This window comes from Colias eurytheme, chromosome 1 (assembly GCF_061535395.1).
Source record: "Colias eurytheme isolate Ceu_HAF_F1 chromosome 1, ilColEury1 Martin Lab GWU primary, whole genome shotgun sequence".
Classification (NCBI taxonomy): domain Eukaryota; kingdom Metazoa; phylum Arthropoda; class Insecta; order Lepidoptera; family Pieridae; genus Colias; species Colias eurytheme.
The window spans coordinates 18,220-90,308 of record NC_142980.1 but is presented as its reverse complement, the minus strand read 5'-3'; the positions used below and the strand labels follow the sequence as shown (position 1 = coordinate 90,308).

General features: G+C 37.9%; 3 protein-coding genes and 1 pseudogene across 4 annotated transcripts; 1 reads left to right on the top strand and 3 right to left on the bottom strand.

Annotated features, from left to right (window-relative positions):
- Positions 1 to 13,165: 13,165 nt before the first annotated feature.
- Positions 13,166 to 13,756, bottom strand: LOC149910814 (uncharacterized). Its single transcript, XM_090106721.1, has one exon. The coding sequence runs from the start codon at positions 13,754 to 13,756 to the stop codon at positions 13,166 to 13,168; it is 591 nt and encodes a 196-aa protein (XP_089962847.1).
- A 16,726-nt stretch (positions 13,757 to 30,482) lies between these two features.
- LOC149910813 (uncharacterized) lies at positions 30,483 to 32,870 on the top strand. Of its 2 annotated transcripts, XM_090101589.1 has the most exons (6): positions 30,483 to 31,043; positions 31,134 to 31,330; positions 31,425 to 31,610; positions 31,694 to 31,771; positions 31,994 to 32,174; positions 32,550 to 32,870. In XM_090101589.1, the coding sequence occupies exons 3-6, from the start codon at positions 31,554 to 31,556 to the stop codon at positions 32,798 to 32,800; spliced, it is 567 nt and encodes a 188-aa protein (XP_089957715.1). In that variant the 5' UTR covers positions 30,483 to 31,043; positions 31,134 to 31,330; positions 31,425 to 31,553; the 3' UTR covers positions 32,801 to 32,870. The 2 variants fall into 2 exon arrangements, with proteins under 2 accessions (XP_089957715.1, XP_089957783.1); XM_090101657.1 differs by lacking the exon at positions 31,425 to 31,610.
- Positions 32,871 to 40,309: 7,439 nt separating this feature from the next.
- Positions 40,310 to 42,338, bottom strand: LOC149910812 (uncharacterized; annotated as a pseudogene).
- Positions 42,339 to 56,708: 14,370 nt separating this feature from the next.
- LOC149910811 (uncharacterized) lies at positions 56,709 to 57,299 on the bottom strand. The gene has a single exon (XM_090106682.1). It carries the CDS (start codon positions 57,297 to 57,299, stop codon positions 56,709 to 56,711), a length of 591 nt encoding a protein of 196 aa, XP_089962808.1.
- Positions 57,300 to 72,089: the final 14,790 nt, after the last annotated feature.

Genomic DNA, 72,089 nt, shown 5'->3' with positions numbered 1-72,089 from the left:
ATATTTTTTTTTGTTTCATCACTTAAAAATAAAGTTGATTCATAAATAAGTACTTCGTTTACTTTTTTAACTACGATTTTTATGAAAAAAAACGTGCGTCGTATTGGGTGACATATGTGACCCACGCGTGCACTCAAGGAAAATTTTAGGCGCGAGCGCTCTAGTGTTAAGACTAACCATGATAAAAAAAATCCTATACAGCTGTCCCTTGTGAAGTTACAAGTGAAAATGTATCAAGATAATTAGTTTTCCCTGCAGAAAATTAAAGAGTTTAAACAGTTAAGCAAGTAATTTATTAGAATTTCAGTACGTTCATTTGTTTTCAAATTTTTAACTCGAATTAATGAATTAAGTACAAATATAGATTAATTAGCTCAAATAACAATAAAATTGCGCTTCAAATGTCAGTAATAGGTGCCAAAAAAAGTATGTAAATAAAGGAAAAACTGACTTATATTGAGTGACCAATGACCAACCAACCGACAGACTGACATACCAAAAGACGTCTAAAATCTTACATATTACATAAATGTACCTTTGATAATCCTGCTTGGAAAAAAGAAATCACGAAATTCCCATGGGAAAATGATTTTTGGGAAAAAATAAAATATGCAAAGTCGCATTCACCTTCAAATTCGAAATAAAATATTTTATTACTTCAATGTTTATAGTTACATTAAGCACTTTCATATTCTGGGTAGCGAGAATAGGTAAGTAATTGAAATAATAATCATAATCAAATTAGAAAATCAAACAAGGGTTTTTTTACTTTGATAAGCTTAAATTCTAAACACAATTATGTCATTTGTTTATGACTAAGCATTTTCATCTTCTAATTAGGTAAAACCTGTATGTCATTACAATTATAATCAAAATTAAATTAAGATAATTAAGACAGTAAAAATAAAATATAATTTGGAAAATCCAAAAGTGCACGCCTCATAATTTTTTTTTAATAATTACTTATTAATTATTATTTTTGTTTATTTAATAACAATTAAACCACATCGAATCAGACCCTGAAAAATGAAAGGGTTCTATTCCTGAGCATACTCAAGCGTAAGAGAAAAAAAAAGACTCGATTAGTAAAGTATTTCGGTCGCTATCGTGTTAACAAGAAAAAGGATCCGCACATACAGACACACGGACGTCCAAGACAGAACTTTTTTAAACTGTTTTTTAACTAGTTTAAATAACAAAAATGACATCAAAAATATCATGAACGTTAAAAATAGTGTTTTTTCTTAATATGTGTGTGTATGTATTATCTTACAAGTGCAATGTATGATACATAAAGACATTTTAAGTTTGAAAAATCAGATGTTTTGCGCGAAGTGACAGTAGTACCCACCTCAACGCTTCGCTTATGAGGCGTGCAATACCTTAGGATAGGAACAAAAATAAACTATTTTGAATTGGGTTGTTGTTAGTCATCATCTGAAGATATAGGTTCGTCATCAGAGACTGTGCAATCAGGTACCCTGTCTTTACAAACAACATCGCTATTCAAATTGTTGAACCAGGGATGGTACTCCTCTGGTATGACACCTTTGCTGCATAATTGCAGCAAATCTTTTTTTTGCAACACTTATAGATAAAGGTTTCTTGTAGAGTTGCAATAGTTTATCAGGAAAATATTGCACTTCACTGATTTCCAATCTTTCAGATATCACGGACACTGCCGCCTCTTCCACAGTCCTTTTCTTTTTATTTCTTGTTCCGTAATTGTGTCCTCTTTGTTGTTCAGAGTCGAAGTTTTCACTGGCTTTACTTCCTTTTCTTTCAATATTTTTGGTAACATCAATTGTAGAAAAATTCTCTGACATATCGTAATTATAGAATATTTTGTTTTCTCCTTTAATATATTTCAGTCGCTTAATCTTTAACCACTTAACTTGCTTTCCATCTGTGTCTTTTTTTGTATTCAAACAAATTTTATCAGACATATCTTTTAAATCTTTAAACTCATCATATTTAAATTCTTTCAAAACGTATGGGTTCTTATCAACTTTCTTATTGTCTTTCTTAAATACTTTTTTTGATCTTGCTTTCTTAAATACATTTATCCAAACTGGCATAGAATAGATATCTGTATATTTTTGTTCCGTCTCGATGGCGCTATGCATAGAGTCTGCCTCCATGTGTGAATGTCCACTTTCAAGGAATTTTTGTTCAATGATTTGCAAGTTTTCTATTTTTTGAACTGCCCAGAGTAGAATTGCCGCTACGTTCTTATTCCGATTCTGCCCGCCACAGGTATCAGAAAATAGGCTTACTTCAGTCACAGAATTTGGAATGCAATTCGACAAGTAGTGGTATAAAATAGTACCTATTTCCGCGCTACCTTTTTTTCCATTTACTTCTGACCAAGTGAAACAATATGCATTGTTTGGAAGAGCACTCTCGCATACTGTCAAATTATATACAGTTAATTTACGCATGTAATATAGAAGACCGATGTCTCCACTAGGTATCTGAAGTATGGCTTGTAAATCAAAAGAAGCAGATAAAAAATCCTTATTATCACCGGCTCTTATCTTATCATTTTCCTTTTCTTTATTACATGCCTCTTTCCTGGCATTGTGCTCTGCATATTCTTTTTCGAGTTCCCGTTTATCTTTAGAATCGCTTCGTGCATATTTAGTGCAAATCACACATTGATCCTTTTTCGGCTTAAAGAATCCCAAATTGAAATCTTTGCAAAAAATTCTTCGATATGTTATCTCAGATACGGGTCTACTGTTTTTCTTTTTACATTCGTCAACATAAAGACTGTACATCTTGGCAATAGACAGTTTCCTATCCAAATATTGACGTTTAGATTCCTTTCTTACATAATGACTCTCCATGGTTGGAAGCGATCGAATGTGGTTATGAACCTCTTGAACTTTTTCAGGTGGTGTCTTATTATGTGCCCCGAACATTCCACGAGGGTCTTTATCTTTACTGTATTGTCCAACAATATCTTTATTTTTTACAGCATTTTGTATTATAGGCATAATATACACAGGGTACTGTAAAAAAACTTTTGGCAAACATTGAGCCTTTCATTTTCTATTTCAAAAGAACATTGCGTAGAATATGCCCTTGCAGTTTTTCTTTTTCTTTCAAGCGACAACGTTTTCGTTTTTTTCACTGCAACATTAGCTAATATGAAATTTTTTTGGGCAATGAAATCTAAGTTCCAATATTTTCTACAAATCTGATGTCTAATATCTTCGTTGATCTTTTTTGAACATTGATGAGAGCATTTCGAGCAATCCATTTTTTTAGGTACCTTTGCAGGTCAAATTTTATTTTTGATAGCATAAACGGATCCTTCAGCGCGTCTTTTTTTTGCAACATTAACTTTCCATGAAGCAGGATTAGGAATTCTCCAACGTTTTAATTGCTTAGCTCTTTTACACGCTTTATCAAAAATGTCTATTAAAATTATCGTTGCAATTGCAGAAGATTCAGGGAACTCTTCGTTATCTGCTGTGTTCAAATTTTCTTTATTTATAGCCTCCAAAGATAGATCTCTCAAAGTCTTCACTACAATAAAACTTTGCTGTACATCATTGTTGGAAGGTACAAGTAAATCTTGTGTCATGTCAAAGTCCTCCATGTTCTCCTTGCATATTGATTCCTCATTGTTAGTTTGAACTGTGTAAAAAACAAACAAAAGTAAGTATTGTAAGCTAAACAAATAAGTAGTAATACAGTATACAATTAGTATTAGTATTGTAATTTTCTTTATAAAAGTAATAATATTTACCTAATGTTTTATTTTTAGTAGGCAAGATCTCTTTACAAGTCTTAAAGGAAGGTCCAAATAAGTCTTCTAGTGTTATTAAATCAAAGTTGTTCATCTTCTCTTTGAATATTGAGTCCGCATCATTAGTTTGATCTGTGAAAAAGTAATACTTAGTGTCTTAATTCTTTTAGCTTAATCTCAGAGCTTAATTTACTACTAATATTATAAAGAGGAAAGATTTCTATGTTTAGATGCTTATAACAAACAAACCCAAAAACTACCAGAAAGATTAAACAAATCTTTTACCATTAGAAAGGTTTAAGTTCAACGTTCAGAGGCGTCGTAGAAGTTGACTAATGGCTTATCCGAGAGGTGGGCAGCAGCGCCTCCCGTGAAGACACAAATATAAATACTGCGGTCACCAACCCGCCTGCCCAGCGTGGTGACTATGGGCAAAACCCCCCCTCCCATTCTGGGGGAGGCCTATGTTCAGCAGTGGACTTCCTACAGCTGTTATGATGAAGTTCAACGTTCAGAGTATAATGCACCCTACCACTACCCTACCCCTACCCCTACCCTATCCCTACCCCTACCCTATCCCTACCCCTACCCTATCCCTACCCCTACCCGTCCTATTTTCCCTTGAGAATGTTTTCTAGAGTATGCCCGGGAAGAGAAGCAGCTGGAACAGTCTACGTACCTTGTTTTTCTATCGCTCCCAGTCCAGCATGGAAGTAACAAATAATAATATACTTACTTTCACATTTATAAGTAGGGACCTATGTAAATAAAGTAAGTAACCTATAAACTATGGATAGATACGAACCTCCAGATGCAGTTTCATTGCTGCCGTCTTTTAATAAAAAGTCTTCATATGCTTGAGACAAAAGATCGTCCTCATCGCTGTCAGCGAAACATTCTGAAAAATAGATAGACAAGTAGGTACCTATTTAAACGGGTTAAAAATCGGTAACTAAAGTAAAAATTATCAGACATACTGCCTCTTGCAAGAAACGTTTTCATCTTTTACTAGCGGTCCGCCCCGGCTTCGCCCATGGTACATATTTCGCGATAAAAGGTAGCCTATATTGTTCTTTCTCAGGGTCTAAAGATTATCTGTGCCAAATTTCATCAAAATCGGTCCAGTAGTTTATGCGTGAAAACCATACGTACATACATACATACAAACCTTTCCTCTTTATAATATTAGTATAGAAAAACACCATTAACGTTAATGTGACAGATAGTCCATACGTCTTATGTCACTTTAGCCTCCAAAGATAGATCTCTCAAAGTCTTCACTACAATAAAACTTTGCTTTGTCCAGTAGTTTATGCGTGAAAACCATACGTACATACATACATACAAACCTTTCCTCTTTATAATATTAGTATAGAAAAACACCATTAACGTTAATGTGACAGATAGTCCATACGTCTTATGTCACTTTAGCCACCTAAAGGAACTTTAAAGATAAAGACGTTTCTTGCAAGTGGCTGATAGGTACATAACCAGAGGCGGCTCGCCCTAAGGAGCGCTGGTGCAGTGAACTCCCATAAATAATTATAATAAAATCATACCCCTTAATTTAATTATTAACATTAATTATTACTATTTAAAATCAATCGTAATCTTTAAAACTACTGTTAATACCCATGAATATATCCATCGTTCCATCATCCCATACACCTGTATAATACCTACTGTATTATGTAACGCGCGAAGCGGAGCGCTCACGATTGCGCTCCAATGAAAAAAGATTTAGTACATTTCCTAATACGAAATCCAATAGGAGTGAAAGAGAGGGTTTTGCCAGAGCCCTGCGCGTGAAACAGAAGATTTTCTATGGAAAAGTAGCAAAATTCGGAGCGCCGCACCCGCAAACGTTGCCGGTTCTTTTTTACCGCCCGGCAGGACAGCGATTGCGACGTTGCAAGTTGCCACTTCTATAATATAAACAAACACTCGAGTCAACTTCAATGCACGCGCGCGATTCATGCAATTTTCTAATTAAAATTATAAAATACGTGTTGAAATAGCCTGTAGTTATCAGTATTACTTGTGAGTGTTAAAACGAACAATAATTATAATGTGGCGTTCATTAAAAAGTGTGATAAAACGTTACAAATTCGGCTTGAATGTAAAGCTAAGGGACCGCCACGGCCTGAACTTGATCACGCAAAAATGTACGACAAAAACGAAAACATATACGCGTGTGTTTTGAATCTGAACAATATGTGAAAACACCGTGGTTGTGTGGTTGTGATGAAAGCAACAACATACATTTACGAATGTCTTGTCGCTTTAAGTTATGGATATTTTTGCACACCAAAAAGAAAGACGTATGTATTTCCTTTAAAAGTAATTTTTTTTTGATAAATGTACTGCTTTACACCATGTATTTTCAGTGTTTTATTTTAAGTGAACACCCATAAAATTTTGTCACGAGCCGCCTCTGTACATAACCTGACTTTTTTCATTCATTCAAATCACTATAATAAATTACTCACCTATTTCTTGTTTTTCTTTTCCACGATCAAAGTCCAGTTCCTTGATACAATTTGAGCTCATTTTAATGAATCAAACTTCAAATACAATTAAAAACTTGAAAATTAAATTAATTACTTGTTGCAAATGAAAATGGCCGAAAGTTCTACACTAGCGCCAGTGACACGGAACTAAACTGATTTAATCGTTTTTCGCTGTAGTGATTAGGTTGCATCCGAGAATAAATATCGTTAGAGATAAACAAATTATCTGGATATACATTATTTTCTTAGCCGATTAGTTTGTATTGTTTATTGTGGAATTCGTCAGGTAAAACAAATTAATCAGGTTTAATCGTTTTTCGCTTTAGAGATTAGGTTACATCCGTGAATAAGTACCATCAGAGAAAAACCGTTATTTGGATATACATTATTTTCTTAGACGATTAGATTGTATTGTTAAAATGGAATTCGTCAGGTATAATCAATTAAACTGTTTTAATAGCTTTTATTTGACCATTTTAATCTAGTATGGAGATTTAAATCTTAGTAAATGGTTGTTACTGAGTGAAAAATAGAGTATTTCATAAGATCTCCCTGAAGAAAAACAACTTTATCAGATTAACTGATGATCATTGGAGACAAATATGTCGGCAGTCAAGTTACATCTGCTTAATGTTTTGTATTTGAAAACAATCGTTTGAAATGCTTCAAATAATTGGTTTTCTTATTAGCTAGCAGCGAAACTATAAGACTTAGCGATTATGGCGGCGTTATAAAGACTTGTCCACTCTTTTTATTACAATTTAAAATTTGGATTTTATTTTGTTTGATGGCATTTTCCATGCCGATCCTTAATTATTTCAAAGGCTGCTACAGGGCATTTTACCTCGACGATAGTGTTTCTGCCAACGATACCATCTGGCGTAGCACCGATGACAGGAAATTTATAGTCCACAAAGAGACCACAATCAATTTTTGCTTGGATGCTCAGTTGTTGAAGCTCAAATTTTTCATTTTTGGTCCCATGAGCAACAGATGCAATTGATGAAATATTTGCTTTATACAGAATATTATTGACAAGAGCAGATTTTTTTTGTCTCTTTATTATTCCTCTAAAGTTGGAGGCAGTTATCATTAATAATTGCCACCTAATTTGTAGCCATTCAGAGCTTTCACGTTGCTGTGTGGTACGTTTCTGTATACCGTCACGGTCATTTAAAAGTATCTCCAAGTTTTTATCATATCTGCGGGCCTCGCCTCACCCATTGGATATCTTCAAAGCTCACATCTAATAGTTTACCTACTTTATTTACGACTTACTTCACGTTCTCACCTGGCACCTGCTCAATACCTACAATCTCTATATTGTGTGTACGCGTATTTTGTTCAAATTAGTGAACTTTTTGCTCTAAGGCAATGTTACACTTTTCTAAATATTATACACATTTATTGGAAATTGAAGGTTTTCTCAAGTTTAGTAATTTTTTCATTTGACATTTCCTGCTCCGCTAATAAGGTATTCTAGATATTTTAAATTCAACCAAGAAAGGTTCATTTCTTACAAAATGATTTTGTATGTCAACCTTCATAATAAAATAATAATCGACTCAAAATAATAATTAACACAACTAAACGCAACCAATAACGACCGTTACGTCCGAGAGCCCAACGCAAAGTGTGTCAAATCCGCTGTTCAGCTCATTTTTATAACCACCCACTCGGTTCGGGTTGCCAGTTGGGAATTAATTATAACAGTATCATATTTCTCCGACAGCACACTCATGCTTTGTTTTATATCAACTAATGCTTCTTCAATCCAGGTATAAGACTAATTTTATCTGGATGTCCTTTAGAATTTGCTGAAAACCCTGGTTTACATCTTCTCTCTCATCATCTTCGGACTCATCTTCTTTGGAATTATTGCAAAAAATGCCGTTTTTGCCGGCTTTTAGATCGGCTGCTACACCCTTTACGCATCCTTTGTGAAGAGTACCTTGACATAGTCCTTGGCACACGAAAAGAGCTCCTCTTTTTGATATAGTTTTCTTACACTTTTGAAATTCCATAGTTAACAATTTTAAACACGTAAACACTCGAGACGATCTGTAATCCCACAACACAATACCACCGGTCACTGTTACACTTAAACAACAAAAAGTATTTTATAGTTTTTTTACGAAAGTTATCATGCGAACGCGGGGACACGCGACACAACCTCTCTCTACGGCTGGTAAGGTTGTATTCATCAGGTGACATATCCGGCGCAGCTGCTTGTGTACCGTACCATACTCATTCTGTTTTACAAATTGTTTAGATTTTAACATTATTTATACGTTTATTTATTATATTTTTTTACGTTTAACTGCATTGGCATTCCTTCTTTTTTGCTCTCTTCTGTCTTCTGTTTTTCTTATACTACCTCGGGGACTCTTTCCCAATATTTTTTTATGCAGTGTGTAGAGAGGTCGTTACGTGTTGAACGCGACAACTGCAGCTGAGCATCTAGCTTGATACGATCGACGAGACGAAAAATTAATTCGTTCGTCGCCCGCAAATTTCGCAACTATGCTGCTTTTAACAGAATTAGTGTCGACATTTTCAAATAAACTTCGTGACTTTGCAGCCACCGAATTTAAAATTACTTTTATCCTAAACCAAAACGTTGACTGTTCAAGTTCTACCACAGTTGAAGCCAAAATAACCTTCTCATTGTTACAAAAATAATTTTTGCAACATCTATGATCCCCGTAAGTATGATTCAAAGAATTTGTAATGTCTTCATCGATTTGCCTTAAGGCAATATCTTTGTCAATATTGTTATTATGTTTGATTGAACTCGTGATGACTTTCCTTATAGTCATGACGTTTTTATCTGTAACTAGCGGTCCGCCCCGGCTTCGCCCGTGGTACATAATATTTACGTTTTCTCTACATAAGAACCATCCTCGTACTTCAAGGAATATAATAAAAAAAGAATTATCGAAATCGGTTCAGCCGTTCTCGAGTTATGCGCTTACCAACACATTTTGCGATTCATTTTTAGGTATATTACTAGCGGTCCGCCCCGGCTTCGCCCGTGGTACATGTTTACGTTTTCTCTACATAAGAACCATCCTCGTACTTCAAAGAATATAATAAAAAAAGAATTATCGAAATCGGTTCAGCCATTCTCGAGTTATGCGCTTACCAACACATTTTGCGATTCATTTTTATATATAAGATAAGTTTACGCAGAACTTTTGGATACTTAGTATATTTACCCAGAACACGCAGTTTACTTTGGGGGAGGCCTATGTCCTGCAGTGGACGTCTTAAAAGGCTGGAACGGGGACGGACGCAGTTCACTACACATATTTCCCAAGATGTGTTTGCGGCATTTTATTTTGGTAACGACGTAGCCAGAGTACGGATTTGATGCATATATGTTACCGAATTACCATCTGCTACAATATTGCCATATATCAGTCCATACACATGGATTCCTTGAAACCCTCACATATGATTGTGGCTTCCATTCCGCTAGGGCCATCTAGTTCGTAGTTTTTGTAACAAACGTGTTCTTTCGGGGTTTCCTTTCGTTTTTCTGCTATTGCACATATTAAGCAATATTTATTTTTGACACCTATGTAACGTACCTGCTTCCTCGGATTTTCTACCCACTATTGCAGCTAAACCTGAGAGTGCCTTATAATTGCTTCCATAGGAACGTTTGCACTACGCACCGTCTACAAAAACATCAACAACTGGAATCGCTGCTTTGCTTTCAATAGTTGCAGCTCGTTCCATCGTCTCCACTGTTGTAACTTCCCGTTCACTAAAAACTTTGTCTTGAATTTTGGCCTAGAATTTTCCAGAAAAAATAGGAATCCTCAGCCTCACCTCAGCCATTGTTTCCTCGAATTGCGAGTACCCATTCCCAGATGTCACTATTCCTGAGACTGCCGCATTGTTGATATCTAAGCGACTATCGTTACTCCTGTCGTTGGTTGACACTTTGAATGCTGTCATGCAAATCTTACATTTGAATTGGAATTGCGATGTCAGACCGGTACGCTCTTCTGTTTCTAAATTCAAACAACTCCCCCGTTGCTCCCCGTTCCCCGACGAGTAAAATATGGGGGTCTTCAAGCGTAGAGTGAACAGGTACCTTCTAGGGAAGCGCGTTCCATCTTAGACCACATCTCAGCTTAACATCAGGCGAGATTGTGGTCAAGCGCTTCCCTATTACCAATAAAAAAAAAACTGAAATCACACTTGAAAAGAGAATTATTGTTTTTGTTCTTGTAATTGTTTAACAAAAAAAGCAATGTCAACAATTGTGTGACCGGTAATATTTTTCGGTGAATTTGTCTCACGCTCGTATTGATATGGTTGATCATCGGAGACGCTGAAAGAAAAATATTGCAAGAATATTGTTTACGTATATTATATTTTGAATATTATGTTACCAAAATTACGTATGAAATACAAATATAATTTTTTTTTTATTTTTATTTTATTTATTTATTTATCAATAACAAATACATTTTACATAATTGAACATGCCAAAAACCACAAAGATTTGTCCGGCATGCAAAGCAATCTATCCACGACAAATGCACAGCGCGCTCGTGTGCACGCGACAAGTTACAGACAATTATTATACGACATTATACAATATACAGGTTGTTTACAAAATGCAGTTTTAATTTAGATTTAATATTATTATTATTTATGCTTTTTTTTAGGTTCAAATCAAGATTATTTAGTAATTGAGGAACTAAATAACGAGTTGTTCTTTTACCATAAATGTTAATTACTTTTGGAATGATTAAGCGTTGGTTAGTTTGTTGACGGGTAATGATTACGTTATCAAGTTTTTTCTGCAGGTCAAAGTTAAAGAATTGTTCTTTTAATATTGTGTAATGGAACAAAGATTCTACCGGCAAAACTTTACAATGGTGAAAGAGATTTTCATTACTATTTTTACATAATTTTTTTATCTTAGGAGATACTATTTGTTTTAATATTCTTAGTTGTAGTGATTCAATGTTCTTCAAATAGCTTTTAAAGGTTCGTGCGTAGCTACTTATACCGTAGCTTATAACATTATTAACTAGGGCGTTATATAGCATTAGCAAAATTTTAAAAGGCATTTTATTTTTAATAATTTTTATATTAGCTAGAATAGCTCGGAGTCGATCACAAACAGAGTTGATATGTGGCTGCCAGTTAAACTTTCTGTCAATTATAAGTCCCAGATATGTATGACTACTTACAGTTTCGATTTTTGGACAGTTACAATTGCGCACATTATGTTGATGCAAACAATAATGATTATGAGCTATTATCACATTGTTCGCATCGAACAATGTTTTATTATACGGAGAGTGAATATGTACTAGTTTGGTTTTATCTGCATTAAGAACAAGTCCATTATCGTGGCACCATTTATTTATACGGTCAAAATCCTGTTGTAGATTAACAAGAGCATTTTCAACATTATGATTTGCAACTAGCAAACAAGTATCATCCGCATATTGGTAGGAAGTACAGTGTTTAAGAACGTTATTCATGTCATTTACGTAAGTGATAAAGTGGAGGGGACCAATCACCGACCCTTGGGCTGTTCCTTCAGTAACAGGTAGCACACGACTCACAGAATCGTCGATTTTTACGTAGAAAGATCGATCATTGACGTAATTTTCGCACCATTTTAACATTGGACCCCTGATCCCAGAGGACTCTAACTTTGCTATAAGACACTTATGATTTAAGGTGTCAAAAGCCCTAGAAAAGTCTATGAAAAGAGCTAAAACATGTTTTTTGTTATCCAGGTGTATGTTCACGGTGTCCGAAAAATCTGATAGCAGAGAAGTGGTGCTTTTACGTGGTTGAAAACCATATTGATTATTACAGATTACGTTATTTTTAGAATAGAACAGATGTATTTGATCACTTATAAATTTCTCAATAATTTTATCTATAGACGACAAAAGGGATATTGGTCGATAGTTGGTTACGTCGGCTTGTTTTCCTTTTTTGTATATAGGACGAACGCAGCTTTGCTTCAACTCATTAGGATATATTCCTGACAGAAAACTAGTGTTGATAAGATGTGAAATGGCAGCTGCTATTTTACTAGAGATACTTTTGACGTCTATTACTCTAATGCCATCGCTACCAGGCGCCTTTCGGCTATTAAGATTCAAAATAATCTTTTTTATAGTTTTAGGGTTGGCTTTTTTAAAGTAGAAGCTAACGTTGGTTGGTCTGATGTAATTTTTATCATTTAGAAGATTATTCGGACAGGAGGGTAAGATTTTTTTAACTGCGTTTCTGAATTCATTCGCAAATTTATTGGCGATGATAGCGCACGTCTCTTTTTCTGTATCAAAAGCATTAGTAATAAATTCATCAATTGACAAAGCAGCCCTACCACATATTGAGTTTATGATTTGCCAGAGTTTGCGGGGATTTTTTGTATTCATTTTTATTTCATTTTCATAATATTTATTTCGATTAATTTCAAATATTTTATTAATTTTATTGCGGATTTTATTATATTTTACTCTGAGGCATTTATTTGATGAGTCTTTTTTCCATTTATTAAATAATTTATCGCGTTCATCACACATTTTTATCATATATGGTTTAATCCACGGTTGTTTAACTTTTTTGATATTAATTTGTTTTTTATATTTACTAGATTTATCATAAGCAGATTTAAAGTTGGATCGAATAAAATTGTAAATGTTTGTAGGGCAGGACATATTTTTTGTAACAGACCAATCTATGTTATTTAGTTCCTCAAATAATATTTTACTATCATAAAACATTTTATTACACATTATGGAATCACGCTGTATATGATGCGTACGAATACTTTCGCAAGCTAACAAAATAACTCGGTGATCTGCCAGAACAGTATCGACCACGGCCGTGCACGGATTCATAGTGGTTAATCGTGTAAATAAATGGTTAAATTTTGATTGGTAGCTTCTGGAATTCCTGCAATTTCAATAGTACATGCTAGCATTTTTTGATCAATTTCATTAATATGCTGTTCAGCAGCCGCAATCCGTAGTTCTAGATTTTTATTTTTGTTAATTAGGTCGGTGTTTTTGTTAAGTAATGTTTTGATGGTATTTTCCTGCCTTTTTACTAATTCTTCGAGATCGGTCATCTGTCCGTTCATATGTTCCATTGCGGTTGTTAGATCGCCGAGTTCGGCCTTGATGATTTTTTGCATTTCTCGTGTAATACTCGCCACTAGTTTTTTTTGATCGAGGGTCGAGCTGGAGCGGGCATCCTCGTCGTCTGAACTTTCGTCTGGCGTTACGAAGAAGGAAGAACGACTAGACACATTACTGAGACAGTGATCGCAGCTCCATTCCAAACCGTCAGAATTACGAAGTGCAGCCAGTTGCTTGCCGGTTAACTTTGCACAAACGGTTGACGCGTGGACTGATTTGTTACATCTACTACACTCTAGACCTGGCTGCTTTAGAGTTATATTTTTATTACAGTTTGCACATTTTTTTGTTGGCATCTTTTACACTTATTTATTATGACTTGAGTCGTAAGAACAGCAAATAAACACTTTGATTTTTACGTGCGATATTTCTTGCGTGCGCACTGTAGCGATGTCGCGGGTAGAATCGTAAATATACTTCGGTTTTATTCACATTAATGAAATAGTAGGTTTATTACTATATTAACTATTATCTCATATTATATAATATGTTAACGGAAATGTATGTAATCCGTCATTGTATAAAATTCTTAGGAAATGTATGTAATTCCTAAAATAGCACGGAAATGTATGAAATAAATTATTTTATACACATTGCCTAGGAAATCTATACATTTCCTAAATAGCAATCGGAAATGTAAAACATCTAAGATATTGGAAGGTACGCGGGACGAGGGGGGAGGGCCGAAAATTCGTAATCAGTTCGTGTTTTTTAAAACTACATAGAAATAAGAGCCCCACGAAGTGGGGCTCCGTCGGCTCGTGACCGTCTTTTTGTAGAATTTTGGAAAAAGATTAATTTCGGCAAGTTACAAAATGCCGGCCGTTTGTAATACGGCGAATTATACAATCCGACTGGGACGTGTACACGGAGACAGCGGGACGAGGGGACTGATTACTTACCAAATGAAAATTTGATTTGATTGAATATAAGTTGATTTAAGAAATGTTAATTAGTAAGATAATATGAACATATTATTATTATTTTACGGTAAGACTGTTACCTGATACAGTGTTTTATTACAGAAATCATTTACTTTATACATTTCCTAATACTATTTGGAATTATATGCAATTCCGAGGAAGAATATTTCCTAGGATATCTATGCATTAAATAGTTTATTAAACAATATTTTATACAATTCCTATATGGTATCGGAATTGTACACATATCCTAGGATTTGTATACAATTCCTTGATTTCATACATTTCCGGTAACATCAACACATCAACAAAGTCTAGGGATATTTTGTATTTTACGAATATCTAAAAATCTGTGAAGAATTGTGTTATACTGTAAATGGAAGAATTATAGATAATTTTAATGTCTTTGATACAAAATAAAAACATTTCATGATTTTTTTTAAATTTTGACTATAATTAGCAATTTTTTTTCGAAAATTTGATTATAAATAATCTGATTTTTCAGTATTTACGTTAATTTACCAGTACCCGGCAGCCCCGCTATTCCTGGCGATAGCGGCCATGGTCACGGCGGGGCAGGGGGTGCTAAGAACCTCCGGAAGAGATACGGCTATCAACGACGACGACTTGACCTGGCAACTTATAACACGTACTCTGCGGAATGACGAGAAAATATACGAACTGGAAGAAGAATTAAGCGGTTTGAAATGGGATATTATTGGATAGTCGGAGGTCCGAAGAGAGGGAGAAGATTCTTAAGATTCTTAAATCCGGAAACTTATTCTACCATCGTGAGGGTGACCAAAAGTCCCAAGTAGGGATCGGATTCCTTGTTAGTAAGTCGCTTGCAAACAATATTTCTGAGATAGGAAGCGTGTCGGCGAGGGTAGCTTATCTTACACTCAAAATGACCAAACGGTATTCCCTGAAAGTAATACAAGTATATGCACCGACGACAGCATATCCAGATGAAGAAGTAGAATCCATGTACGAAGATATCGCTAAAGCCATTAACATTACTAGAACACATTATACTGTGATCATGGGCGATTTTAATGCGAAAGTAGGCACAAAAAATGCAGGCGAGACAAGGATTGGACTTTTTGGAACGGGAGTCAGGAACCCCAGAGGACAAATGCTTTTGGATTTTATGGAGAGAGAGAGGGCCTGTACCTGATGAACTCCTTCTTTAAAAAACCGAAGCAACGAAAGTGGACCTGGATTAGTCCAGACGGATCTATTAAGAACGAAATTGATTTTATTCATTCCACGAAACGACATATATTTAACAACGTCTCAGTGATTAGTGGGCTTAAAACTGGTAGCGATCATCGTTTAGTTAGAGGAACGTTAAATATCAATGTTCGGATGGAAAGATCGCAACTGGTCAGACCCACTTTTCGTCGTTTAAATCCAAGTTTCCAAAAACAAGAAAGCTTTCAGCTCGAACTTCATAATAAATTCGCAGCGCTACAAGACCTTGATTCTGTCGACGACCTAAATGACTCCATAGTAAAAACTATATATTCAACTGGTTTGACGCATTTCAAGGCCCCCCGCAAAACTAAAAACCAAAAGATCTCGGAAGCAACTCTAAAACTCATAGAAGAACGTCGCCAAATGAGGTTACAAACGTCGACGGACAAAGAACATTACTCACAACTTAACAAGCAGATCTCCAGGTCACTGAGATATGATATTAGAAAAGCTAACACGATCCACATACAAGATACAATTGAGCGAAATAAAGGCTCCAAAGTATTTGCCAAGGATCTCATAGCCAGATGACTCAGCTGAAGACCGAAAGCAATGTTCTTGTTTCGTCCAAGTCAGAGATGTTAGGAGTAATTGAAAGGTATTACAGCAATCTATATGCTTCACAGATCCAGCCGCCAGTGAATGAAAAAGATAAAAGAGCCAAGCTTACTCGCCATCATACCGATGATATCCCAGATGTTAGCTTGTATGAAATTAGATCAGCTCTCAAACAAATGAAAAACAACAAAGCACCAGGGAAAGACGGTATTACAACTGAACTACTTAAAGCTGGTGGAAAACCAATACTACAAGTCCTACAAAGGTTATTCAATTCCGTTATCCTGAACGCTACCCCACCAGAGTCGTGGAGCAAAAGCGTAGTGGTTTTGTTTTTCAAGAAGGGTGATAAGACACTCCTAAAAAATTATAGACCTATCTCACTTTTGAGCCACATATACAAGCTTTTTTCCAGAATTTTGACAAAGAAGTAGTAGTCTCTTGACGTATCTCAAAAAAAAAAAATTTTTTTGGGAAAACCAAAACGGAGTATTGAAACTGCAAACTTTCAACTTTGAACTGATTTAATTAATTAATTTTGTATGTAAACGTATCAATTATTTGTTTTTTTTTTGTATCAAGTTTATGTTTTGTGAAACATGATCACTTAAAAAATGGTATGATTCATATCTTTAATTAAAATTAAGATTTTTTTTTAAAAAGGTTCCCAATTTCAGTCAGTATTATAGTGAAACTATTTTTTTTAAAGACCATTTTCGTCCTAAGTCTCTTTTATTCTGAAATCATTGTACAGTTTTTATCCTATTTCTGAAAAGTGCACTACAAGAATAAACTGCAAAAAATGCTATTGTGTCACATATCGAAATAAGAAATTTTATATTAAAAAAAACTGTGAATTTAAACACAATTTTCAAAAGACTTGTATTAAGTCACTTTGGCACAGAAAATCTTAAAAATAAACATAATAATCTCGTTCGTCTCGAAATCTGCAATTATAAAATTAAAAATAATAATATGAATAGAAACAAAACAACCTTACAGATTGTATTATTCATTTATAAATATCTTTTTCAAAGTACAATAATTATCACAATCATTCGTAAATCAGTCTTCAGGCAATGCTTTGCACAGCCAATGTTTATAATAATCAAGTTTAATTTTCTTTAACAAATACAAATACTTGTACTTAACAAGTTAACACGTTCGCTGCATTACGAGATCTATCAGATACCTTGCAGGACTTTTGTTTTGTGCGTTGAATATAATCGTGTTTTTTCACTCCTTGCGGGAGGATCTAACTTGTAAAGTTCTTTAAGTATGAGTAGGATAAATATACATATTTGCTTCCTACTTAAAGCTGAGTTCAATAACATTAAAAAATAAATTAGAGATGGATTAGGTCGCTAACGCACAGTACTGAAATTATATTCATTCCTTGCGTTAGGAGATATGTCGGTACTCGTGGAAACGTAGGCCTCGTAGACGCAAGAGAGGGAGGGTAGGCGGCGCGGGCGCTGCTTGATTCGGTTTAGTGTTGTCCTAGCATCGATGTGGGAGCTCGCTCGTTTTTGAAATAATACTCGCGTATCTAGGTGTTGATTATTTTTTATAAACAATGAGTTCTTTTAAAAGAAAAAAGTGTAAAAAATCTATTTATTTTGGTGAGATTTCTAACAAACTCAAACTCAAACATTTATTTATTCAATTAGACTTCTTCTACAAGCACTTTTGAAACGACATTCCATATTTTTAAAATTTACCACCGATTCGGAAAGCAGTATCTACGGAGAAGAACAAAAAATCAAAGCCTGATTATACTGCTGCATCGTCCAGTATAATAAAAATTTTGGAAAATGTTTGGAAAACGAATTGTTACCATATGCGTGCAATGCAAGCAATCAATTTGCTTACCATGTTTTAATGAAAAACACTTTGCATAATTAATAAAACTATTTCAATCGACAACTGACATTCCCATCACTACTTACTACACATATTGAACTATCTTCGGTTGCGGTACGAGATACAATCGATATCTAATTTTTTTTTGGTATTTGTAGTTTATTCAAATGTCATAACTGCGTGCGAACCTAGCAAAATATAAAACAATAGACTATCTTTCATCCACAAAAACTTCAAAGTATATGTCATTATTTTCTGGAAGATATAAATTATTTTCAAAACTGTATCTTTAGGAGACTGATTAGGTCTCAAACGCACCAAAGGGTGGGTAAGTTTCGAGATCTTTTAGGTCTCCAAAGCACCAGCGGAAAGTTCTTTGAAAATGATGGCGCAGTGAACGTGTTAACAATTACAAATCAATATTCATCGTTTAACTCAATGTTATAATAAAAAATCAAGAAACCTTCGTTATAAAAAGAGTGTGCAGTATACTGCACACTCGTAGCGTTGCCGACTGCCGTATACGGCAGTCGGCAACGCTATGCCCTATGCATAGCATTGCCGTACTGCACACTCTATAAAAAATCTGTATAGAATGTTTGCCTATGTAATTAAATTGAATCAATTATATAAAAAATCTCCTTAACATGTTAAAATTTATAATTCAATACTTTGGTAAACAACGCTATATAAAACTAATAACTGAAACGTATAGCAGAAGAGCCTGTTGTACTTATAAAAATAGTTAAATACATAATGTTATTATAAAAATCAGCATAATGATAAGGTATCAAATTATGTTCAATCAATGAACGTAAGTCAGTTTTTTTCCTCTCAGATTACACCAGTCTTTGGGAGTATGCTTTGGTCATAGCAATTTCTCTTATACCACTCATCTTCTTACTTTTGTTTCTCATGTTTACCTTGTTGAACTCATTTTGACTATAAGATGTTTTATAGTAAAACGTGAACGTATCCTCTTTAGTAAAGGAGAACGGTCACGCCCCATAGAAAAAAAACCCAGACCCGACAGAAACGAGACATATATCAGTTTTTTAGTTATTTTTTATATAACTTAATTATATAGTTTTTATATTCGAAATCAATGGCTAACACCCAAATATTGCCTTATGTTTTTGTTTAGGCTAAAAAAATACAAAATGCATATTTATCTACAAAATTCGTAAATATATGAAACTTGATGACGATGCAGTAGCTATGGGATGTATCTAGGTGACCTGGAGATGTAGCTGGATTAAATAATTTTTGAAGTTCTAGTACAACAATCAACTTGGGATTCATTAAAATTGTCATATTCGATGATTCATTGCAGATCAATAAAAGGCCGGCAAAGCACCTGTAACACTAGAGTGTTACAAGTGTTTATGGGCGGTGGTGACCACTTAACATCAGCTGGCCCATCTGCTCCTTTGCTTGCTACATAATTATATTATATCATTGAGGTTTCATGCATTTTAACAAAAAAAATTGGTTGTTTGTAAAGTAGGTTTACGATCGAGATGTTTACGTGATAACGTCTTATTGGTGGCAGCGCTCGAGATGAGACGGGAGATCGATCCGTCTCTCTCTCCTTATACCTGCGATCGCGCTCGTGAGGTTTTGGTGTGACACAAGTTTCTAAACATGTCACCCGACTAAAACGATTTTAAAAACGTTATCACGTTAAAATGAAACTAATGAGTCGTAAAAAAACTTTATTGAATTTCTATGTCCCTTAAAACATAATCCATACCCAATGCGGGGTGGTCAAAGTGATCTTGATATCTAGCCCACCCTAAATCATATATATAAAAATGAATCGCAAAATGTGTTGGTAAGCGCATAACTCGAGAACGGCTGAACCGATTTCGATAATTCTTTTTTTTTATTATATTCCTTAAAGTACGAGGATGGTTCTTATGTAGAGAAAACGTAAACATGTACCACGGGCGAAGCCGGGGCGGACCGCTAGTAATAGATAACACTAATGATGTGTGCGCAACTGCCCAATGTCCTTTTGCCATGGTAGCACGATATTCTGTTATTGCGTTTATCCCTTTTATGGTCTCATCAAACATAATATAAGTATAATACATTTTTGTCGTAACATGTCGTGACTGATCACACTGGTCACCTAGATACATCCCATAGCTACTTTATTGTCATTTAGTTACAAACATTTACGAATAATAGATATTACATATTTGCATTTTTAGTGTACCTCCTGAAAAAAAACATAAGGCAATATTTTTGTGTAAGCCATTGATTTTGAATAAAAAGAAATATAGTTTAGGTATATAATAAATAACCAAAAAACTGAGATGTCTCGTTTCTGTCGGGTCTGGGTCACAGATGACCGTTCTCGTTTAAGAATTTTACGTCATTCCAAGTCACATTGCCCTTATTTTCATTTTCACTGAAGTTGTAAGCCCATTTATCTTGAAACGTCATTAAGTCCCAGAAAAATCATACGTTAATTCTTGAACAATCAATGGTTTCCCGTTTTTTCGCGGTTTTTTTTTATTAAAGTGACGTATTGACAAGGTGCGTATATAGGTCCATCCTTTTTATTCCCTTGGATTTCCTTTTCAATGAGGCTGTGGACGTTGTTCCCTTCATTTTGGGTATGACCCTTTATAGACTGGATGTACTCAAAATGTGATACTGCGTAGGAATATAAGCAAGCTACATATTTATTTTTGATTTTTCCACAGCAATTGTCGAAATAAAACGTAACGTGGATGGCCTGACCCTGATGTTTTGCATTTAAAATCTCCAAATACTTAAGAACACACGATCCGATCTCGCTAGATCCGCGTTTCCCCTGAGTTTCGTCCCAGAAAAAGCTGTAGACATCTCTATAAGCTCCAATATCAGTTTTGTGTTCACTTTCTGTGTTTTCCTCAAGATAATTGTCTCTTTTCTTTAGTAATTCCACGATTGTGAAGTTGAGGCAATTCAGTTTTGTTTTGTAATAGAAAGAGGATGAATCACCGCTAGGACATTGCATAACTGCTTGCAGGTCGAAAACTGCACAAATTTGAGTTTCATCAATGTTCAGTCGATCATTGTGTTTCTCTTTTCGGGATAAATCTGTTTCTTTTAAATGACGATCATATTTTTCTTTTAGTTGTAGTTTTTTTCTGGAGAAGCAAGTTTATATTCAAAACATAGGTCGCATCTGTCTTTTTTGGGTTGGAAAAATCCAATATTAAACTCTTTTGTGAAAATGTCATAATATAACCAATATTCACATGTAGCTTTTCCTGCGTCGCGTTGATCTTTATCAAAATCTCTCCATAGATCCATTATGGTCTTCTCTCCACCTATATACTCGCGAGAAGTTGAAGACCTTAAATAATGCGATTCAATCCTAGGTATGCAATTAATGTGGTTCTTTACATCTTGATTGCTGGTTCTATCCTTTTTTTATTCTGGTTTTTACCTCGGTTATCTTTCTCTACGAAACCTTGCCCATCTGTCTTTTTTTTAACAGTTCTTATTTGCCTGTCACATAAACCTAACGAAAACTACCTAAGAAAGTTTTGCAAACTCTAATTTTAGTACCATTAACTGTAAAATAAAATGCATTATTAGGCGCGGGTCAAACACAAGCAGCGCGGGCGCGGGTGTGCCATAAGCGCACCTCTTCAACCTGTTTTGCACCACGTCCTTCTTCTACATTTTGTATGAAAGAACTATGGAAATAGCCAATAGCGCACCCGCAGCGCGCCGGCAGTGCGCCCGATGCGTGCCGCGCCGCTTGTGTCTGTCCCGCGCCTTAGGCTGTCTTGGTCTAGCCGCATTTGTGTATTTATATTTTGGTTTTACTTCTACCATGTAATTTCTTATAATAGATCTCTGTAATTCCAAGTTGCCTAATGCCCAATATTTTTGAAATAATAGATTTCTATCGATCTCATTTATGTTATCGAGACATTTGACTCTACATTTGCTAGTACATGGATATTTTATAGAACGAGCAGGAACAGTTTTTTTAGATTTAGTGTTAGACACATATTCTTTCCCAGTATTTCGCAAAGTTTTGGCAACAATTTGTTTCCACTTATTGGGATTTTGTAGACGTTTGCGGTATTTCTTTGGACCTTCTACAATAGAAGCATTAACATTTTCGGGATCACTGTCTGTAGTATCAGAAGACGAGGAAGTACTCGATGCGGATAATCTGACTGCACCTCCAAGAGGTAGACGAGGCCTATTTGAATACGAAGGGTCATCGTTACTCAATTCTGCATCACTTTCGTTCGAATGAATAGGTGACTCACAATATTTTTAAGTGGCTGTGTAGTGTTACGATATGCTGCAATTGTCCAGCAATTGCTTAGTGATAGAGGTTTGTCGTAAGGTGGTTTCAATTGAGGCTCAGTAAAAGAGAATGAAGAGTGGTTTGCTGTTTGCCGGGGGTTTCGTTTGCTTCTTTGAGTGTTTTTTGGATGCGGTTCGACATTAAGTTGAGAATAATCGGTATAAAAATCATATTTAAAACGTTAAATTGTTGGTTGTGAATGCAAAATGTTTACTTCCATTATTTTAGACCACGATACTTTCTGTCCTTCCTCATCTTTGACCCAGTTCCTGTTTTTAGTCAATTCTTTTATATCTATGAACTCCTTTTGCGACATTTCTTTCACACTGTACTTCTCACCATTAACTTTTGCATTCATTATAATAATTGCGTGTATCTGTTCAGGAGTGTAAACAACTTTATTTTTCAATTCGCGTTCGATACTGGAATGCATGGAGTCACCTTCACTTTGTCCTTGGCCAGTTTCAAAAAAATCTGTGAGTAATGTTCATTTTAAGTTAATAATATAAAAAGCAAATATAAATCTATTTTTATTCTGTCCTCCACATCCGTCAGAGTAAAAAGAAATATTTTTTATCCATCTTTCCGCTTCACTTTAAAGAAATTGCCATAAACAGCTTCCAATTCCTACTGCTCCTCTTTTTGCAATTGCATAGTGCCAAACATAGCAATAACCTTTAAGTCGAGTACTATCAAAGACAGTAAAATTATATATATGATATTTTCTCATAGTGAAATATTCCTACCTGCGATTCTGGAATGTTCAACACCTTTTCTAAGTCAAAGATAGCAATAGTGTGGATGTGGATCAACGGATTCTTTTTCTTCTTTTTTTATTTGACGTACTCAATCTTTCTTCCTTTGGTGTTGGTTATATTTCTCTAGCAACATTTCTTGTCGATCAGGATCGGCTTGTCGGTAAAGGTTACAAGTAGAACATTCATCTTTTTTTGGTTTGAAAAAGGATTATATAGTTACACTTACAATTTACTAATATACAAATACAGAATATAAATTAGATTAAAAAGAAAACATTCATTCGCCACCACGTGTTTACTGTTTTTGTTGATTTCACCCGTGACCTACTTAGATATTTTTCCCGAAAAACGTTATAAGAAGTTCTGAGAGTTTATTATCTTTGTGCGGGAAGGTGTATGGAGTATCAAAACACTAATTTAAGTAGGAAGCACGGTGGGGGGAAAGGGGAAAAGTATAGTTTTGGCGGAAGAAAGTTTCTATTTGTAGGTTAAAGCTTTGCCAATTTTGAGCCGATTTCCCCGGGACAAAAACCACGGGCTTTGTTTTAATATGACGCGTCTATTTACACTTATATCGTTTCACCATACACTGAGTTAAGGGGGATTGCCACCGCCCGGCTTGCCAAAAATTGTTTGTTTCTCCTGATTTATGGGTCCTAAAAATCCCAAAATTTGCACAGACACTTGTATCACCAATACACACAACACTGCAGTTCCGGTTCGCGAAGTCCCCGATATAAATCGGGACTTCCCAGCGACGCCGTACTTTATCGTCTTTTATCGTCCGTATTTGTCGTTTAAGCGCGCATCTATTGGTATATAACACTAATGTGTAAGTTGGACCGCGTTCGGGCAAATGACTGGTTAGGACTTAGGTTAGGATTTTTTTTTTTTTTTTATAAAAGCACCCGCCATCGCAGGGTGTTGTCTGCTTTTTCTCTAGAGTATAGTCTAGAGACATTTATTTTCTTTAATCAAATAAAAACACAATATTATTTATTAACAATTAGGGCCTTAATTAAAATACAGTTAAAATTACAATTACAAATTAGCAATACAAAAATAAATAAATACAAATTAACAATGTCCAATAAAAAGTTTAAATTGATTACAATATACAATAATAAAAAGTCACATTTGAAACATAAAATTCCAAATTCAATATTACATTTAAAACTTACATTAATTAAAACATTACAATAAAAATACAATTGAAACAGTACGGCACAACAATAACTTAACCCTAATATCACAGTAGCTTATCACAGTTTCTTTTATTTACCACCCTCACAATTCGTTCGCAGTATTCCAAAAATTCAGTCCTCATTTTATCCCCCAGGGTCGCAACTCGCAGGCAGATTCTCACCCGTCATCGCGATGTCCAATTTTTGCTCAGTAACATATCTATCTCTTGCAAAAATCGGACACTCGAGCAACAGGTGAGAAACCGTCTCGTCGACTCCGGGCTGACACAGGCACGATGGATTCTCCTTCAGCTTGAATCTGTTCAAGTAGAAGGCGAATCCACCGTGTCCAGTCAGTGCTTGTGTGGCGTGGTGTGTAATGTCTATTTTCCGTACTATTTTGTATGATCTTGGTGCAACGGGCGGTCACGACGATGGGATCTCCCTCGGGGGTTTTAAAAGTGGTGGTTCCCTTAATTTTGAATGCTTCCTCGTCTATAGGAACAAAACCGACGCTAGCGCTGAACGCAGCCATGTAAGGACCGGACATTTGTCCATGTATGACCTTAGACGTTGCGTTGTTATAGATGGCTGCGTCCGCCTCCTCGAGTCTGACCCTTAGCAGCGCAAGGTTGTTAAGCTGATAGGCGTGCATGATGTTTCTGCATGTTGTCAGACTGACCTCTCTGGTTGCCTCGATGATAGCACGGAATTCCAGAAAGGCGTTGATGATGTGGTCGAGGGGTTTTGCGACAGTTCTGTAATTTGGTGGATTGATTTGCCCGAAATCAGCCCGGGTTCGCTTAGTTCTATCCGTTGGCCGCTCTGTGGCCTTGTTTGGCGTTAGAAATCTCTCCACGGCTGAGGTTTGCCTTCCACTCGGGTTGCCTTCAGTTGGCCGACCCATGACTACTTTAAAGAAGTCAGAGAGGGCCTTCATTCGGCTCCGGGTTTCAGGGCACTCTTTTGCACTTTGTCTACTCTCTAATGCTGAGAGCCTTTCGGCTGCAATTTTTTGTTGTAGCCGCTCTGAGCCACTGATTGTTGGTGGATGGTTGACGCCGGTGGGTAGGTGATATGGTGCGGTCGATGCGGCGCGTGCGGGGGATTTGAGGTAGTCTAAGTTTTCCCCTCTGTCCTCATAAACTATAATCTCATGATGTTTTGAGGCAGTGACGCATCCGCAACGGTCCACAACTTCACCTTTCTCGTACCCGATGGCCATAGCGTCGACGCTGATAATGCGGGGTAGGTGTGCACCGGCTGGTTGGCAACTCTGAGCAAGACTAGTAAGTATCAAGCATGCCTGGGTGAATGGGGACTCGGCTTTCCATTCGAGGAGTACGACCGCCTTTTTCAAAAATTCAAAATTATTTATTTCTTTCCTTTACATTAGGTCTTAAACAAATTTGTGATTGGAACAAAAATTGCCTTGTTTTGCAATCGTACCACCCGGCAGGAGTGGCCCATGAATGTTGCCAGAGGAAGCGCTGTGTAGCTACTACGCTTCATCACGGCTTTGTTGGTACTTCCAAACCACAGAGCTGCGAGGCCGGGTGAGATGGTCAGCTGATTGTTTGTGATTTCCCGGCAGAAGGAAATTCCAAATGACTCATTGTCGTTGTCCATGAAGAGTGCGACGCTACGAACTCTCAGTTTTGGTACCCCTACTTTGGCGCACTCCAGTAGTTGTTCACTGGAGTTTATCGGCGCTGGGGTAATAACGTTATTTACACCTGCTGTGGTTGTGATGAGTGGCCTAGTGATTGCAGGTGTTGTAGGGGTGGGGACTTGTGATTGATGGGGCAAATCCTTGGATGCAACTGTTGAGCCGTTGTTTATTGCTGCGACTCGTGCGATTTTAGCGGCAAAGGCCAAGAATGGCTTCCTCAGACTCTCAGTCTCCATAATGGTGGGTAGAGACTCTTGGCTCAGTTGGGTCTGAGTTTGAATTTCGAGTGAGAGTCTGTCTGCACCAAATCTTGGGCACTCGAATAAAATGTGCCAGATGGTCTCGTGGCATGACGAGTCGCAGTCGCAGGATGGGCTGTCTATTAGGTTGAATCTGTGTAAATAGGCCGCGAATCCTCCATGGCCGGTTAAGACTTGGACTAAGGTTGGTGTCAATGTGGTGTCCTTCAGTACTCGTCTCGCAAAGGAGACGGTCGGCAGAAATGCCTTGGTGACCGACCCTGTGGTGGAGGATTCGTAGCGTTGTTGCCATTTTTTAATTGTTACCTCCCTGATTTTCCGCTTAATGTATGAAATGGGCACTTTGCTGTAGTCAGGGGCAGTCTTTTTGGTGAGAGCAGCCTTTTTGGCTAGTTGGTCTGCTCTCTCATTTCCGGGTGTTCCCACATGAGCCCTTAGCCAGAAGAGTCTCACCTCTCTGTCTTCTGTTCGGGTTTCCGCGATGAGTTTTTTAATCTCCAGAGCTAGTTGGTGTGTAACACAGGGGTTTTTTAAAAGTTCAAGCGAAGATCTTGAGTCGCTCATGATATTTACAGTTTTGGCTTTTGAGTTCCTTGCTATCTTGACCGCTCTATAGAGCGCGTACATCTCCGATTGGAAGACAGTGTTGTGTGACTCTAGTCGGAAGGTGGAGTACCTGGTCTCTTTACCTTTGTCCCACCATGTTAGGGCAGCACCTACCTTCCCCTCTATTTTACTGCCGTCGGTGAAGATTTGGGGACCGACTACATGATAGGTCTCCAGAGTATTAGGATCCAGATTTTCAATACGCTCGAACTCTGTTATTATCAGAGTTGAGGGATGTGGGTTGTGGAGGTATCCCACTTTTTGCTCCACCTCTCTTCCTGGCGGAATATGTTCCTCCGAGTAGCCTTTTTTATTTTGAAGAAGGCTGCCGCTTCCTGGACCCTGAGGTCGAGTGGCAGCAGCCCAGAAAGTATGAGCGCCGATGTTAGAGACACCGTGCGGTAGGCTTTACAGATCTTTATTGCAAAGCCTCTCTGCAGCGAGGACAGCTGGTCTCTGGTTGATAGTTTTTCCGCTGCAGGATACCACGCGCTTGCCGCGTATAGCACGATTGGCTCTATCACCGACACATATATGGTCCTTATTATCTCTTTGTTTAGACCCCAACTCACTTTAGCTGCACACGCTAGCTGTTTATATATGTCGGCTGCTTTCCTACAAGTGGCCGCCACGTGTGAGTTAAAGGTGAGTTTACAGTCGATAATGAGACCCAGCAGCTTTATTTCTTTTACGAGTTTTAGCTGGGTCCCTGACATATTTATTATGGGGAGGTCGAACTTTAGTTTTCGAGTTATTATCATCGCGCTGGTCTTGTGTGCGGCAAAGTTCAACTTGTTTTGTTTTCCCCATGTTTGCACAGCCTCTAAGGTGGTGTTGGCTGTGCTTTGAATTTTTTCGACTGTCGGGGCTGAGAATATTAGGACTACGTCATCTGCAAATGCTTGGCAGTAGACGCCTAGGCTAGTTAGTTTTTGGGGGAGCGTATCTAAAATTAGGTTCCAGAAAGTAGGCCCTCCTATGGAGCCCTGGATGCACCCTTTGTTGGTGCCCCTTTCGAATACTACTCTTGCATAATTTACCCTGACTGTCCTGTCACAAAGTTTTAATTGATTAATGATTGTTCTGCGTGGAATCCCATATTTTTCACTAGCTTTCCTTTGGGTCAAATCACGGTTTTCTATTGACGCTAAACATTGTCTTAAAGTCTCCTCTGTGTAATTTTTATAGTTTCGTCTGCCTGCTTTCCTTTGATAATTTCTTGGCATGATGCCTGAATATACAAAAAATCAAATTACCAATTTAAATTAAGAAAATATGTGAAGAGAATTAATAAGATAGTCGCGATTATTTGACGGGGTAACTTTGCTCCAGGAGCAAAGTCACCCCGCCATGTGGAGCATAGTAGAACCGAGCATCAAGAAGAGGTTAGGTTTTGACATTAATAAACAAAACAGTGAAATATTATCGATTATGGTTATAGGATTAGCACACGACTACATTTAACCGTTCTTACCTCGATTCCCTCGTTAAATTTTAAGATGCAGACGGCTTTTTCGAAGTATTTTTTTTTTTGCTATAAGCTACGTGATTAATCAATTACACCTGACAGTCGAAAAAAATGGCGGATTAAAAAAGTTCCTATTCAGTGTTGCCACTATAACTTTATTTTTACCGATTTCGTTCAGAAATGGACAGTTACATAGAATAAGTTTGGCACAGAAAAGAAAAAATCTTTTTCCGCAATTGGAGCATAATTACTAGGCAGGAGCAAAGTAGGACCAAGTTACGGTACTGAATATTATATTTTATTGAAATATGTCATATTATTGCCTTAAAATCCACCCAATTCGGTAAAAAAATGCGTTATAACATCCGACATTGCATACAGGGTCGTTTACACACACAGACGTATACAAACCGGCCGAGTAAAAAAAACCGGCCAAGTGCGAGTCGGACTCGCGCACCGAGGGTTCCGTACAAACCTGCAAGGTTTACAAAGTTGATTTTGTTACAGCTTAAAGGTATTATAGACCTGAGTATTTGGTATGAATTTCAATTTAATACCTCTACGCGTTTATGAGGAAATGGGTAGTAAGTTAAAAATTATTAAAAAAAAATATATTATGTGATGTAACTAAAAATTTATGGTTTTCGTAATTTTTCCTTTATCTATGCTATAAGACGTTGCTTCGTACCAAATTTCAAGATTCTGAGTTCACGGGAAGCACCCTGTAGGTTTTGATTCCCTTGCAAGTGTCGAAAATTTGCGGCATAAACGGCTGTATCTTTTGATTGCGTTGGCTTAGAAGTTTGATATTTTCACAGCTTTAAGGGACAGTAGACCTGAGTAATTGATATAAATTTCAGCTTCATACCTCCACGCGTTCCTGAGAAAAAGGGTCTTGACAGACGGACGGACGGACAACAAAGTGATCCTATAAGGGTTCCGTTTTTTTCCTTTTGAGGGACGGAACCCTAATGATAAAGATTTAACTCTAGATGGCGTGAATGTAAAACAAGTTAACCATTTTTCTGTATGGGTAGACAAAACTTCAGAACGCCACCTGCTACGGTTTATATTATGAACGATTACCAGTTTGGCTTTACCAATATGTATTTCCATATCCGGTCATATAATATTATAATCTGTGATGTTGATAGTTAAAATATTTGAATAAGTTTTACGTTATTTTGTGTGATGTGTTCCACACGTCGGTGATAATGTGCTCATATCTATGTAATGGGGTCTAATCCGAATAAAACGAAAGTCCCGAATAAAGTTGAATTATTAATTAATACTTTCTATCTTTTATTTTTATAACTACCTACCTATTATTTACTGAATTCCCGAAAAAAGCTACGAATATGAAGATATAATATTTAATCGCTATACCTACCTAGATGACTCGCGGTCGATACCAACCCGTGGTGTAAAACCATAACAAATCATGTACTAAAACCTTTCTCTTGAATAGCTATCTATTATACCTATTAAAGTAAAAATTTTTCGAATTAATAACTTAACCACAGGAAACTTAACAGTAAAATTGTGTATACCATACTTGTTTACAAGCATAATATTTTGTTCAAAGTCCATTTTACCAGATAATGAATAACATAAAGTTTAATAAAAAAATAAAAAAAACTCCAGTCATACAAATGGCGGCCATCTTGAAATTTGAAATATGTTATTTAAGTCCTTAGATCATTAAGTAATGGATGGAGTACGCTGGCAAATGTTCTAACTAAACTTTCTGCCGATTTTGGTGCGGGGAGGGTAACTCACACTTTGAAACACAATCACACATTCACAAAAATAATTTGTGTCTTTACAAACTCAAACTAATACAAAATTGGCAGACTAGCATGTTTTTGAACACATACATCGATTACACAGAAAAATCTCTGTACATATACGTAATAATACAATCGCTCTAAAGGGATGTAACCATATCGATATTACAAAAATAATAATTTTGTTGAAATTAGAAATAACATTAATATTATATTCATAAAAAATACTACACAGGTCATGTAACGTTTTCATCATTATTATATGCATACGAAAAAACAATAAAACGCCATTTTATTTGTATTTGAATATGTATTTATTCAACACATCACATATTATATTCAATAAAATAAATATCTGCTAGGCTATTCTGTAAAACACGCGCCCGAACTCGCATCTCACCTGAGTGAGTCGACTCACTTCACTTTCGAACGTTCGAGTTTTTGGTTTCGCATTCTGTAAACATCCACTCGGCAGAGGCGAAGCGAAGCGAGTCTCACTTCGAAACTCACTTGCCGAGTGAAGGGAAATTATAGATTTGAATTTATCGACATTGTTATTATCTTTAAAATGCGGCAATTTAACACATTTTGAAGACATAATAACACTTTAGTATTGTACCGTGGGTGGAATTAAACTAAAATTGCAATTTTACACTGATAAATTCTTTAAAATTAAAATAATTCTAGCGTCACTGAAAAAAAAAGGACGATTGTCTGTGGTTCGTTCGTGACGTTTGTTTATTTCTCAAGTGGTTTTTTGTACCTAATTTTAAAGTGATTCGTGTTGCATTCTTTCTAAAAGTTTTGTTGGAGTTTTAGTTAATGTTTGAGTTTGGCTTTATCAAGTTGTTGTGTAGTTGGTGTTCAACGTGTTGCATAAATTATTTAAAGGAGAAAACTGCAAAAATAACAACTATGAGGTGAGTAATGTGATTCTTGTATTTAACTAAAATATTATCATAAACAACAAGCTTATTGAAATATTTAACTTAAAATCTTAAACATTGTAGCTCCTCGGAAAGGTCGTCTCATCCCTCCAGTGCCCAAGTAGAATCTAGTCGACTATCTTAGCAAACATCCTAGCTTAGCCAAGGGTTTTTCAAAAGTCCCGAGTGCTAGAGACGAAGCTAGAAAAACATGGGAGGAGTTGACTATCAAATTAAATAGCTTGGGAGGCTGCACTAAAACATGGAAACAGTGGACAAAGGTAGGCAATAGACATATTATATAAAACTATTCATCTTATACCGTGTAGGTATCTGGCTTACCTACATATTAATAAACTTTTAATTTTGCTTTAGTATTGGTCTGACAAAAAGAGTGCCGTGAAGAAAAAAGCTGCCCTAAGATACCGGGCACCCAATAAGACTGGTGGTGGATGTGAATCGGTGGTGGAGCTTTCAGAGGTGGAGGAGAAAATACTCACATTAATGGGCGGGGAAGGTTTTGCAATTGGTGATAGGCATTTGGAAATTAATCCATTTGAAGTAAGCTATTGTTATCGATTTTGTTGATCCGATACATGTATGTATGTAAAATATAATTATTCAATGTCATGTTCTTTTTTTAGGAAATCCCCGTCCTTACTGATGCCAACGAAAGCCCCACATTGCCGACTTCATCTATGATAAATGAAACCACAACTATTGTAAGTAAATACCTAGTGTATTAATAAAATATTACTTAATATTAAACAACTTATTAGTAAATGTTTCTTATATTGTTCTATAAATACCAAGTCTTGGATGAGACTGCTATAAATACGGAAAATGTTAGAATGGCAGATACTGAGGTATATATTATTAAGATATTATGAAAATGGTACTTTTTTATTGATTCCAGTATTTGAAATACTATGTTTTTTTTTCAGAGACCTCAACTAATTCAGCAATATGTTGACTGTATCCCGAATCCCGAACCTTCCCCTGCTCATACACCACCGAGAGCGGAGGTAACGAGCCCTCTGCAAGCAGTTACCCCCTCTGGCTCAGGCAACTTTCCTGCTCGACGTCGATTGAATGTCGCGGGTCCATCACCACGTCGTACTACAAGTAATTATGAGATTTATGAATTGATTTACAATATTTATAATCCATACTAATATTATAAATGCGAAAGTAACTCTGTCTGTCTGTCTGTTACTCAATCATGCCTTAACTACTGAACCAATTTGCATGAAATTTGGTATAGAGATATTTTGATACCCTAGAAAGGACATAGGATAGGTTTTATCCCGGAAATCCTACGGGAACGGGTTTTTCTTTGAAAACGCGGGCGAAGCCGCGGGCGAAAATACATACAAATAAAACTAAATAATACTTGATAATGAATTAAGGAAATAATAATAACATCAGAAGACTTGTCAAAAATGCGTCACCGCGACCGGTGGAAATAATAATAAATTAATATTTATTTTTACGTTTCAGGGTCATCGAGTCGTCCACAACAACGGCAAAGAAGACGATCACCTCCATCACAAAGGCGGCAATCTCAATTAACAACCTTTACTGAAAGGTTTCTTAGCTTGGAAGAGCAACGGATTGAGATTGACCGTCGCTACTGTGAGTTACAGGAGGTGATGGTCAACTCACAAAGGGAGACCAACAGAATGACAGCAGAGGGCCTGATTGCCGTCGGGGAAGGTCTTAAATTATTAGCTGAAAATTTAAAAAAATAAAATACTTTTATACTTAAATACATTTATTAGTTCTTAACTTATTTTAGTAGTAAAAAATTATCTGTGGTTTTACTTAATAAATAAATAAATAAAAAATAAAAAGCCCATTTATTCTGAACTAACAACTTATACACTACATATACATATTTTCTTATACACTATACAATTATAAAATATCTCGTAGTTCAGTGTGCCGTTTGGCATAGGCCTCCTCCAACATCTTCCACTGGATTCTGTCCCTCGCTACTCTTCTCCAGTGTGGACCCGCTGTCAGTTTTAGGTCATCCTCCCATCTTGTTTGCTGACGACCTCTGCTGCGTTTGCCGTCACGGGGGCACCAGTTGGAAACAGTAGTGCTCCATTTATTTTGTATGTCTCTAATCATATGGCCGGTCCATCTCCACTTTTGTTGGTCTATACGTCTAAGTATATCAGTTACTTGGGTTTTCTTTCTGATTGTGCTACTTCTCACTTTGTCCCTTAATTTTATTCCTACCATACTCCTCTCCATGGCTCTTTGACATCGTTCTAGTTTCTCTCTGTGCAGTTTAGTAAGTGACCAAGTTTCGCATCCATATATTATAACCGGGAGAATACAAGTGTCAAATACTTTTCTTTTAATTGACATACTAAGTCCGTTAGATTTCACGATTTCTTTAAGTGACCAATATTTCTTCCAACCATTAGCTATTCTTCGATTGATTTCTTTTGAAGTTTGATCCTTGTGGCAAATTATCTGTCCTAGGTATATATATTCCTCTACATATTCGAGAGGATGGTTATCTATTTTTATAGGTGTTGGTTTGGAGTTTGTGAGCAACTTGGTTTTATCTTTATTCATTAATAGGCCGACTTTAACACTTTCTTCGTTAAGTGATTTTAACATTTCTTCGAGTTTTGTGGGATCGTCTTCAAACAGAACTATATCATCCGCGAATCTTAGATGGTTAAGTTTCGCGCCGTCAATGTTAAGGCCGAAGCTGTCCCACACACTTGCGGAACACACTCTCCAAAACAGCTGAAAATAGTTACGGTGATAGAGGGTCACCTTGTCTTACTCCCCTCTCTATCCCGAAACTCTTCCCAAGAAATTCGAGCTGTATCCTTGCTTTACTATGCGAATAAATGTTCTTAATGATATCAATATATTTTGTAGATACGCCCTGTTGTTCCAGACTCTGCCATATTGCACTGTGACTTATGCTATCAAAAGCTTTAGAATAGTCAACGAATGCCATATACAATGGTTTATTGTATTCTTTATATTTTTCCATAATTTGCTTCACTGTATGTATGTGGTCTAAAGTAGAGTATTTTTGTCTAAATCCCGCTTGCTCACGTGGTTGGTTTTCATCAAGCTTTTTGCTTATCCTACCCAGTAAAATTTTAGTGGTTTTACTTATAGTTTCTTAATTTACTAATACATTAGTTTATAAGCCCTAATTGAGTTACTAACACCTATGAATATAATTTTCCGGAATAAATAATTTGCATTGATTTTTGTTTGAATTAATTATAATTACCGCGTGTTCCTTGCCCTCCATAATTCATTTATCAATCTTTGTCTACATAGCTGACCAAGTGCAGTTTCATTGGGTACATCCTCATTTGAAGCTACACTTTGTCTGGTCCTATGAAAACCAGCCTCAACCTCTAGCTCTGAATTGAGTATGGCTGGAGCTGGCAGGCCGGCACGATTACAAATATTGTGAAGCACGCAACGTGCTATTAAAATCTTCGAAACCGTGTCGGGGTCATAATGTAGGACTCTATGTGCTAATAGGCATCTAAATCTGGCTTTAAGGACCCCAATTGTTCTTTCTACGGTGTTTCTTGCAGTAGCATGCAGCTGGTTATAGTGATGTTCTGGTGTTCCCTCGTCTGCATTTGGAACTGGCACCATTAGGTACTGACGCTGCGGATACCCAGAATCACCTGTAACAATGAATATTGTTAAAAAATAAAATGTTTTGTCATCAACAATTATATTTTTATTAATGAAACTAGGAGTTTTCAATGATTTCGCCTGCTCTCCAATTTTTATGAATTCCGTGAACTTCGGTAATAAAGCCTAAATTACTCAGAAATAAAGTAGTTTTTTTAATGATGAAAGAATTTTTGAAGGAATTAATCCAATAGTTTTTGAGTTAAATATTTACAAACAAACAAAGATTCGTCTTTATAAATTAGCTAAGAGGTAACTCACCTAACAAGTACACAGATTCGCCTGTTTGTACTAATTGTTCGAGGTGGTCCCGAATGATGCAATTATTAAAAATAAGGCTGTCGTGAGTCGCTCCGCCATATGTTGCATCTACATGTATTATGTTCAAATCTGCATCTGTGAACTGCAAAAAGAATTATTTTACAACTATTTTTATGTGGCTGTTCTAATGAATGTTATAAAAAATATAGGTACTAGCAGCGTCTTGTGATTTATACTGCTTAGTTAATGATCCTATGGAATTGGTCCAAATATTTTCATTAAATCGATTTTCTATGGTTCAAGTGTGAAAGCGTATACAGACATTATTATATCAGGCTTACCATTTGTACATTTCTTGCATGATATCCTTTGCGACAGTAGTATCGTTCTTCATGGCAAGTTGGTCTCACCATTGTCACAAAAGTCCCATCTACACATCCTATTACCCCAGGAATACTGAATTTCTCATAGAATCTGCAATAAGAAATAAAAAAAACATTACTTAAATATTTTTCATTAACATGATAGGTTTATTTAGGTAGGTACACAAACCTTGTTTTGAGTCTCAGTCTTTCTTCAGAATTTTGGGGAAATCTTATGTATTTTTTTACTATACTTGGATGGCTTAGGGCTTCTATGACCTCGTGGATACTACGAGATGCTGATGGCTGCGACACAAACGAATTTATGTGTTTTCCACATATCCTTTGATAGCTGCCAGTCGCAAAGAAAGAAAGTGCACATAACAACTGAAAAAAATGAATGAAATTTCTTGAAACTATCAAAATAAAAGGTACTTAATCTGATAAGGAAACCATCCATAATTAAAGTCGGTTAATAACTCAAAACGTTTTTAAAAAAACGTAAGGGAGAGAAACTTTGGACTTTAACATAGGGTATCTACCACTTGAAAGGGTGACATCATAAAAAATAATCGGAGATTAGATGACGTTATCGTTAGTGGTTCTATGTTCTATGCGAGGAAGTTATGTTACCTACCTACATAATGGAATGTTTTACAGAGTTATGGGAAAGTTATCCCAATATTCACACGGGATCGGGACTTCCGCAGATGAAATCACGGGACCGATGACTATTGGAACAGTAACTTTTCATGACATTATGAATACACATATAAAGCACTTAGATACGTATACCTTGACTCTAGCAGTTAATCCTCTTCGTCGACGTTGAGGTTTTTTAACTAAAACTTTAATGTCTTCCATCACTTGAGAAACTAGTTCTTCCGATAAACGGTAGCATTCAACAAAATTTTTATTTCGATTAATAATTTGCATTTCCCGAATGCTGGTACTTTGCCGGCGACTTTCTATTATATCCACAGCATTAGCTTCTCGTATTATAGCACTTAATATAAAATAACGCGCCATTTTAGTAAAAAAATATATAAAATTTGTATCAAATTTGTTCCACAACCACTAACTCACTCACGAACTCGGCACCTAATAGGCGAGTGAATTGATGACAGGTGAATTCGTATTTGTAAATACTCGAACTCGACGTTCGAGGTGTAAAATTACCTTACAGAATGCCGAATTCATACTTTATACGTCAAAATACTCACTTAGCACAGTTCGCCTCGTCGCCGCTCTCGACGATGTGGCGCCACTAGTACTGTCGAGTTTTACAGAATACGAAATCGAAAACTCACCGCGGATTCCGCGTTCGAGTTTTTATAATAACCTTACAGAATAGCACTGCTGATCGAAAAAGCGTAAGACGGATTTTTTTTAGCCCTTATATTCCATGCGTAAGACGGATACCATTCCAAAATATCAAACATGCTGAACGTTAATAATCAAGTTTTCACTTCTGCCGGCACTCCCGGAGTTCAACCCGTCTTTTTTTTGAAGTGAAAACTTCTTTAGCGGCGTTGGGTATAAAATCTTTAACTCGTGTCAGGACACGTGACCTGATCGAACAAGCGTAAGACGGATGGATATCAAACATGCTCAACGTTAATAATCAAGTTTCCACTTCTCCCGGCACTCCCGGAGTGCAAACCGTCTTTTTTTATTTCTGTACCGAGGTGTCGCTACAGATATAATAAAAATTGTAATTCGATTTTTTGTAAATCTGAAATATACGCAATATTAATACATACATATAAACAAATTACATAATAGAAAGGTTACAAGATTAACATTACAAAAAAACGGCTAAGTGCGAGTCGGACTCGCGCACGAAGGGTTCCGTACCATTAAAATTAAAAGTTCTGCCAGTTAAAAGTAACCGAGCGTAAATTTTAATAAATATAAACAAGACTTACAAAATAAACATTATACTCCTTTTTATGCAGTTGTGTAAAATTTTAATATAATAAAGATTAATTCTCATCTCATTTCAAATTATACTTAGAAAAATATTTTTATCGACGTTCAAGTTAAAAGCAGTCCGTCACTAAGAAAGTCGTAAAAATTTACGACCTTGTAAGCGACGAGTTTTTAAATTCAACTCTATCACTAAGTTCATAAAGATTAAATTTGAATTTCTCTTCAAGATAGTCTCGCTACATTTGTATTTCTTTAAAATATAGTCTCGTGGGGAATGCGGTTCAATATCGCGTTTTAAATTCAACTTTATCTCTTAGTTCATAAAGATTAAATTTGTATATTTTCTTTCCATGATAGTCTCGTGAAGCCGCATCAATGATCGAGTAAACACATGACTCGATTATTTGTCTTGATCATATCGCTAAACGATACATCGACGATTATTAGAAATTGCATTTAAATTGATATTTACGTAAAAAAAAAATAAAAAAATACTTACAAATGGAAGGTTATTCCATCTTTTTTAATATTTGATGTGTTTGACTTGTTTCTGCAAGACTTGACTGCACAAAACGGCATTTTTAGCGGAGCACTCGCAGACGCCCTTTCGATGTTTTACGAATACGCAGAGTGTTTGTAATCGATTACGCAAGTAGTTTTTATGAAAGCATAAGACTTTTCGCTTCGAATAATCTAATACCTCGGCAAAAGTGGAAGCGCCTGTGAGTGTTATCCATTACTTAATGATCTAAGTTTAAGTCTCTTTAGGTACATACTATTTTACTATGATAGGGTCATATTGAAATTATTTGATTTGGGGGAGTTGTAAAGAATATATAATCGGCAAGTCTGTGGTAATCATGGACAGAATTTGATCAAACGTAGAAGAACACTTATGACTATTTCAAAGTAAACTTTCAATATGTTTATTCGTTTGTTAGTATAACATGGCATAATAGCCACAGACACACTTACATACAAGCATACACGCCATTGTTTTTTGTATTGGGGTTTTAAAATAAAGAAAAAACCAAATATTTTACTGTGTTTTATTTTCTTAATCCTATATCTAAAATTATCGTAATTTGTACTACAAACAACGTATCAACTAAGAGGTGTTTTCTTACATAATTATTAAATGCTATCAGTACATAATATTATACAAAGAGGAAATTTGAGATTTCCATCTTTTTAAGAAGTATTTTCATTGCCAGAAAAAAAACTAAATTCATAACAATTAATTAAAAATATAAAATTAAAATAAATAATAATTAAAATTCATAATAATTCATAATCATAACAAAGAAACATAAAAAAACTAAATTCATAACAATTATACATCATAACAAAGGTAACATAATAAGAGTAATAAAGTAATACAAATGTGCCAAAATAATAATAGCAACAAGAAACCAGTTCCATTTTGAATTTCATGTAGAATTGAATGAATCAATAGTAAATCAAATTTTACATAATACAACTATATTTTATTAGTAAGAATTTTTAAACACAGTTTAGCCACAGTATTACCATATTTCCTACAGTATGGCAACGAATGTACTTGTGCAGAGAAACGGAGGGGAACTGGCGGGGGGTCGGGCGACGCGGGCCGCTTAATGCAATCTCGCTGAGTTTGCATTAACTATCGCGAAAGGACGACACAGTCGTATTTTTTGTGTAATAATTTTATTATACATAGGTACTTACATATTCTATTATGGCGCGCAAAAACTGTTCCGTTTACGGATGTAATCCATTGAAATCCCAGAAGGAAACAATATTTCAGAAAGATTGTATTAATATTGTATCTGTTGAATTAAAATCAAAGCTATGTATATGTTATCCTCATTATTTTCTAATCAGATTGTACATCCGAATGCATTACTTAGTTAAATGTTATAATATTTAATTAAGAACATCCAAAAATAGTGTCCACGTAAATATTTAGCTGTGCAATATCTGTAATTATATATTTATGAACAAATAATTACATCAGATTTAATAATCGCAATTATTTTGAATGTACATATGAATAAATGATTTCATCATAATATTAATAATCACAATTGTTTTATTTCCCATTTGTTGCAACCCTAGCGTATTTTCGTGTGGCAGCGTGAGTACCTACGCTGGCGGCGGCATCGCGCGACATCAAAGGCGATACTCCTTACTGTAGGAAATAATATTGTAATACTGTGGTTTAGCAGTATTGTATTGTATTGTAACCTTCGAATATCTTGCAAGGATACTTGTTAGGATTCAGCTTGTGCTGACACATTGGTATGTAATGAAGCGCGTTCTTGTTCCAACCTACTAGTTATAGCTTTTATAGTTTCTTTGCATTGATTCAATTCAGTGTATATTTTTTTAACTGCATCAGTTAGTTCTTCAACTTTTCTCTCTAGTTCACTTTGGCACTTCGGAACTTTTTGCACATCTGAAGGGTTATTAATGTTATCACAGCATGCACTACATTTACAATTAGTAACATGAGGTTTCAATGTGCCTTCCTCGATTAATGCCTGTTGTGCAAGACTGGGGTCTTGGGGTATCAAAGAAAACCATCTAAAGGTTCTTTAAATTATATTTGATAATTAGTATAATGAATCGTACAAAATAAAAGAAGACAATAGCACGCTTATTGGAGGCGTGTGTCACGTACGACGCTCGAGGTGGAAGAGAGCGAGGCATCGGCTCTGAGGTGGGGCGCGGGGACGGCGCTCGTTCGGGAAACCGTTTTCTTGATGCCGTCCCTGTGTCGCTGTCGCTAGGCGGATGCCTAGACATACTGGGGGCCGTTGGAGACGTCAGGCTCCAAGACCGTCTCTGCGTCATCCAGTTAAGGGAGGAACATTGTCCTCCTTCACCAACACCAGGTCGCCTTGTTGCAGGCATCTGACGGGAAGACGCCATTTCGTCTGCTGCTGCAGCTCCGCGATGTATATAGGTACTCAAGGTCTCAGTGGCGCCAGAAGTGCTGCCTGAATGCTTCGAGTCTCTGAAAACTATCTAAGCAGTTCTGGTTATGTCCGCCGCGTTCGGCGATGGCAGCGACGTCAGCGCACGGCCGATGAGGAAGTGACCTGGATTTGAAGGATGGAAATCGTCTGGAGAGGAAGATAAAGGGTCGTAAGAAAGGACATAAAGGTCGGCTGTTCAGGATGGTCTCTACTTGACTGAACGAAAAATACCAACTCCTCAAATGTCAAATGGACATTCCCTAAAATTATTTAAGATAAAGCTTTGCGCATCGTATTCCTGATTCGACAGGCCGAAAGAACGAGAAGAGAAAGCCGGTTCAAATTCAAACTCAATCCCCTCGTTTGAAGCAAATTCTGAAATTGAACTTGACTTTATAATATCGTTAAGCTATCGCTCCGACAAAATTTAGATAAAATAAATGAATTAATCAAATAAAATTTCGATATTTTACATCCCCTCCCACGCATATCAGTAATAAAGGGACCGGCTAAGCCAACGCAAACACTAATGAACGCAAAAACTAATAGCAGCTGAGGTGCAGCACGTAGCAAACGCGCGTGCTCCTGCTGAAACAACAACTTAGTTAGCCGGTGCTTGGCATGGAGAAGAATGGGGTGACACATATCAAAAGTGTCAAATAATAAATAAAAATAAAAATGATTGGGTGTCGCTAAGAATTTTCAATTCATTGGGGAAACTATCCCGCTGTGCCAGCCTACACAAATGTTAAAGGACGCGTCAAGTTCCTCAGGCTGTAGAACACTGCTAGGTTTATTATTGGTATGTGTGTGACAGTTATGAATAAATCGTAATAAATAAGCGAACGCGCGCTGTAATATCGTAAGTTTCGAATATCTGTCAAAATCAATAAAATCATTTATTCCCCAATTTAATTAATAACGGCAACATTAACCCTTAATTCTAATAATAATAATGCTAATGTTCATTGTAGATTGTAGCCAGTTGCGTCGTGGCTTTCGTAAAAAATAAACAAAACAAAAACAAAATCACAATTTATGTAATATCAATTAATAGCCTACAAGCTTCAACATCGCTCGATGCGTAATCAGCTGGGTTCATTGATTTGGGCACGTGATGCCATTCAGTAACTAAAATACTAGCAATGCGATTTGACACAAATGTTTTTAATTTACTATAACGAGATTTAAGCCAACCTGAAAAAGTTAATGAATCGGTCCAGTAAACTAATTGAGATATCTGGAAACGTAGTGTTCTGCAAACAGTTGATGTAAATCGAGAATTTAAGGGCACGTTATAGTCCCATTTAATTTTTGCAAACCATAATTTTTTATTTAATAATTTTAGTATTAAGGTTAGCAAGCACAAAATACCAAAAGGGTCAAACATTTTACAAAAGTCTTGCCTAAATTTAGTTAGCGACTCGTTTAAACTTTCAAAGGTGCACAGTGTGTTGCACTTCAAAAATGAATTAAATAAATTGTCGCTTGACCTTGAATGGGCGCTAACAGGCCCGGCAAGTAACCAACCTAACTTCGACTTACGCATAACCGGCATGTCCTGGCCTAACGTAATCTGCTCGGATCCGATTAAATTCCAAAAAATGTCAGCACCGATTAAAATATCAATTGGACCGGGCTGATTAAAATTGGGATCTGCGAGTTTGATGTTACGCGGCAAATTTAAATGAGACACGTCTATGTATTTATGCGGCAAATTACCCGAAATATTTGGCAAAACTAAACACGATATATCAAAATTGATATTATTGTCATGTATAGACCTAATTTGCAAGGCGCAACGTTCAGGAGCTTTTAAACAATGAAATATCACCTACTCCTCTCAAATTAACGAAATTGTGTTGCGGCGTTAATTGCAATCTATGTTTTAATTCTTTAGTTATTAATGACGTCATACTACCGGAGTCTAACATCGCCCGTGCGGTCACGTGGTCGTTGCTAACGGGATTGTAAACATCAATGAGTGCTGTGCATAACAACACCTGAGTTGAATGGGAGACGACCATATGATTGGACGCGACTCCGGACTCGCTCTGCGTCGGCGTAGGTGAGTCCATAGTTTGTGTATTTACAGCCTGAGTAACTTCCCTATGTGATAAAGTGTTATGGCGCTTCTTACAAGTACGACAAGAACGCAATCGGCAACGGTATGTGGTGTGACCTGCTCTGAGACAGTTGAGGCAGAGCTTCAATCGAGCAGCGCCGGCGATTCGATCCTCGACGCTCAAGGACCGGTATGACGAACAGTCGTAAATGCGATGACTGCCGTTGCAGAAGACACACGAAGCCGGAGGGAAAGAAGAAGCACCGGGAATGGCTGAAATTGTGAAGGTTTTCATGTTTACGGACTTGTCTGACTTGTTGTGAGGAACAAGGTGTTCCCGCTTACTATTGTTATTATGTATTTTTAAATTCTTCCCATTAAAGTGTCCCAGTGATCAGTGGGCTGCCCCAATGTATTTAAGGCGCGCAGATTTTTAGACACATGATCAACTAGGTAACGTAAAGATTTCGCCGACTCTCGGCCTATAGATTGTAAATTAAACAAAGAATTTAAATGGTTAAAAATTAATTGTCTTTTGTTGTTATATCTCTCGCAAAGGAGACGCCAAGCTACGATGTAATTGCAATCGGTTACCTCTAAATTGCTTATAACTTGAGCTGCTTCACCCTCTAAGTACGAGTTCAAGTAGTGAAATTTATGAATGGACTTTATGCGCTCGTTATTATGTATTAGCGATTCAAAGGTATCGCGAAACTCAAGCCATTTGTTATATGAGCCATCAAAATTTCCTATTTTTATCAAAGGTAATCTAAAATTTATTTCGTTACCTTGATGACCGCAATGAGCTTGATCTTCGGACTTTACACTTGCTAGTTCACAGTTATTCTTCCCAAGTAACCTTTGAGCACTAGCTATTAGAGAAATAAAATCTTGTTCAATTTCATCCCTTGTATCAATTTCGGCTTCCATGGAGGTTGGATTCTCAATTTCGATGCGCGTTTGCACATCGTCGAACTGGTGATGGTGGTGGTGGGTGAACAAAGCACGAAAGCGCTCCAACCTCAACGAAAGTTCATCCATTTCTTGCGAAGAAATATCATCGCTATTGAAAAGATTATTGATATAATTCTTGAATTTAGTTAAAAGTCCTTTAATGGAGGATCTAGTATTTACGTAAGAAGTCATATTTCGAACAAAAATATATTAATTATAAATCGACAAGAAATGGAAGAAGGATTAAATTTAAATTAAGAAAAAATAATAATATAAAAGAAATACGCAAATTAATCCGGCTTATAATCCCATACACTCGGCGCTGGCGCAGGGCGCGTGCGTAGTAACAGCTGGCGGCAGATAACGGGACTCGAGCTGAGTCACGCGGTCCGACACTGGCAAGCAAAGCGAAGCGTTATGTATCTAATGCAATGGAATATTTAAGCAGGGATTTATAATTTTTAGCTATAAATTGATGGGATGAGTGCAAGTTTATTCAATAATTAAATGAAATGAGTATAATTAATGCCCTTTATGAAATAAAATAATAATGAAATATAGGCAAGCAGCTTTAGCTTTTAATTTAATAGTGCAAAAAATATTGCGAATAGCTCAGTAAGCTTGTATGGCTTGAAGCTAATTAATTTAATGTAAAGAAACTCCTCCAAAAATAATAAAATAAAGAATTTATGCAGATATCTGCATAAATTCTTTATTTTGCGAGCGAGCGGATCTATCGGCAATTTAGATAATTTCGAAGGAATTAGATAAGGAAATTAGATATGGAAAGAAAAAGGAAAAAAGGAGTGGTTCACTTCCCTGCTGGACCGTGGCTGCGGCACCTGGCGGAGTCGGCGGGTCGGCGGGTCGGCGGACGCTCCTGAGTCCTGACTCTTGAGTGACGTGGCGGGCTTCACGAAGCGACTGGGACGGCACGGCTAGTAATTGCTGCCTGAAGTCTTCCGTCTTCCAAATAGGTCTTCTAAATACGTAGTAGAAGTTCGAGGGCGTGACAATCCGTGACCTTTGTCCGTCCTTCTGTGTGCCTTGCGTCAATCACGTCGGGGTCACCATGTGCAAGACTGGGGTCTTGGGGTATCAAAGAAAACCATCTAAAGGTTCTTTAAATTATATTTGATAATTAGTATAATGAATCGTACAAAATAAAAGAAGACAATAGCACGCTTATTGGAGGCGTGTGTCACGTACGACGCTCGAGGTGGAAGAGAGCGAGGCATCGGCTCTGAGGTGGGGCGCGGGGACGGCGGTCGTTCGGGAAACCGGTTTCTTGATGCCGTCCCTGTGTCGCTGTCGCTAGGCGGATGCCTAGACACCTGTAGTCTTTTTTCCCCACATCGGATGGATCTCTTCCAATGTCGACACGAGGCAAGATCACAGAACGCCTCAAATTCAATCGGCGTATACCTACCATGTGGAGCCGTGTTTAATGCACTTCCCACGTCGACCAGAAAGTTATTTATCTCTATGCAATTCTGCTGACGTTTTATTACAACTTATGGTCAATATAGGCATGTTGGCCGACTCTGTCTATGACCTTGACTCTTGCTCCTTTAGTTCTTCCATTGAAATACACAACATACATACTTATAGTTTCTTTGCATTGATTCAATTCAGTGTATATTTTTTTAACTGCATCAGTTAGTTCTTCAACTTTTCTCTCTAGTTCACTTTGGCACTTCGGAACTTTTTGCACATCTGAAGGGTTATTAAAGTTATCACAGCATGCACTACATTTACAATTAGTAACATGAGGTTTCAATGTGCCTTCCTCGATTAATGCCTGTAGTCTTTTTTCCCCACATCGGATGGATCTCTTCCAATGTCGACACGAGGCAAGACCACAGAACGCCTCAAATTCAATCGGCGTATACCTACCATGTGGAGCCGTGTTTAATGCACTTCCCACGTCGACCAGAAAGAAATTTATCTCTATGCAGTTCTGCTGACGTTTTATTACAACTTATGGTTAATATAGGCATGTTGGCCGACTCTGTCCATGACCTTGACTCTTGCTCCTTTAGTTCTTCCATTGAAATACACAACATACATATTATAGTTTCTTTGCATTGATTCAATTCAGTGTATATTTTTTTAACTGCATCAGTTAGTTCTTCAACTTTTCTCTCTAGTTCACTTTGGCACTTCGGAACTTTTTGCACATCTGAAGGGTTATTAAAGTTATCACAGCATGCACTACATTTACAATTAGTAACATGAGGTTTCAATGTGCCTTCCTCGATTAATGCCTGTAGTCTTTTTTCCCCACATCGGATGGATCTCTTCCAATGTCGACACGAGGCAAGACCACAGAACGCCTCAAATTCAATCGGCCATGTGGAGCCGTGTTTAATGCACTTCCCACGTCGACCAGAAAGAAATTTATCTCTATGCAGTTCTGCTGACGTTTTATTACAACTTATGGTTAATATAGGCATATTGGCCGACTCTGTCCATGACCTTGACTCTTGCTCCTTTAGTTCTTCCATTGAAATACACAACATACATACTTATAGTTTCTTTGCATTGATTCAATTCAGTGTATATTTTTTTAACTGCATCAGTTAGTTCTTCAACTTTTCTCTCTAGTTCACTTTGGCACTTCGGAACTTTTTGCACATCTGAAGGGTTATTAAAGTTATCACAGCATGCACTACATTTACAATTAGTAACATGAGGTTTCAATGTGCCTTCCTCGATTAATGCCTGTAGTCTTTTTTCCCCACATCGGATGGATCTCTTCCAATGTCGACACGAGGCAAGACCACAGAACGCCTCAAATTCAATCGGCGTATACCTACCATGTGGAGCCGTGTTTAATGCACTTCCCACGTCGACCAGAAAGAAATTTATCTCTATGCAGTTCTGCTGACGTTTTATTACAACTTATGGTTAATATAGGCATGTTGGCCGACTCTGTCCATGACCTTGACTCTTGCTCCTTTAGTTCTTCCATTGAAATACACAACATACATATTATAGTTTCTTTGCATTGATTCAATTCAGTGTATATTTTTTTAACTGCATCAGTTAGTTCTTCAACTTTTCTCTCTAGTTCACTTTGGCACTTCGGAACTTTTTGCACATCTGAAGTGTTATTAAAGTTATCACAGCATGCACTACATTTACAATTAGTAACATGAGGTTTCAATGTGCCTTCCTCGATTAATGCCTGTAGTCTTTTTTCCCCACATCGGATGGATCTCTTCCAATGTCGACACGAGGCAAGACCACAGAACGCCTCAAATTCAATCGGCGTATACCTACCATGTGGAGCCGTGTTTAATGCACTTCCCACGTCGACCAGAAAGAAATTTATCTCTATGCAGTTCTGCTGACGTTTTATTACAACTTATGGTTAATATAGGCATGTTGGCCGACTCTGTCCATGACCTTGACTCTTGCTCCTTTAGTTCTTCCATTGAAATACACAACATACATACAGTATAGAAAGAAAATTATCGCCAAGTGAAATAAAGTGTGAAGAGTTATATGACGCAACAACTACGAGAAATTCAGACGGAAGATTTGTAGTTAAGCTACCATTCACTAGTGACGATCCTCAATGCATGTATGGAAATTCAAAAGACATAGCAGTAAGAAAATTGAAAGCGTTAGAAAGAAGACTTAAACAAAATTTAGAATTAAGTATACGAAGATTACCGAAAAGTTTTAGGTGAATATTTGGAACTAAATCATATGATAGAAATTAAAGAGACAGATATCGATAACCCCAATGCAGTTTATTTACCTCATCACGCTGTAGTAAGGAAGGAAAAGGACACTACTAAGGTGAGAGTCGTATTTAATGCATCATCGAAAGGTGTCAATGATGTATCTTTAAACGACGATCTGCACATAGGTCCTAAACTACAGCAAGATTTGAGACATCTGCTTATGAGGTGGAGAACTCATCGTGTATGTATCATAGGTGATTTGGTTAAGATGTATCGACAAATATGTGTGAAAGACGAAGACACCAACTATCAAAGGATCGTGTGGAGAAATGACTCAAATCAACCAATTAAGCATTATAAATTATTGACCTTAACTTTTGGAACTGCTTGTGCTCCTTATTTAGCAGTTAAGACATTACAGACATTAGCAAAACAAGAGCAGCTCAGGGTCCCTACTGCATCGGATATTACTCAGCGTGATTTTTACATCGACGACTTAATGACCGGATGCGAAAATCTAGATGAAGCTTTACACATATACGATGAAATGAATAGTCTAATGAAGTCTGGTGGTTTTCAAATGCAAAAGTGGAGTAGCAATGACAATGAGTGATGTACGCATCAAATCAGATAATCAATTTAAAGTTCTCGGATTATCTTGGAATAGAGAGACTGATAATTTCGAATATACAATTAATTTACCAGATGGTCAACATCCTGTAACGAAGCGCCAAATATTATCTGATATAGCTCGATTATATGATCCGACAGGTTGGATAGCACCGGTAGTAGTTAAAGCAAAGATATTTATACAGAAGGTATGGAAAGTAGGATTAGACTGGGATGCAAAGGAGATTGCTCTGCGCCCATACATTGTTCGCCCTGGAACCAAGAACATCCGAAAATTATATTTTGTGTTGTCGATCATTAGTAAACTCCTAAATGATCTTATTTTTATAGCGGACTAGCTGCAGAATAGATATATTCCAAAAAAAGAATCAGATTTTGAGGCTATAATGGAACCATAACAACGAATATTAGATATTAGTTTTTCATAGCTTAGTGATTTTTAAGAAACTGAAAAGCAATATCTATATATATAATAAAACTAAGTCGATAAAATGTGCGTGCCGATAAAACTTAAAAAGGAGTCCCGACACGATAAAGGGACTTATGTGGTGTGATAGCCCTTTATCCCCCCTCGAACAAGAAAGTTCCCGTTTTAATCTAAAGGGCATGTTTTTAAAGATATAAGGGACTTTCCGACCCTTCAACTTGGAAATTAAGTGCAGTGGCGCCATCTGTTATCGAATATTTGAACTTCGGAGACTATATTACACTCCAATAGACATAGTGTATAGTCTCCATAGTTGTGAGCCATTGCAGCATGTGTAGTAGTGGCGCGAAATTTAAAATTCCGATTTCAATAAAATCTTAAATTTAAATTTTGTGTATTTATACGTCATTATTTAACGTATATTTTGGAGTTAAAGTGACATAATTTTAGTTATCCAAATTAATTCTCAAAATATTTAAAAATTTAGGTTTTTAAATTTCGCGCCTTTACTACATACGCTACCGCTACAGAAGCTAGAAAGTTCCCGTTTTAATCTAAGGGCGTGTTTCTAAAGATATAAGGAACTTTCCAACCCTACATAGTGGCGCCATCTGTTATCGAATATTTGAACTTCATTCAGGACAACGATTGTTTAGGTTGCATTTCCAAAAGCGTTGCGAGCAATTGTAGCATGTGTAGTAGTGACACGAAATTATTTTAAAATTCCAATTTCAATAAAGTCTTAAATTTAATTTGTTGCTATAATAAAGTTATTAAATTTTGTGTATTTGTACGTCATTAGCTAACTTATATTTTGGAGTTAAAGCGACATTTAGTTATCCAAATTAGTTCTCAAAACATTAAAAAATTTAGGTTTTAAAATTTCGCGCTTTTAGTACAAATGCTACCGCTATAGAACCTTTTATTATGGCGGACGATAGTGACCAGAATACTCTAGAAGGTGTGAGAGGGAAAATATTTTCAACTTTTCTCGAATATTCTAGAGCCTAGGCTCTCTGAATATATAAGAGCCCGGTGTCGCTCACCAGAGTTAGTTTAATTTGAACAGCGAAACGAGCGATTTCAAAACGAAAAGAAGAGAAGTTATCTGTGAGCCTTTATTTAGAAGTATCACGTGTGAGTATTTTTAATAGTGTGTTTAATTAACTCTCGATTTTGAAACGAAATAGAAAAAAGTTATTTGTGGGTTTTTTTCGTGAAATTTCCCTATAATATTAACAACATGTAACCCATCAAACCCAAAACAGCTATGGGACTCTTTCAAAAGGAGTATGAGTGATGATATATTGTACCAAGTCCGACAAGCTAATCCTGAACTGACTATAGAATTCAATGACGAGATCTTCAATGAAACACTCATTCGCTTAGAAGATAAATGTTTAGCAATAAATAATCAAGCCTAAGTAGAACTTGGAATGCCAGCACCACAAAGAAATGCTTTTAGTGTGCTAAACTACGAAATTATGAAGGAAAAAAGTTACAACATCAATGAACTACTTGAATACATTGCTCACAACTCTCAATGACAATAAAAAAAAGTTTACGACGTTATAATGAGCCGGATAAATAACAATATTGGTGGAATTATTTACTTGGACGCACCAGGAGGCACCGGTAAAACGTTTCTCATAAATCTAATACTGGCGGAAATACGTGCTAAAAAACTCATCGCACTGGCACTAGCATCATCTGGCATTGCAGCCACACTTATGGAAGGAGGACGATCTGCCCATTCTGCCTTACAAATACCATTGAATATAGCCGAACAACAATTCCCGGTATGTAAAATTTCAGGAAAATCTGGACGTGGTCAAATTCTAAAACAAGCTAAAATTTTCATCTGGGATGAATGCACCATGGCCCATAAAAAATTTATAGAAGCCATGGACAAAACATTACAAGAATTGCGAAAAAACTCTGAAATAATGGGAGGAGCTCTACTCATACTCTCAGGTGATTTTCGACAAACACTTCCAGTTATTCCCAAGACAACATCAGCAGACGAGATCAATGCATGCTTGAAAAAATCACATCTCTGGCCACAAGTCCAAATACTGCAATTAACAAAAAACATGAGAGTTGAATTATCAAGAGATGAAACAACAGCACAATTTGCTAAAATACTTTTACAAATCGGCGAAGGTACATATCCTACTGACCAAACGACCGGCCTCATTGAACTTAATAGTGATTTCTGTAATATAGCCACTACTGAAGACGAACTAATCGACAAAATTTATCCAAATATTATTCAGAACTATACTAATGCAGAGTGGTTATTTCAAAGAGCAATTTTGGCCACTAAAAATAATATCGTTGACGATATCAATTTTAATATTCTGAAGAAAATACCTGGTGAAGAGAAAATATATAAATCGATCGACACGATGGTATCTATTGAAGAAAGTGTCAACTTCCCCACTGAATTTCTAAACTCTTTACAAGTACCAGGAATGCCATTACACTGCCTTCGTCTGAAAATTGGAACTCCAATCATACTACTCAGAAATCTCAACTCCCCAAAATTATGTAATGGAACTAGAATGATCGTAAAACAGCTATCGAATAATATCATTGAAGCTGAACTTATTTCTGGAAAGACCAAAGGACAGACAGTATTTATACCTAGAATACCACTGATCTCTTCGGAATTGCCATTTCAATTTAAAAGACTGTAGTTTCCAATAAAATTAGCCTTTAGTTTTACAATTAACAAAGCGCAAGGATAAACTTTAAAATATTGTGGCATTAACCTCAAAGAATCCTGCTTCTCTCACGGTCAGCTATATGTAGCTTGCTCAAGAGTAGGAAATCCGAAAAATTTATGTATATATATACTCCGGACAATAAAATGAAAAATGTTGTTTATAAACAAGTATTATAAATAATGAGAAAACGTTTTCAATAAACTTTTTTTTTACTTTTTACGTCATAGTTTATTTTTTTATTTCGACTCTACCACGTCATCTCATATCAACTCCCGGGCGAAGCCGGGTTTTTTAGCTAGTATCATAATATATTTAGCTATTTTAAGCACCTCCCTAGATAATTGGGTAGGTACCTATGCAGTTTTTTTTCTAAAGCCTAAGTGTATAATGTAAGTTAAACGTTTAAATGCATAGAATCTATTAACAGGTACCTGTATTCTAAGAATTCGTTTAGGAATGAGAAAAAATAGTAAATAGAAGCGGCGCATGCTTGAACAGCGCAAACGTGTGACTTGTTAACCAGCCTTACCAATTTTGTACCTAGTAAGTTGTTGTTAAACCTAGTCCTTCATTAACTTATTATGTTGGATTATGAAATAAAACACATACTTATTTTAATTTCATGTTTATTGTTCATCATCTAAATTGGCAATTAAAATATTGTCTAAAAACTGTGCAGGGGGTTCGATATTATTTTGATGTCTCGCATAGCTCAGATACCAAATAATTGTCATAACATGGGCGCAGCAGCCGATGGTTCTGCGCCCAACGATGCAATTACAGCAATATTGTACGATTGCTTGTCGACCTATTTGTGATGCATCTACTACAGTATAAACAAAATATGTTTTATTACTGATATGACGGCTGTGAATTTTGCGTCGTAATAACCATATGGTTGCAGAATTAACCACTTCTAATTCATTAATCAAATCCTGATCGACCTCCCTGCACACCACAATAATATAGGAACCATCGCGCCGCACATGCTCAACGTAGTATGAACGGGCTTGTTTAATTTGATACACACCTAATGGGATTAAAATCATGTCATTTAAATCCATTTGGGGAAAATCTAGAAGAGTTTCATTATTGACAGTAATACTTTCAAACTGGGCCCGTCTTCTATTTAAATTGTTTCGTTCTACAAAATCAGCCAATGAATTATTGGTAAACATTCTTTCCTGTATTATGGAGATTATTACCCTAGCATCCTCTCTGTCTTCTAGAACCGGGTGAAACTTGTTTAATAATGCTGCTGCCACCTTAAAATCTTGCATCAAATGATTAGATGCTCTATTAAAATATTCCTGGCGCAGCAGCTTAAAATTGCGCTTAAAACGTCCAATGACCACTTCTACTACCCATCGACATAGGGTCACTTTACGGGATTCGTTTGCATTTGTTGTACTCAATTGATATTCACCCGGTTCTATTGAGAGAGGATAATGAACTGAGTAGTTTAAACTTCGTAAGAGGGAAATGCTGTCACGAAAGCCTCGGTCTAAAATCATTACATCACCATCTCTGAAATATTGTCGCATAGGTTTTGAAGAATCATAAAATTCATCTTTTAAAATGTCTGCATCTGATTTTGTGGCTGCATAAGGGCCCAGTACTTCAATTATATAGCCATCACAACATACTATAATGAACGGATTGACAAGGTTCCTATATTTATGGAGGGAATATGATTTCTTTTGGTAAGCATAATTGCTACTCTTCTGAACATAAATATATGTTCCATCCATTATAGTAATTGCCTTTCTATCCTCCATATTAGTCCCAGGGTTTCCAAACAAAGACTCAGGAATATATAGGTTTCTTGCTGCCACTTCTTCTCTACTTATATGTTGTAACCCTAAATGTGCTGGCACAAAGCATTCCATCATAATCTCTCGTGCTTTAGCAACAAGTCTTGAGAGAGTACTTCTTCCAATTTTTAATAATGAAGAGATTCTTTCGTCCAAGTCTCCTGTTCTGAGCTTCATTAAATAAGCGCCAAGTGATGTAGCTCGTTTTTGAAAATCAGGGAGTTCTGCTTCGAGTTCTCTGAATTGCTCTTTCGTGCGTCCCAGCCAATACCACACTAGATGGTCTTCCATTTGCTCAATATTTTCAAAATCTAAAGTGTGATTTTCATTTTTCAATAACTCACAAAAGTCTTCTATGTAAGCTGCTGTGAAACTTCGGTTAACATTTTCAACTTCGAAGAGTTCTGACCATGACTGCCTTGACAAATGCAATTCACATAATATACGACAACCCGGCGGTATATAATACTTGTGATCTATAAAGAGCCTCACCCTTAATACAAAAGGAACTACTCGCTGTGAAGTACTATTACATAGCAGAAATATACATCTGTTATGTGTATCTGATGCTCTAGAGTAATTTGGCAAGGTTATTCTTTCAATTTGTTGTGGAACTGGATTGACTCCTGACACAGGTAATAAATCATTGACAGCTGTGATGTTTGCTCTTTGAAAGCATCTATTACAAAGCAAATCCGAGGGCCGAATCTAAAAAAAAAATAAAAAAAATTACACATTGCATGGTATAGTATAATAAATAAAACAATTTACACTACAAATGTTGCATGACTAGACTGACCAGAAAAAATCTATTAAGTAACACCAAATAGTACAATCGACAAAGTTGAATCATGACCCATTTTGACAATAAATCGTTTGAATCCGTCAAATTGACAAAGATCAAAGTCGTTACCATGGTTAAGTAGGTTTACGCGAATGTGGACCTAACTGTATTTGAATATCTGTAGGAAAATGAGCTTATGGTGGGTCATAATTCAACTTTGTCGATTGTACAGACGCCAGCAGGTCAAACTACCCGAATCTGTCAGATTTTACCAGTCAAACATTAACCTACTACTCTTGTGATAAGGTTGAAATTCTATTGAAGAATTAATCTGACAGATTGTGGTAGCTTGATGTGCTGGCGTCTGTACATCAGGCATTGCTTTGAAGTGTAAGCTAGCTTATTTATTGCAAAAGTTAAGTCATAAGTCTCTCACCTCTCGCGGTTGAACCCAATTTCGCACAACATCTAAAATGTGACTGTTACTTTCTGCTTGTACAGAGTGACTTTGGATTCGTGCCAGTGAACAACCACATACAACACAAATATGTTGATGACCAACCAGTGGTACATCCTGCAAATCTTGTGATGTTGTGGTATCTCTATTGAGAAATAATGTATGACAAGCATCACATATATAATCATTTGCAGTCACCTGTAATATAAAAAACATGTAGTTATTTTATACCTTTTCTTCTATAAAGAGTTATTATAAATGCAAATAGTTTTGAATGGAAATAAAAGCTTACTATTTGTGGTGCAACTCGTTGCTGTATTTGCACAAGAATGGCATCATTATGAAGAATGTGTCGTCTCTGTCTATTGAAATGAATACCACAATTGGCACATCTTGATTGATTGCTTGTTGTAGGAGTATTCCTTGATGTAGATGGGGCTGAATAATGCCTGGCAGCACGATCAGATCTTTGCCAACAAGGATGACAAATATAATGTGATGCACGTATCTAAAAGAAAAAAATATCAATGACACCACTGTAAATCCAATGTTAAATATGACCCAAAAATAATTTCCTTAAAATATTATACCTCCAATGGCATAAGTCTTTCCACGATGATATTTCTGATATTCATATTATGTTGAGTGTCAGTTCTCAGAGAAATCAGTTGGTGTGAACGTGCCCGAGGTTCCAACATTCTATTGCAGAGTGCACAGTTTCTACCAATATTACTTGTTACTGAAGTGGCATCTTGAGCACTTGTCCAACATGTTGTGCATATGAGATCATGAGCTTGAACCTAAAAAAAACATAGGTAAATAGTTTGTATCTTACTTGAAATATGAAAATACCCCAAATCCTTTTTTCATTCTTTTTTTTAGAGAAGACGATAATTGCAAGCATAATGTGAAAGGTCAAGTATAGAAACTTATTTATGCAGTTAATAGAAGTCTAAAAGAACGCAAACAGAATAATATACACGCACCCAAAATATGCAGACACAGTAGAAATATAATTACCAAAAGAGGTGCAGTCCATTGTTGTACACAGTGACGAATCTGGTCATCTTCCAACAACATGGAACCACCAGCAGAGCCACAATTTACACAAAATCCACTTTCCATTGCGTATGCGTAAGTCCGTTTGAGAGTGCCAGGTTATCGTTTGAGCGGTACACAGTTCCGGTAATCACAGCCAAGTAAGTCGCTTTTAAAGCAATCAGAGTCCGTTAAAATAGCCAAGTCGTAGGTAATATGCAATATAGTCCCAAAAGTCACCAAAACACACCGATACAAATAATTACAAACAGCAAGCGACGCTATTGTAATCATCAGTAGACTGACAGCACTGACAGTGACAAGTGACTAGGGATGACGATCAAAGATCGATTAATCGAAGAATCGATTTTTCAGGTCTAATAGATCGTTTTAAAAAAAAACTGATTTTACTGTTAAGAGATCATTTATTAATTATCTTTCTTGTTTTTCATAAAATGGATAATATTTACATTATAAATGTAAACTTGAAAAATAAAATAGATTTTTATAAATCGATCTTTTAGATCACGATTTTTTGTAAGTCGATACATTGGCTTACGATTTGAATCGATTTAAAATCGATTTAAATTATACTTTATGGATATTAAAAATTAAGTCGGACGATTACAATCAATCGTCCATCCCTATTCTTTATCGACACGACATGACGTTTGGTGAAGATGGCGGCCATTAATGTTATTAATCGCGTAAAATACTTTTTATTGTTCATTTTGGCATACAGCTAGTCCGTGTTACAAATGTATTTGCAACTAATATAATAAAATAGACAGTTAATTATCGTGTATTCCAATCCATTTTGTTGCATAGGGCCATTCCGGACATTGTCCTTTGACAGAAGACCTATTGATAGAATGGACTAATTTCAGGAAAGAGTTGAATGATCTAAAGAATATCGTAATTCCACGCTGGCTTAATACAAGCAAAGATTGCGATATGCGTGTAGCTCACACGCATTTTCGGATGCTTCTAAAGCTGCATACGCAGCAGCAATTTATCTACGAGTTGTTAATAAACTTGACAAATCTGTGCATGTTACCTTAATCACAGCGAAGACTAAAGTTGCACCTATCGACAAAGAAATATCCATTCCACGATTAGAGCTCTGCGGTGCGACACTTGCAGCTAAACTCGTGTCTGAGATCGCTCAAGTCATGGGTATAATTAAAGAAAATACATATAGCTTGGACGGATTCAACTGTAGTCCTTGCATGGTTGAAAGGTCATTCATCTCGTTGGGCTACATTTGTGAGCAATAGAGTATCGACAATACTTACCATTTTAGATTATAATCAGTGGGGACATGTACCTTTGGAATCGAATCCAGCGGACTGCGCCTCTCGTGGTCTTAAATCTACAGAATTAAAGGATTACTCACTTTGGTGGAAGGGTCCTGACTGGTTGTGTAATTCTACAATTGATATCGATCAACCGATTATACCAGATACAGAAGAAGAAAGAAATACTAAATCATTTTGTGTTCAACATCAGAAGGAAGAAGATTTTGAGTGGATTAGATTTTCGTCGTTGTTTAAAATGTTGAGAGTCATGGCATGGTGTCGTAGAATTTTTAATAGAGAAAAATCTAAATTACCGAAGTACTTAACATCTAATGAATACATTTCTTTCTTCATTCTGTATAAATATCTTTGCTTTAACTACTACCGGTGCTATCCAACCTGTCGGATCATATAATCGAGCTATATCAGATAATATTTGGCGCTTCGTTACAGGATGTTGACCATCTGGTAAATTAATTGTATATTCGAAATTATCAGTCTCTCTATTCCAAGATAATCCGAGAACTTTAAATTGATTATCTGATTTGATGCGTACATCACTCATTGTCATTGCTACTCCACTTTTGCATTTGAAAACCACCAGACTTCATTAGACTATTCATTTCATCGTATATGTGTAAAGCTTCATCTAGATTTTCGCATCCGGTCATTAAGTCGTCGATGTAAAAATCACGCTGAGTAATATCCGATGCAGTAGGGACCCTGAGCTGCTCTTGTTTTGCTAATGTCTGTAATGTCTTAACTGCTAAATAAGGAGCACAAGCAGTTCCAAAAGTTAAGGTCAATAATTTATAATGCTTAATTGGTTGATTTGAGTCATTTCTCCACACGATCCTTTGATAGTTGGTGTCTTCGTCTTTCACACATATTTGTCGATACATCTTAACCAAATCACCTATGATACATACACGATGAGTTCTCCACCTCATAAGCAGATGTCTCAAATCTTGCTGTAGTTTAGGACCTATGTGCAGATCGTCGTTTAAAGATACATCATTGACACCTTTCGATGATGCATTAAATACGACTCTCACCTTAGTAGTGTCCTTTTCCTTCCTTACTACAGCGTGATGAGGTAAATAAACTGCATTGGGGTTATCGATATCTGTCTCTTTAATTTCTATCATATGATTTAGTTCCAAATATTCACCTAAAACTTTTCGGTAATCTTCGTATACTTAATTCTAAATTTTGTTTAAGTCTTCTTTCTAACGCTTTCAATTTTCTTACTGCTATGTCTTTTGAATTTCCATACATGCATTGAGGATCGTCACTAGTGAATGGTAGCTTAACTACAAATCTTCCGTCTGAATTTCTCGTAGTTGTTGCGTCATATAACTCTTCACACTTTATTTCACTTGGCGATAATTTTCTTTCTATACTGTATGTATGTTGTGTATTTCAATGGAAGAACTAAAGGAGCAAGAGTCAAGGTCATGGACAGAGTCGGCCAACATGCCTATATTAACCATAAGTTGTAATAAAACGTCAGCAGAACTGCATAGAGATAAATTTCTTTCTGGTCGACGTGGGAAGTGCATTAAACACGGCTCCACATGGTAGGTATACGCCGATTGAATTTGAGGCGTTCTGTGGTCTTGCCTCGTGTCGACATTGGAAGAGATCCATCCGATGTGGGGAAAAAAGACTACAGGCATTAATCGAGGAAGGCACATTGAAACCTCATGTTACTAATTGTAAATGTAGTGCATGCTGTGATAACTTTAATAACCCTTCAGATGTGCAAAAAGTTCCGAAGTGCCAAAGTGAACTAGAGAGAAAAGTTGAAGAACTAACTGATGCAGTTAAAAAAATATACACTGAATTGAATCAATGCAAAGAAACTATAATATGTATGTTGTGTATTTAAATGGAAGAACTAAAGGAGCAAGAGTCAAGGTCATGGACAGAGTCGGCCAATATGCCTATATTAACCATAAGTTGTAATAAAACGTCAGCAGAACTGCATAGAGATAAATTTCTTTCTGGTCGACGTGGGAAGTGCATTAAACACGGCTCCACATGGTAGGTATACGCCGATTGAATTTGAGGCGTTCTGTGGTCTTGCCTCGTGTCGACATTGGAAGAGATCCATCCGATGTGGGGAAAAAAGACTACAGGCATTAATCGAGGAAGGCACATTGAAACCTCATGTTACTAATTGTAAATGTAGTGCATGCTGTGATAACTTTAATAACCCTTCAGATGTGCAAAAAGTTCCGAAGTGCCAAAGTGAACTAGAGAGAAAAGTTGAAGAACTAACTGATGCAGTTAAAAAAATATACACTGAATTGAATCAATGCAAAGAAACTATAAGTATGTATGTTGTGTATTTCAATGGAAGAACTAAAGGAGCAAGAGTCAAGGTCATGGACAGAGTCGGCCAACATGCCTATATTAACCATAAGTTGTAATAAAACGTCAGCAGAACTGCATAGAGATAAATTTCTTTCTGGTCGACGTGGGAAGTGCATTAAACACGGCTCCACATGGCCGATTGAATTTGAGGCGTTCTGTGGTCTTGCCTCGTGTCGACATTGGAAGAGATCCATCCGATGTGGGGAAAAAAGACTACAGGCATTAATCGAGGAAGGCACATTGAAACCTCATGTTACTAATTGTAAATGTAGTGCATGCTGTGATAACTTTAATAACCCTTCAGATGTGCAAAAAGTTCCGAAGTGCCAAAGTGAACTAGAGAGAAAAGTTGAAGAACTAACTGATGCAGTTAAAAAAATATACACTGAATTGAATCAATGCAAAGAAACTATAAGTATGTATGTTGTGTATTTCAATGGAAGAACTAAAGGAGCAAGAGTCAAGGTCATGGACAGAGTCGGCCAACATGCCTATATTAACCATAAGTTGTAATAAAACGTCAGCAGAACTGCATAGAGATAAATTTCTTTCTGGTCGACGTGGGAAGTGCATTAAACACGGCTCCACATGGTAGGTATACGCCGATTGAATTTGAGGCGTTCTGTGGTCTTGCCTCGTGTCGACATTGGAAGAGATCCATCCGATGTGGGGAAAAAAGACTACAGGCATTAATCGAGGAAGGCACATTGAAACCTCATGTTACTAATTGTAAATGTAGTGCATGCTGTGATAACTTTAATAACCCTTCAGATGTGCAAAAAGTTCCGAAGTGCCAAAGTGAACTAGAGAGAAAAGTTGAAGAACTAACTGATGCAGTTAAAAAAATATACACTGAATTGAATCAATGCAAAGAAACTATAAGTATGTATGTTGTGTATTTCAATGGAAGAACTAAAGGAGCAAGAGTCAAGGTCATGGACAGAGTCGGCCAACATGCCTATATTAACCATAAGTTGTAATAAAACGTCAGCAGAACTGCATAGAGATAAATTTCTTTCTGGTCGACGTGGGAAGTGCATTAAACACGGCTCCACATGGTAGGTATACGCCGATTGAATTTGAGGCGTTCTGTGGTCTTGCCTCGTGTCGACATTGGAAGAGATCCATCCGATGTGGGGAAAAAAGACTACAGGCATTAATCGAGGAAGGCACATTGAAACCTCATGTTACTAATTGTAAATGTAGTGCATGCTGTGATAACTTTAATAACCCTTCAGATGTGCAAAAAGTTCCGAAGTGCCAAAGTGAACTAGAGAGAAAAGTTGAAGAACTAACTGATGCAGTTAAAAAAATATACACTGAATTGAATCAATGCAAAGAAACTATAAGTATGTATGTTGTGTATTTCAATGGAAGAACTAAAGGAGCAAGAGTCAAGGTCATGGTCAGAGTCGGCCAACATGCCTATATTAACCATAAGTTGTAATAAAACGTCAGCAGAACTGCATAGAGATAAATTTCTTTCTGGTCGACGTGGGAAGTGCATTAAACACGGCTCCACATGGTAGGTATACGCCGATTGAATTTGAGGCGTTCTGTGGTCTTGCCTCGTGTCGACATTGGAAGAGATCCATCCGATGTGGGGAAAAAAGACTACAGGCATTAATCGAGGAAGGCACATTGAAACCTCATGTTACTAATTGTAAATGTAGTGCATGCTGTGATAACTTTAATAACCCTTCAGATGTGCAAAAAGTTCCGAAGTGCCAAAGTGAACTAGAGAGAAAAGTTGAAGAACTAACTGATGCAGTTAAAAAAATATACACTGAATTGAATCAATGCAAAGAAACTATAAGTATGTATGTTGTGTATTTCAATGGAAGAACTAAAGGAGCAAGAGTCAAGGTCATGGACAGAGTCGGCCAACATGCCTATATTAACCATAAGTTGTAATAAAACGTCAGCAGAACTGCATAGAGATAAATTTCTTTCTGGTCGACGTGGGAAGTGCATTAAACACGGCTCCACATGGTAGGTATACGCCGATTGATTTTGAGGCGTTCTGTGGTCTTGCCTCGTGTCGACATTGGAAGAGATCCATCCGATGTGGGGAAAAAAGACTACAGGCATTAATCGAGGAAGGCACATTGAAACCTCATGTTACTAATTGTAAATGTAGTGCATGCTGTGATAACTTTAATAACCCTTCAGATGTGCAAAAAGTTCCGAAGTGCCAAAGTGAACTAGAGAGAAAAGTTGAAGAACTAACTGATGCAGTTAAAAAAATATACACTGAATTGAATCAATGCAAAGAAACTATAAGTATGTATGTTGTGTATTTCAATGGAAGAACTAAAGGAGCAAGAGTCAAGGTCATGGACAGAGTCGGCCAACATGCCTATATTAACCATAAGTTGTAATAAAACGTCAGCAGAACTGCACAGAGATAAATTTCTTTCTGGTCGACGTGGGAAGTGCATTAAACACGGCTCCACATGGTAGGTATACGCCGATTGAATTTGAGGCGTTCTGTGGTCTTGCCTCGTGTCGACATTGGAAGAGATCCATCCGATGTGGGGAAAAAAGACTACAGGCATTAATCGAGGAAGGCACATTGAAACCTCATGTTACTAATTGTAAATGTAGTGCATGCTGTGATAACTTTAATAACCCTTCAGATGTGCAAAAAGTTCCGAAGTGCCAAAGTGAACTAGAGAGAAAAGTTGAAGAACTAACTGATGCAGTTAAAAAAATATACACTGAATTGAATCAATGCAAAGAAACTATAAGTTTGTATGTTGTGTATTTCAATGGAAGAACTAAAGGAGCAAGAGTCAAGGTCATGGACAGAGTCGGCCAACATGCCTATATTAACCATAAGTTGTAATAAAACGTCAGCAGAACTGCATAGAGATAAATTTCTTTCTGGTCGACGTGGGAAGTGCATTAAACACGGCTCCACATGGCCGATTGAATTTGAGGCGTTCTGTGGTCTTGCCTCGTGTCGACATTGGAAGAGCTCCATCCGATGTGGGGAAAAAAGACTACAGGTGTCTAGGCATCCGCCTAGCGACAGCGACACAGGGACGGCATCAAGAAACCGGTTTCCCGAACGAGCGCCGTCCCCGCGCCCCACCTAAGAGCCGATGCCTCGCTCTCTTCCACCTCGAGCGTCGTACGTGACACACGCCTCCAATAAGCGTGCTATTGTCTTCTTTTATTTTGTACGATTCATTATACTAATTATCAAATATAATTTAAGGTTAGGTTAGGTTAGGTTAGGTTTTTTTTTTTTTTTATTACTTTTCCTCTGGAATATTGTCCAGAGATGTTTATTTTGCTTTTAATCAAATAATTACCACACTATTATTTATTAATACATTAGGCCTAAATGAATACAATTTAAAATAGAAAATACAATTTAACATTTTACAATAACATTTCCAAATTAATAATAAAATACTAAAATTAAATATTACATTTAAAAACTTACATTAATTAAAAACATTGCAATGAGAATAATAAAAAATAAAATAAAATAAATTAATACAATTAAAAGTAAATACTTAATACAATTTAAAATTTACAATGAAATTTCCAAGATAATAATAAAATACTAAAATTGAATATTGCATTTAAAATTTACATATTATATTAAAAACATTACAATGAAAAGAAATAAAACAATACGGCACAACACTTATAAAACTTAACCCTAACATCACAACTTATCACAGTGTCTTTTATTAACCACCCTCTCAATTCGTTCGCAATACTCCAAGAATTCAGTTCTCGTCTCATCCCCCAGGGCCGCGGGCAGATTCTCACCCGTAATCGCGATGCCCAATTTTTGCTCAATAACATATCTATCTCTTGCAAAAATCGGACACTCGAGCAACAGGTGAGAAACCGTCTCGTCGACTCCGGGCTGACACAGGCACGATGGATTCTCCTTCAGCTTGAATCTGTTCAAGTAGATGGCGAATCCACCGTGTCCAGTCAGTGCTTGTGTGGGTTAGGTTAGGTTAGGTTAGGTTAGGTTAGGTTAGGTTTTTTTTTTTTTTTTTTTTTTTTTTTTTAAAGCACCCGCCATCGCAGGGTGTTGTCTGCTTTTTCTCTAGAGTATAGTCTAGAGACATTTATTTTCTTTAATCAATAATAAACACAATTTTCTTTATTTACAATATGGGCACATAATATTAAAATACAATAAAATTTTAAAATACGAATTTACAATATACAATAAAATTTTCAAAATAATAATAAAATACAATAATTAAAAGTCACTTTAAAATTAACAATTTAAACATTACAATAAAAATAAAACCAATACAAATAAATATACAAATTAACACGGCACAACAATAAAACTTAACCCTAACATCACAGCTTATCACAGTTTCTTTTGTTTACCACCCCAACAATGTACTTACAATATTCCAGGAATTCATTCCTCATTTTGTCCCCCAGGGCCGCGGGCAGATTCTCACCCGTCATCGCGATGCCCAATTTTTGCTCAATAACATATCTATCTCTTGCAAAAATCGGACACTCGAGCAACAGGTGAGAAACCGTCTCGTCGACTCCGGGCTGACACAGGCACGATGGATTCTCCTTCAGCTTGAATCTGTTCAAGTAGAAGGCGAATCCACCGTGTCCAGTCAGTGCTTGTGTGGTGTGGTGTGTGATGTCTATTTTCCGTACTATTTTGTATGCAGCAGCAGCGCTTGGGAAAAAGAGCTTCGTGCCTCCAGCCGTCTCCCCCACATCATATCTCCTGTCCCATTCCCCGATCGTATCCTGTCTCAGGATACGCTTGACGAATGAAACAGGACACAGATCGTAGTCGGGTTTCTTCTTCGACCCCAGAGCGGCGTCCTTGGCTAACTGGTCCACTCTTTCGTTCCCCCTTAGCCCTGCGTGCGCCTTGATCCAAAACAGAGCGACCTCCCGCCTCTGCGAAGCAGCTTTTCGGAGGGCCGCCCTTGTTTGCACAGCAAGGGGGTGGGGGGAACCGAGTGTGACTGCCTGGAGGGCCGATCTGGAGTCGCTGAAGATGCCGACCTACGACACTCCACTCTTGCAGGCTCTAATTACTGCTCTTTGGAGCGCTAGGAGTTCGGCCTGGTAGACGGTGCAATACGGCGGCAAAGCAAGCTTGACGGCCTTCGTCTCGGCCTCCCCCTCCCATACGGAAAGGGCGGCTCCAACTCGACCCTCAATCTTGCTGCCGTCCGTGTAGATCCTATGTACGTGGCTATCAGCCACGTCGGAATACGAGTCCTCGTCCACCAGCCCGAACCCCAGCCCTTCCTGCTCTGCCGGATGTGGGTCCTCAATCGCCGGAGCCATTCTTTCCACCTCCCTGTCTCCCAACGCTGGGTGCGACACCCCCTTCTTGATCCCATATAATCTCGAGACTTCGAGAATTCTGAGATCAAGGGGGAGTATCCCAGCCAACAGCATAGCTGAGTTCAGGGAGACGGTCCGATATGCTCTGCAGATTTTTTGGGCGAAACCCCGTTGCACGGTGTTCAGCCTTTTTTGGACCCCCATCTTTTCCACTGTGGGTGCCCACGCTGCCGATGCATACATAATAGTCGGTTCAATAACAGCTACATAAATAGTCTTAATAATATCTGGGCTAAGTCCCCAACCAACTCTGGCTGCCTTAGCCAAGAGTTTATACCGGGCTATTGCCTTTTGGCATACAGCCCCGACGTGGGCGTTAAAGGTGAGGCCGCTGTCTATTGTTAGGCCCAATATTTTTATATGGTCAAAATATTTTATTTCCACATTCCCCATAGCGAGCCGTGGCACGTCATATTTTAATCTCCTCGTGGAAAGGAGGGCACAAGTTTTATGCGGTGCAAATTTTAGTTTGTTTTCCTTTCCCCATTCATCTATTGCATTTAAGACACGGTTAGCTTCCATTTCAATTTCAAGGGCCGTGTCACCCTCAAAGACCAACACAATGTCGTTGGCGAACGCCTGACAGAATACTTTCATCTCCTCTAGCATCCATAGCAGAGGGTCCAGCAAGAGGTTCCACAGGATTGGTCCACCTATGGATCCCTGCACGCACCCCTTGCTGGTCCCCCTACTCACTTCCACGCCCGCATATCTAACTTTCACTCCCCTTTCACTCAGGTAGCTGCTGATCACCCGCCTCACGTTCCCCGGGCACCCAACTTCAGCCAACCGCACCTTTATGGCTGGCCACCAGGCGCTGTCGAAGGCTCCCTCTATGTCCAGCGATACCACAACAGAAATCTTCTTCTCCTCCCTCATATTTCTGATGTGGTTCACTAGTCTATAGAGGGCGTCCTCGGTGCTCCTCTGTGGCATAAAGCCATACTGGTGGGGGCTTATTTTGGGCAACAGGTAAAACCTGAGTCGGCCGACCAGCATCTTTTCGAAGATTTTGCCGAGAACAGGTAAGAGGCCGATCGGTCGATAGGCTTTCGGTACCCGATATGATTCCCTGCCCGGCTTTCGCAGTATAACCACGGTCGCCCACTTCCACTGTGCGGGGAAGTAGGCGGCAGAGAGGCATCTGTTGAGCAAGGCAAGGAACCATCCCGGGCTACAATCCACAGCGTGCTGACAGATGTCGGCCGTGAGGCCATCCGCCCCGGGGGCCTTCTTGGGGTTGAAGGACCTTACGGCTCTCTTCAACTCCTCCATGATGAAAGGAGGGTTATCCGGGCCCGCCGGTGGTTCGGTGTCCAAGGACTCCGCACACCCGCGCACCCGACGATGTCCCTCACTTTCACCACTTTCCTGGTCCTCGGGGTAGAAGGTCTCCGCCAACAGTTCTGCCGAGCTCCGGGCATCGAGGGTCTCACCGCCCCTGGAAAGGGGCAGATCCTCCTCTCTCCCTGTGGCTCTATTAAGCACCCTGTAGATGCCCTCCCAGACCCCCTCCCTATCCTGTTTCCGGCAAAACTCCTTCCAACTCTTCTCTTGCGCTTCTTTCACTGCCTTTTCATACATCTCTCTTTCTTCCAGGTACAATCCAACCACGCGGTCTCTGCGATCAGGTGCTGCGTTTCGGATCCTGCGTCTCCTCGTGGCCACCTGCTTCTTCATCTGCGCGAGCTCATCATTCCACCACGACAAGGTGAATTTCTGTGTGTGTTTTTTGGTCGGCATTGTGTCTCTGCATGTCTGTGTGATTGCTTCAGTGTATCTGTCTATTGCGTCATCTATTTGTTGTGTGCTGTGTATTGTGTCTATGTCTTGTATAGTTAATTGTCTGTCCGACATCAGCTGGGTCAGTTTCTCATGAAACTGAGTCCAGTTTGCCTTGTGTGTGTTAAATATGCGTGTAGTTCGTATTATGTTCGTGCCTGTGGATTTATGTAGTCTGATGCCGAAGGATATGCAGTTGTGGTCCGAGCTCGTGAGACTCTCCTCAACCCTCCAGTTGTCCACTCGGTTCAGCAGATCGTCGGAGCACGCTGTCACATCCACGTAGCTAGAGTACCTTTTCCCACCTCTGATGGTATCGAACGTAGGGATGTCCCCGGTGTTGAGTATGTGCATTCCCATTTCTTCCAGTACAGCAGACACATCTCTTCCTCGCGAGTCCTCCACTTCGCCACCCCACCACGGGCTTTTTGCGTTCGCATCGCCTCCCAGGACCATCCTATGGATACCCAGCTCTCTCCCTATCCGCCTAAGATGGTCCAGGTAGAGCCCCACTGGTTTATCGGGCTCGAAGTAGAAGGACACTACAATCATCTCCCAGGCTTTGGTTCTGAGAGTGGCCACAACGATGTTGTTACTGCTAAGGCGTGTATGTAGTTCGACATCCAGTGTGTCGTCGAGTACTACAATACACGCCTTTACTGCTCCACCCCCTTCCCCTTCGCTCTGGAAGATCCTCACTCCATTGTATGTCCTCATACTTTTCGCCCCACCAACGTAAGGCTCTTGCAGCAATGCTACGCATGCCTTACGCTTGGTGGCTTCGAGCAGTAGCTCCCGTGTGGCGATTTGGCTCCGCTGGAGATTGGCCTGCAGCATTCGGTACTGGAAGGACTCACCTTGGGCAACCTTAGCAATACGCTACCGCCGATCTGGCCAGAGCATCCCACCTCTTTCTTTCCGTACACTCTCTGTCAAAGGCGCTGTGCTCTGCGCTGCCTTTCTTAGCCTTTATGCAGTTGATGCATTGAGGCACTTCTCCCCGCAGCCACTTGTCGCACTCGGTCTTCATGTGAGGACCAGCGCAGTGGCTGCATCGTTCCTTCTCCTCCCTACACATTCGTCTCGTATGCCCGTACCCAAGACAGCGCGAGCACTGCACTAACGGACTTTGATCCATCACTTTCACTCTACTTAGCCCTATATGGGCGTATCCTTCACTCGTGCATCTCTTCCATACCTGTGGACTCACCCTGGCCACTACGTGGTTCTGGAGGTGGTTCCTTGCTTTCATCACGTACGCTACTTCTACCTTTCTCTCTTCCCCCTTCAGGCCCTCAAGGATGCTTGCATTTTGATTACTGAATGCTGTGACGAAATCGTCAACTTCGCATTTCATTACATCCCTGAAGACTAGTAGAGGGCTCTTATTTTTTACATCTTCCACTACTAATCCCTCATTCTTTCTCAGCCTTTCCTTCACCTTGATTCTTTCTTCCTCATTCGCACAGCCGACGACCACCTTCCTGTTCTTCACCTTTCTTACCCTCTCTACTTTCACCCATTCGTCCTTTGCATCCACAGTCTTTCTGATCATTTCTAACACCTCATCACCCGTCTCTTGTTCGTCTTTGGATGACACCATGACCGAATGCAGGGCTCTTGCTTCGGGGAGTTTCTCTATGACTCCCCTCGAGACAACGCCCGCATAACTCGCCGTTTTGGCGACAGTCATGTTGCCCTCCAAAAGCGAGCTCAATTTGTCCATTTTATTTTCATTCTCCCGCATGCTTACTCTCATATCTTCCATTCTTGTCATCTCTTTCATACATTCTTTCATTCCTTCACTTAGGTCCAGATTTCTCACCAATGCGTCGTCAACTACGCTGGGACCAGCATCGGATGGCGGGGGGGGGGTGTATAGGGTCCCCACTACGCCCTCCACTACCAGCCCTGGCATTGGTGAGTTCAAACTCCACCTCTTTTATTATTTCATACATCCTTTCTAGCGCCGTAATAACCCCATCCTTTATGTCTGTCTTTAAATTTCGAGACTCGCGCAGGTGGGCTTTCCCTTTCAGCAGAAGGGCTTTCCCTTCTGCAGTCTGACTTTTAGGTGTTGCAGGCTTCTTCACTGGTTCGGAGATAGTGAACGTGTCACTGGCACGCCTCTGGGGAGTGTGGATCATGATGACTTAGGGGAAGAAAAAAAAAAAAAAAAAAAAAAAAAAAACCCCGTCAATAATAATTATTCTTAACACTATTAGGTCTCCCAATAGGGGAGATACCTGTCACTAATTACAATTAAAAAAAAAAATTTTAATATCACAGATATAAATATAAGATATAAAATATTAATATAAAATATAAAATATTAATAGGTCACTGATAGTTAAAAATGGTCAACTTAACACTATTAGGTCTCCCAATAGGGGAGATACCTGTCAATAATTACAATTAAAATAAATATCACAGATATAAATATAACATATAAAATAATAATATAAAAATATAATATAAAATAAAAATATAAAATATTAATAGGTCACTGATAGTTAAAAATTGTCAACTTAGCACTATTTAAAATATTAATAAAATATTAATATTAATACGTCCGTAATAATTACAATTGGTCAACAATAAAAAAAAAAGTCAAGTCAATAAAAAAGTCAATACTTATACTTAATCAGTCTCCCAATAGGGGAGGCACCTGTCAGTGATTACAATAAAATAAAATAAAAATGGAAATGAGCAGCAAATACTAATATGATATTAGTAATACCTAATAAGTATTATAGTCTATAGTTCAGTTTAAAAGTCAATCTATAAGTTATACGATATTATTATCGTACGGTTCGACCTACTAAGCTAGCACTAGCTTACTAAAGCTAGCTAGTCAGTACTAACCACTCAAGTCAATAATTAATAATTATTATTATTACTTAAGACTATCAGGTCTCCCAATAGGGGAGTCGCCTGTTTATGATTTAAGATAGAATTAATATATAGATAAGATCAAAATGAATACATATATGGACAATTAATAATACATATGAATAAAAGATAATAATATTATAATATTATTGTGTTGTGTGATATATTATGGTCCCTAAGCACTCAGTATATAATACCTTAGTCTAACAGCTACACCAAAAATGATGTAGCTGGTCTATTTTTACAAAATACTAATATACAAATACAAAATATAAATTAGGTTCAAAAGAAAACATTAATTCGCCACCACGTGTTTACTGTTTTGTTGATTGCACCCGTGACCTACTTAGATATTTCTCCCGAAATACGTTATGAGGAGTTAAGATAATTTATTATCTTTGTGCGGGAAGATGTATAGAATATCAACACACTAATTTAAGTAGGAAACACGGTGGGGGGAAAGGAGAAAAGTATAGTTTTGGCGGAAGAAAGTTTCTACTTTTAGGTTAAAGCACTCTTTGGTGTCTATCTTCGCCAATTTTCAACCGATTTCCCCGGGACAAAAACCACAACCTTTATTTTGATAAGACGCGTCTATTTGCACTTGTATCGTTTCACCATGCACTGAGTTAGGGAGGATTGCCGAAAATTGTTTGTTTTACCTTATGTATGGGTCCTAAAAATCCCAAAATTTTCACAGGCACTCGTATCACCAACACACACAACACTGCAGTTCCGGTTCGCGAAGTCCCCGATATAAATCGGGACTTCCCAGCGACGCCGTACTTTTTGTTGATTTCGTAAAAATTTCTTTTGGTGATAGCTTTTTACTGGCTCACTCGATTTTAAATCCGTTTTCACGTCCGTATTGGCTGTTTAAGCGCGCATCTACTGGTATATAACACATAAGTGTACGATGAAAAAATACCACTTTTACAGAAAATAAACTTAAGAGCGATGCGATTTCGCTGTCTACGGACCGCGTTCGGGCAAATGACTGGTTAGGTTAGGTTAGGTTAGGTTAGGTTAGGTTTTTTTTTTTTTTTTTTTTTTTTTTTTTTAAAAGCACCCGCCATCGCAGGGTGTTGTCTGCTTTTTCTCTAGAGTATAGTCTAGAGACATTTCTTTTCTTTAATCAAATAATAAACACAATTTTCTTTATTTACAATATGGGCACATAATATTAAAATACAATCAAATTTTAAAATACGAATTTACAATATACAATAGAATTTTCAAATAATAATAAAATACAATAATTAAAGATCACATTAAAATTTACAATTCAAAGATTACAATAAAAATAAAACCAATACAAATAAATATACAAATTATCACGGCACAACTATCCTAGACTTAACCCTAACATCACAGCTTATCACAGTTTCTTTTGTTTACCACCCCAACAATGTACTTACAATATTCCAGAAATTCATTCCTCATTTTGTCCCCCAGGGCCGCGGGCAGATTCTCACCCGTCATCGCGATGCCCAATTTTTGCTCAATAACATATCTATCTCTTGCAAAAATCGGACACTCGAGCAACAGGTGAGAAACCGTCTCGTCGACTCCGGGCTGACACAGGCACGATGGATTCTCCTTCAGCTTGAATCTGTTCAAGTAGAAGGCGAATCCACCGTGTCCAGTCAGTACTTGTGTGGTGTGGTGTGTGATGTCTATTTTCCGAACTATTTTGTATGCAGCAGCAGCGCTTGGGAAAAAGAGCTTCGTGCCTCCAGCCGTCTCCCCCACATCATATCTCCTGTCCCATTCCCCGATCGTATCCTGTCTCAGGATACGCTTGACGAATGAAACAGGACACAGATCGTAGTCGGGTTTCTTCTTCGACCCCAGAGCGGCCTCCTTGGCTAACTGGTCCACTCTTTCGTTCCCCCTTAGCCCTGCGTGCGCCTTGATCCAAAACAGAGCGACCTCCCGCCTCTGCGAAGCAGCTTTTCGGAGGGCCGCCCTTGTTTGCACAGCAAGGGGGTGGGGGGAACCGAGTGTGACTGCCTGGAGGGCCGATCTGGAGTCGCTGAAGATGCCGACCTTCGACACTCCACTCTTGCAGGCTCTAATTACTGCTCTTTGGAGCGCTAGGAGTTCGGCCTGGTAGACGGTGCAATACGGCGGCAAAGCAAGCTTGACGGCCTTCGTCTCGGCCTCCCCCTCCCATACGGAAAGGGCGGCTCCGACTCGACCCTCAATCTTGCTGCCGTCCGTGTAGATCCTATGTACGTGGCTATTAGCCACGTCGGAATACGAGTCCTCGTCCACCAGCCCGAACCCCAGCCCTTCCTGCTCTGCCGGATGTGGGTCCTCAATCGCCGGAGCCATTCTTTCCACCTCCCTGTCTCCCAACGCTGGGTGCGACACCCCCTTCTTGATCCCATATAGTCTCGAGACTTCGAGAATTCTGAGGTCAAGGGGGAGTATCCCAGCCAACAGCATAGCTGAGTTCAGGGAGACGGTCCGATATGCTCGGCAGATCTTTTGGGCGAAGCCCCGTTGTACGGTGTTCAGCCTTTTTTGGACCCCCATCTTTTCCACGGTGGGTGCCCACGCTGCCGATGCATACATAATAGTCGGTTCGATAACAGCTACATAAATAGTTCTAATAATATCTGGGCTAAGTCCCCAACCAACTCTGGCTACCCTAGCCAAGAGTTTATACCGGGCTATTGCCTTTTGGCATACAGCCCCGACGTGGGCGTTAAAGGTGAGGCCGCTGTCTATTGTTAGGCCCAATATTTTTATATGGTCAAAATATTTTATTTCCACATTCCCCATAGCGAGCCGTGGCACGTCATATTTTAATCTCCTCGTGGAAAGGAGGGCACAAGTTTTATGCGGTGCAAATTTTAGTTTGTTTTCCTTTCCCCATTCATCTATTGCATTTAAGACACGGTTAGCTTCCATTTCAATTTCAAGGGCCGTATCACCCTCAAAGACCAACACAATGTCGTCGGCGAACGCCTGACAGAATACTCCCATCTCCTCTAACATCCATAGCAGAGGGTCCAGCAAGAGGTTCCACAGGATTGGTCCACCTATGGATCCCTGCACGCACCCCTTGCTGGTCCCCCTACTCACTTCCACGCCCGCATATCTAACTTTCACTCCCCTTTCACTCAGGTAGCTGCTGATCACCCGCCTCACGTTCCCCGGGCACCCAACTTCAGCCAACCGCACCTTTATGGCTGGCCACCAGGCGCTGTCGAAGGCTCCCTCTATGTCCAGCGATACCACAACAGAAATCTTCTTCTCCTCCCTCATATTTCTGATGTGGTTCACTAGTCTATAGAGGGCGTCCTCGGTGCTCCTCTGTGGCATAAAGCCATACTGGTGGGGGCTTATTTTGGGCAACAGGTAAAACCTGAGTCGGCCGACCAGCATCTTTTCGAAGATTTTGCCGAGCACAGGTAAGAGGCCGATCGGTCGATAGGCTTTCGGTACCCGATATGATTCCTTGCCCGGCTTTCGCAGTATAACCACGGTCGCCCACTTCCACT

What these genes read in the sequence shown, in the direction of transcription:
- LOC149910814 (XM_090106721.1), bottom strand. Translation starts at nt 13,756, where the DNA reads ATGCCAACAAAAAAATGTGCAAACTGTAATAAAAATATAACTCTAAAG.
- LOC149910813 (XM_090101589.1), top strand. Translation starts at nt 31,554, where the DNA reads ATGGGCGGGGAAGGTTTTGCAATTGGTGATAGGCATTTGGAAATTAAT. An exon ending in TGGAAATTAATCCATTTGAA is followed by an intron (nt 31,611 to 31,693) that starts GTAAGCTATTGT and finishes TTCTTTTTTTAG; the next exon opens with GAAATCCCCGTCCTTACTGA. An exon ending in TAAATGAAACCACAACTATT is followed by an intron (nt 31,772 to 31,993) that starts GTAAGTAAATAC and finishes TTTTTTTTTCAG; the next exon opens with AGACCTCAACTAATTCAGCA.
- LOC149910811 (XM_090106682.1), bottom strand. Translation starts at nt 57,299, where the DNA reads ATGATAGAAATTAAAGAGACAGATATCGATAACCCCAATGCAGTTTAT.